This window comes from Phacochoerus africanus, chromosome 4 (genome assembly GCF_016906955.1).
Source record: "Phacochoerus africanus isolate WHEZ1 chromosome 4, ROS_Pafr_v1, whole genome shotgun sequence".
NCBI lineage: Eukaryota > Metazoa > Chordata > Mammalia > Artiodactyla > Suidae > Phacochoerus > Phacochoerus africanus.
Genome location: NC_062547.1, coordinates 20594974 through 20667062, shown reverse-complemented (window position 1 = coordinate 20667062; position 72089 = coordinate 20594974). Strand labels below are relative to the sequence as shown.

The following is a 72089-nucleotide window of genomic DNA, read 5'->3' as shown; positions in this document are numbered from 1 at the left end:
GCTGTGGTGTAGGTCGCAGACACGGCATGGATCCCCATTGCTCTGGCTGTGGTGTAGGCCAGAAGCTGCAGCTCTGATTTCTAGCCTGGGAATTTCTATACGCCACAGGTGTGGCCCTAAAAAGACAAAACAAAAAACAAACAAACAAAAAATGAAAAGACCAGAGAAGGACCTGTGTTCCAAGCCTGGTTTATCATCCACGGGACACTGGACAAGTCTCTTCACCTCTGAGTCCCCATTTCTGCATCTGTGAATGAAAGTTCATACCTACTTCTCAGCTTATAGAGGTGTTGGAAGAAGATAACCCCAAAGGTCTACGACCTCAAGTGCACTCGAAAGTGTTAGAATATTTTCTCCCTCATCCAATACATTACTTTGCTAAATAGGGCTGATTTGTTTAAAGGACTGTCATGTAAAATTGCTTACAAAACTTCCCCAAGTTGAAATTCTGCAGAGATAATATGCAGTTTGTGTAATAAGAGCTAGCACGATGCTTATTTCTTATCATCAATCTTTCCCCTGCTATTTCCCCTGCCAAGAAGAGCCACACCAACATTCTAAAGATCAGCCATGCATGCTGAGAGCAAGGCCAAGGGTTAACACATGCCTTTTTAAATGATCCCAGTTGTTGTTCTAAATAATGGTAGTCATTATCAGTATTATTAATAAGGGCTATTCCAACAAACTGGTGTGTGTGTCCTGCTTAAATGGAAGGCAAAGAGGTCAAGGCATGAAGGATGAGTCTGGATTTCTTTTTTCAGAATGACCTCAGGGCAATTTCTAAGAGATGCAACCAACAAAGGAAATAGGCACACAGCTTCTTTCTGCTTCAGGCTCCTTCCTCCAGATCTGATATCCTTTCTGAAGCATACAATACTCCTCCAGTTAGAGAATTAATATGCAAATTCCCTAATTAAGTAGCCAAGAATTTTATAGGTCTCACCTGGAATGGTAAATGATTTCTTAGGTCTCTGCCTTCCTCAGTAAAGGGTCTAGGAACCTCAACTGTAGAATTGTCATTGAAAAACCTTTAGTGTCAAGAAACCAACCAGCCCTCAGAATTAGCTAAGGAAAGTGTGTATTGATCTGACTAAGCGATGTGAGAACAGAAGCACTTATTTTTATGATGAACCTTTTCAGAGGTCTTCTTAGCCCACTCATGCTTCTCAGCTGATGGAAAGATTACTGAGGAATCATTAAAATGTTCCTAGAACCACAGAGTCTTTGTGCCACTATTTTTCTTAAAATAATCAAATTATTTCTACCTTCAACTGTAAAGCTCTTTTTAGAGTTATTTAAGGCAAAGATATGTAGATATGGAAATGTAAAATAATGGTCCCTATCCCTTAGGAAACTCACCATTTAATAGATAAAATTATCGTTTTCTACATCATGCCAAAGTTAACAGAAAGCTTTTCATATAATTCCATTAAAATGTTCACAACTATAAGAGATGGATAGTACATTTATCTTCAATTTATAGGTAAGAATAATAAGACGAAGACAAGTAACACAATTTGCCAAAACTCTCATAGTATTAAGAACCTAGATGAGGGGCAATTAAGATGGAGTGGAAGTATGCAAGATCAGGAAAACCTACAGAGAGTGATGAGGTTCTGGGTTCTGAAGGACCAGCAAAAGTCCGATGAACCAAAGAAATGATGTATAAAATATCTACCATTATCTGAGCATTATGCTTGAGACTGAGGCACATAGATGCAAGGCAGCTATCATCCTCGCCCTCTAGCGACTTACATTCTAACAGTAGACAAGGCTCACCAAGGTCACCTTAAATTCCACCTGTGATCTGTGGGTAAAGTTCAGCTTAAATCCCAGTGGGCACTGTATGCCTCCATGTTGGCCACCAGTTCTCCCTCCCTCCATTAAACCATTAGTCACAGCAAGGGAATGGCCAATAAGTAGCTTGGAATTTTTTATCAGCAGCCTACATCTGGAATCCAGTTGGTGAAAAGAAATGAAAGCAGGAAGATGGCCCACTCCCTGGGAGTCAGGAACCCTCTGCAGCAATTAATGTGCCTAGGCAGTCCTGGGCCCCAGGGGTCATAGGACTAATCTCTTACTGGTCAGAGAGAAAACAGCAGAAGAGTCTTCTGAGGGATAGGTACTTGTAACCAGGCTTTAAGGATCTGCTCAAGATTGTAGCCTTAAGAGTTCCAGTCATGGCTCAGTGGTTGACGAACCCAAATAGTACCCATGAGGATGAAGGTTTGATCCCTGGCCTCACTCAGTGGGTTAAGGATTCAGCATTGCCCTGAGCTGTGGTGTAGGTTTCGCCCCTGGCCGTAGTGTAGGCTGGCGGCTTTAGCTCTGATTGGACCCCTAGCCTGGGACACTCCATATGCCACAGGTGCAGCCCTAAAAAGACAAAAAAAAAAAAGATTGTAACCTTGACACAAGGGGGACAAGAGGACCCATTAGATGCATTGGTTTTGGGAGGGGGTGACAAATAGAGGTAACACAGAGCATTTGAAGGCCAAACTACACTGATTTGAATGTCAGTTTTACCATTTAACTATATGACCTTGGGCAAGTTATTTAATTTCTCATGATTAAGTTTTCTAATCTGTAAAATGGGGATGCTTAATAATAGTGTATACTTCAAAGAGTGCTGTAAGGATTAAAAGAGTTCATTTAAAAATGCCAAGCACTTAGAATAATGCATGGTACATAATAAGCACCATTTAAGTGTTAGATATTTTTATATGTCAGGGCTGAAGGTTAATAGAGAGACTCAATCATTCTGACCTGCTTCAAAACCATGTCATATAATCAATTAAATTCATTACATTTGACTCTTCAAATAATTGATTCCAATACACAATTCAAATGATCACTCCAAAGCAAGTCATTTACCTCCTTCAAGCCTAAGAAAGCCCAACACCTTCAGAAATATGACAGATTCCTGGGATGATAGCTTTTATCAATATTGTTTGGTATTGACTCATGATTTGTAAGAGACACTTACACATATACTTACACACAAACACAGCAGTATGGTGTAAGTTCTTTTGTGTCTGATAAACCCAGGTTCAAATCCCCTACTATTTACTATGTGATAGTGGGCAAATTATTAAATTTGCTGGTTTCAGTGTCCTCATCTTAAAATGGGAGCATTAAAATATATCCTAAATAAAATGAACTCCCGTCTATCAGCATGCAGTCAGGATCTGTCATGAGGAAGCAAGCATTGCTCACCTGGAAAGGGGCCTCATAGAAATGATGCAATTTTTCTTTACAATGAGGTTATCGATTCCCTTTAAGGAGACTCTCAGCAGGATAAATGACCCTTCATTATTTCTGTGGCAGACTCCTGGCATTTTGGGGTTCCAAACAAATCTGATTTACCACATCTGTGAGTCCCAAAGGTCAAAAGACATTGCTTTGTAATGGCAGAAAATTATCACATCAATAAAAATTGACCATTATTCAGATACTGAATTGACCATTGTTTAGATACTGAATTCCTCCAAAGAGCATTATCTGGGGACTTCTGGAATGGGGGAGGCAGGGCCAATCAGGATCTATCTTTATCCAGAGGATCCTTAAGGGCAAACCAAGCCAGGTGCAGTCACATAAGAAACCAGAAGGTAGAAAAGAACAACCGATTTTCTGCCTCCTGAAAATCATCAATCCCCAACACTGGTTCTGAAGGGATTCTTAAAAGCCATACTTAGTAATGTCACTTCCTCTTTAGAATACTTCAGTGGATCTCCATTTCTAAAATCCACCCGAACTTACCTTCCCTCACTGCACCTCTTCAGCCTCATCTTCACCATTCTCCCCACTGATACAACCTATACTCCAGCCCACAAAATCTCAGTCAACTCATCACACCCCTCCCCAGACTCAAGATATTTTACACATTATCTCTCTGAGTCAACCATTCTATTGTCAGCCACTCTGACTGCAATTCAACAGACTTTGTGATGATTATATACCTTGCTCACCTTTCAGTCATGCCAAATCAACAAACCAGAGAAAGACTTTTATAGTGGCCAATTCTTGCATGCCTTGTTTTAGATCATAACCAACTTCCCATCATTTCTGACACCTATGGCACTTATTATTTAACTTTACTAGAAGATCAAGCTCTGCATTTGAGAATGTCTCCAGTGGCTGAGCTCACTCATTCAAATTGTCCTTATACTTCAGCTCACTTTGAAAACAGCACCGAGAGTCCTCATCGGGGCTCAGCAGAAATGAATCCAACTAGTATCCATGACGATGCGGGTTTGATCCCTGGCCTCGCTCAGTGGGTTAAAGGATCAGGCATTGCCATGAGCTGTGGTGCAGGTCACAGACACAGTTCAGATCTGGCCTTGCTGTGGCAGTGGTGTATGCTGGCAGCTGTAGCTCTGATTCGGCCCCTAGCCTAGGAACTCCCATAGTGCCACATGCGGCAGTAACCGACTTTTAAACACTTAAGTGAAGGAATTTATTGAAGGAGTTGATTGGAAGTTCTAAGGTCCAGACATGAAAACCAGACAGGAACCAGGATTGCTGCAGAGCTTGACAGCAGGATTCCCTGGCAAGAGTCACACAACACGGACAAGCTGGCACACAGGACACACCTGCCACCATAAGAAACCTGACATTCAAACCTCCCTCCATATGTGGGTCCCCCACTCAAGGCTTAATGCCTCTAGATCTAACAACACCTGGAGCACATGCGTGCCCCCGGCAGCGAGAACACACATGAGGAGGGATCTGACCTCCTTTGCTTACAAAGAGGGGATAGGCAATGTCAGGAATAACCCTACTACCAACAGAAGGAGGAATTTCCAAGCAGGGGATGTAGATACTAATAGAAAGAAAGGGTTGATGGTGAGCAAGCAAAAAATGACATTCATACACATTGAGAAAAAAGGGAGATAAATGACCTGCATCACTCTCCCAGTTTTTTTTATTTCTTTTTTTTCTTTCTTTCTTTTTACAGCCACACCTGTGGCATACGGAAGCTCCTGGGCTAGGGATGGATTGGAGCTGCAGCTGCTAGTCATGGCAACATTGGATCTGAGCCACATCTGTGACCTACATCATAGCTTGTGACAACACCGGATCCTTAACCCACTGAGCAAAGCCAGGGATCAAACCCACATCCTCATGGACACTATGTCCGGTTCTTAACCCACTGAGCCACAACAGGAACTCCTTTTCTCCTGGTTTTGAAACTGGCTCCAACATACCTCCATCCAATCAACAAGCATGTACTGACTAACTACAATTTCCATTCACTGAGGAGACAGTGGTCAAAGGCTCATGATGATCCCTACCTACAAAAAAAGAAAATAAATAAAAACAAGTAACTGTCATAGCAATGTAACACCTGCAAGTAAACACATGTCAGGGAACCTGATCCAGTCCTGGAAAAGAGATAGGCAACATGATCTTAAATTTAAAACACAAAGTAAAAAATAAATCTACCTCTTTGCCCAACATCTGTACTTCTGTACCCACCACTTGCTTCCTATCAATAGCTGTATCAGGCCCATCCTTTGAGAGTCTGCTCTGATTTAACCCCAGACGTCCTTATCTCTCGCCTACCCCAGATCAATAATAATTAAACTAGCTGACTTCACCCTTATAATAAGGGGAGGGACTAAGTCCAGCTCAGAGCTAAATTTTGGAGCAAACCATCTGTGACTTTTTCCCACTTCTTTTTCTGTCTTTGCTGCACCCTCTGACATCCTAACCACCTTTCTAGTAGATACTCTAAAATCCCAAACGTTCACGGTACCTACACCCACGCCCGAAACGATCCAAAAGTCCACCATCAGCACTTAGAAATAAAAACTTGCAAGAAAGAAAACAAAACCGGCTTATAAAATTTATATTCTATTTCATGGGGGTGGTTAGCATCCCCCCCCCACAGAAATCTGTAAATAAGTAACAGAATCATTATGTAAATTCAGGCACCTAAGTGGAGCATTCCGCTAGATTCCTTCCTCTCACCCCTCCTGATCTATTCTTTATCTTTCTCTACTCTGTCGTTTCCTTGTGAAGTCAACCTGAATAAACCATATCAATAAGCTCCCTTAATGAATCAGCTAACGAGAGGTCAGAGGCAGCAGGCAAATGGAGTCAAGGCATTAACTACCCTGGCTTTTCCTCTCTTCCAGATTGGCTACCTCTTTACTGGAGGTCACAGTACCTGGCAAGCAGCCCTCTCCTGATTCTGGGAGCCCCTCCCTCCATTTGCCCCTCCAGTTCTAAGAGTAATAAGGGGTCCCAGACTAGTAGCTTCAGTGTACTGAAATATCCCTTGCTGATTTCTTTAAATCAAAGGTTGTCAACTTTAGTTCTGTTAACATTAGGACAGATGACTGTGGGAAACTGTCCTGTGCATTATACATAGGATGTCAGCGGTATCCTCAGCCTCTGCCTACTTGATGCCAGTAGCACCCTACCTCCCAGCTGTGAGAGTCAACAATGTATTCAGACATTTCCAAATGTCCCCAAGAGGACAAAAATCACCCCCTGTGGAAGATAACTGATCTTAAACCTTTCTATAATTTTGCTAATAATCCTTTCACCAAACTTTCCTCAAATAATCCAATTTAAGTGTTCTTTCCTTTTCCTACCTAGACCCTGAAGGACAAAAGTTTGTGGGCAAAGCTTGCAAAATTACCATATTAAAGCATAGTTAAGGAGTTCCTGTTTGGCTCAGTGGTAACAAACCCAACTAGTATCCATGAGGTTGCGTGTTTGATCCCTGGCCCCACTCAGTGGGTTAAGGATCCAGCGTTGCCAAGACCTGTGGTGTGGGTCACAGATGCAGCTCAGATCTGGCAAGTACAACAGATAGGAGACGAAGATTTGGCCAATGGCTTCAAGTACTGGGGCCCCTCTGTTAGGGCAAATCTCACTGTGGAATAGTCCCTCAATCTAGCTTACCAGTGGGACTAATAATACTAGGACCATATCGCTTTCTCATACTTGAATTCCAAGCTTATCAAGACAAACTACCGTATAAATGCCATCAAAGCTGAGATATAGCCTGCTCAGTTCACCATTATATACCCCTGCCTTGCTCAGTGTTCGATAAATATTTGCCAAATGAGTGAATCAACGAATGGGCCATCTGATTATGATGAGACCTCCAAGTGACTTAGCCATAGGGAAAAAGAAAGATCTGGTCTTACGACCATCACGAACATCAAGAATATTGTTTTAATATATACTAGTAAATGGAAATTATAGTATTTCTCTGTCTTGTATGCCTTTTAGTTATTCTGACCAACCTCACAGAGGCTGATCACTCCTGACTCAAAGAAAAGTCAGTGGATTAGAAAAGCAGAGTTCAATTCTGGAATGTGGAAACTTAATTGAAGTTCAGAGTAAAAACTGCATGGCTTCTTTGAAAGCATCCAGTAGCAAAAACAAATAAAAACTGAAAATGAAACAACTTTCCTACATGGCCAGATAAATGCCTAAAGATTTAAATATTAGCATAAATACATTTTAGTATAAAGGTGACTACATTTTACATCTTAAATTTATATCATAAATCAATTACATCTCAATTTTTTTAAGATTTAAATATTAGAAATTAACTTCAACACATGGTTTTGTCCCCCATTTTAAAGATGCATGTATTTGTTATCTGTTGCTGCATAACATACTATTCCCAAAACTTAGAGGATGAGACAACACACATTTTATTATCTCAGAGTTTATGTGGATCAGGGATCTGAACACAGCATAGCTGGTCCTGAACTTCAGAATCCTTCCTAGGCTATAATCAGTGCCCATGGAACTGTGGTAATCTCAAGGTTCAACTAGAGAAGGATGGGCTTCCAAAAACCACTAAATGGCAGTTGATAAGATTTAGTTCCTCAAGCACTGTTAGCCAGAGGCCACGCTCCGTTCTTTGCCACGGGGATTTCTCCAGCATGGCAGCTTGCTTCATCGAAGCGACCAAGATGAAAAGGCAATAGAGAGCCTGCTGACAAGATGGAAGACACATCTTATATAACCTAATCACAAAGATGACATCTCATCACGTTTGCCATACTCTATTGATTAAAACAAGTCACTGTGCCCAGCCCACATTCAAGGAAAGGGGCTAACGGAAGAAAATGAGGACCAGGAGGTGGGGATCACTGGAGACCAATTTAGAAATCTGCCTAACACAACACAGATTACCAAAAGGAAAATGATCCTTTTCATGGATTCAAAGGAATCTGTGGAATTTGTGGAGCGGTGAAGTTTGAAGCCATCTGATGTCTTGGTTGGAAAATGAGGATAAAGTGGAAGCTCAGAAAAGTGCTAGGGGCATGGAAGGTACATTTTGTCAAATCTAGTATTATCTTGAATATTGGAGCAAAGGCATTCAGGACCCCAAAGCACAGAGGAGGGAGAGAACCAGCTTTCCTTTTGTTTGTTTGTTTGTTTGCTTGCGTCTTTTTTTTTTTAGGGCTGCGCTCTCGGCATATGGAGGTTCCCAGAATAAGGGTCTAATCAGAGCTGTTGCTGCAGGCTTACACCACAGCCACAGCAAAGCCAGATCCAAGCTGTGTCTGCGACCTGCACCACAGCTTGCAGCAACGCTGGATCCTTAACCCACTGAGCAAGGCCAGGGAGCGAGGCCAGGGATTGAACCAGCAACCTCATGGTTCCTAGTCGGATTCGTTTCCACTGAGCCATGATGGGAACTCCCCAGCTTTCCTTTATCATCTATTACTTGGAACATACTTTAAGTTTTCACTTCTTCCTCACTTTACTATTAAAAGCTGGATATTCTGCCTAGTTCATACCTAAGGAAATTGATGAACAATAAGGTTAAATTTCTATTCTGAAGTCAGCTAGTAAATAACAATTCTAATCAACATAAACATCAGAATCAGACAGAAATGGACTGAAATCTACACCCCACCACTTATTTGCCATGTGACAATTTGAAAGTAACTTGTTTGTATTGTTTATGGCTATATCCTGACTGCCCAGCAAGCACTTAGCAAATGTTTCCAAGAATTAATTAATCAACTCAGTTCTCTCTGTGTAAGATGGACTTAATAATGGCACCTACCTCAAATGTTGCTGTAAGGATTATATAATTATCCAGAAACTTAGCATAATGCCCAACTCTTGGAATGAGCTAAAAAATGACAGGTTTTACAATGAGATACCACCTCACACAGGTCAGAATGGCCATCATTAATAAGTCTATAAACAACAAACGCTAGAGAGGATGTGGAGAAAAGGGAACCTTCCTACACTCTTGGTTGGAATTTAAATTGGTACAACCACTATAGAAAATAGTATGGGAGTTCCTGTCGTGGCGCAGTAGTTAACGAATCCAACCAGGAACCATGAGGTTGCGGGTTTGGTCCCTGGCCTTGCTCAGTGGGTTAAGGATCTGGTGTTGCCATGAGCTGTGCTGTAGGTTGCAGACGTGGCTCGGATCCCACGTTGCTGTGGCCCTGGCGTAGGCCGGTGGCTACAGTTCCGATTTGACCCCTAGCGTGGGAACCTCCATATGCCGCAGGAGCGGCCCAAAGAAATAGCAAAAAGACAAAAAAAAAAAAAAAGAAAATAGTATGAAGGCTTCTCAGAAAACTAAATACAGAACTACCATATGATCTAGCAATCCTACTCCTGGGCATATATCCAAACAAAACCACAATTCAAAAAGACATATGAGGAGTTCCCATCGTGGCTATGCAGTAATGAACCAGACTAGCATCCTTGAGGACATGGGATCAATCCTTGGCCTTGCTCAGTGGAGTGAGGATCCAGCATTGCTGTGAGCTGTGGTGTAGGTCGGAGACACAGCTCAGATTCCACGTTGCTGTGGCTGTGATTGTGGTGTAGGCTGGCAGCTGTAGCTCCAATTTGACCCCTAGCCTGGGAAATTCCACATGCAATGGGTGTGGCCCTAAAAAAAGGGGGAGGGGATACATGCACCTGTATGTTCATAGTAGCCCTATTCACAATAGCCAAGACACGGAAGCAATCTAAATATCCATTGACAGATGAATGGATTAAGATGTGATACTTAGTATGAGAAAAAGAAAGTGTATATATGTATGTCTGGGTCACTATGCTGTACAGCATAAATTGATATGATACTGTTAATCAATTATATTCTAATTTTTAAAATGTGTTATATATACTAATCTCTCTGTGTACATGTATCTTAAATAAATTTATGTTTATATGTTAGTGAAAAAAACAAAAAGCAAACGAAGATGATGTGGTACATAGACACAATGGAATACTACTCAGCCATAAAAGAGAATGAAATAGGAGTTCCCGTCATGGCACAGTGGTTAACGAATCCGACTAGGAACCATGAGGTTGCAGGTTCGATCCCTGGCCTTGCTCAGTGGGTTAAAGATTCGGCGTTGCCATGAGCTGTGGTGTAGGTCACAGACGCAGCTTGGATCCCACATTGCTGTGCCTCTGGCATAGGCCAGCAGCTACAGCTCTGATTCAACCCCTAGCCTGGAAACCTCCATATGCCGAGGGAGCGGCCCTAGAAAAGGCAAAAAGACAAAAAAAAATGAGAATGAAATAATTCTATTTTGCAGTAACATGGATGCAACTACAGATTCTCATACTAAGTGAAGTAAGTCAGAAAGAGAAAAATCAAATACCATATGCTATCACTTACATGTGGAATCAAAAATATGGCACAAATGAACCTATCTATGAAACAGAAACAGACTCACAGACATAGAGAACAGACTTATGGCTGCCAAGGGGGAGAGGGGAGGGAGTGGGATGGACTGGGAGTTTGGGGTTAGTAGGTACAAACTATTGCATTTAGAATGGATAAGCAGTGAGGTCCTGCTGTATAGCACAGGGAAGTATATCCAGTCTCTTGGGATAGACCATGATGGAAGATAGTATAAGAAAGGGAATGTGTATATACGCATGACTGGGTCACTTTGCTGTACAGAAGAATTGGCACATTATAAATCAACTATACTTTAATAAAAAAATTATAGTTTTTATTATTATGTCACTTGCCCTGATTCCAATCTTAACTTCAAATTCTGTATCTAGTCTAAACACAATTTACCTATAAGATACCATAAGTCTCCAACTTTCCAGTGCCCACCTCACCTAGTTTCTTCTTCACACCAAGTGTTAGATCCCAGTTCATTAAAACAGACATTGTCTGCTCCAGGAAAACTGTTCCCTACCCATTCTGCCTAGGCATGGTCACCTATGGCATGGTCTCCACATCCTCTGCTCCAGAAAAACTGGACCCCACTCATTCCCATATAGATACTTTATGGTTCCACATCTTCCACACCAAAAGAACTGGACTCCACTTCTTCCCACATAAACAACACATGGTTCTCCCCTCCTCTATGCCAGGAAAACTAGTCTCTAACCTTCCTTGCATAGGCATGATATGGTGCCGTATATTCTGTTCCAGGACACTGGACCCCACCTCTTCCCACATGAACACTGTATGGTGACATTTTCTATACCAAGAAAACTGGGTCCCATCCTTCTTGCATGGACACCACATGGTTCCTGTATCCTCTGCTCTAGGAAAACTAAACACCATCTTTTCCTACAGGGATACTACATGGTTTCCACATATCTATGATTGCTGACATTTGTGCCTTGTTTGGTTACATGGAGACACACCAACCTAGATCCAACTCCCAGCTAGTTCCTAAGCTTCTCTGAGCTTTGAATGCAATAGCTGGACAATGCAATCCTTAGCAAATGACCCAATGAAACATGCTGAACAATTACAGTGTCCTTGGCGGAAGCCAGCAAAGATGGTTGCCCTCTTTCGCTGGTACCTTGCTTTGGGCTGTACAGGAGCTTAACCTCCAGAATAACACTGCCTTTTTTTTTTTGCTTTATTTGGCCTTATTGTTTCTCCATTTGGGAGCCAAATTATAGCCTCATAAAACAGCAGGAGTGCCAAAGAAATTGCTTAAATACAGTAACTATTAAAACCTCAAACTGCTGTGCTAATTAAATTGCCTTATTGCAACAAATTTTGTAATACAAGGCAAGTAAAAATGCCAGTCTCTCTCTTTGGCAAGAGGAAACAAACTAGCTATGCTCATATTTGACTCCAAGGCAGACCTCCGCCCAGAAGGAGAATGTATGCTCAGATCAGCTGGCTGCATTCCCTCTTATCCAGGGAGGCTTCTTCCACTCAGTCAGGGAAGGTTACTTGGGGCTAGTGGGTAACAACAGGAAAACAAGGGCCACTGAATAAGGGTTGGTTGCTGACGGATCCGAGAGCTCAACAGAAGAGCTCTCAGAGGATTTCACGCAAACAACTGGTAAGTAATAACTGACACCTGGTGTCTACATGTAATACATTAAGTCCCCTTCACATGAAAAAATGATGTTAGTGTCAAGTTCTTGCATAAAAGAGATAGACTGGCCAAAGGAAAAGAATACATAATGTAAATTTCTAGGTCAAGAAAGTTAATAACATAGACTCTGGAGCGGGGTCACCTGATTTGCACTCTCATCTACCACTTACCAGCTGATGTCCTTGAATTAGTACTTGGCCTCTCTATGCATCATATGTAAGACCAGGCTAATACCAATAAGTGTAAAAGAATACTTAAATACTTAGGTTGGGTTGAGTGAGAAATAAATAAATAAATACATGAGAAGAGTTTAATGTGAAACCTAACACAAGTCTATCTGCACTGAATTTGGGGAGCATTCACTACAATTAGTATCACTCAACAGTGTGAAAAATACTGATCAGGAAATCAGAATGCCAGTCTCAACTTTACCTCTTATCTGAGGCCCTTCCCTTCTGTGTCTCTAAATGTATTCAATTGTAAACTAGATGAATAAGAAAGGAGAGTTGAATTATCTCTAAAATTCCTTCCAGCACTAAGATATTATGACCAGCTAGGGTTGTACCCATTTAAATGTGATATATTCAAGCACAGTATGGCATGGAGCAGGGCGTCAAGAAAAAGATACTAATTCAAGTGTCTACTGAGCACCTAATGGGTGCCAAGCATTGTGCTAGGCACTAATTATTTGCCAGAGTCAATAAAAGGACAGTGGGTTGAGTCCACATACATCAAAATATAAGCTCCTGGCTACATGGACCTGACTCTCTACCCTCTGCCTTTCAGAGTCCAGAAAACATGCATAGTGCATCAGTCAGGGTCACAGTAGGGGAGAAGCTGCATATCAATTAGGATAATTAAAGGAGGGTTTGCTAAAGGGACTATTTATAAAGGGGAGGGTAATATGTGTAGGGAAACTAAAGAAGCCGCCCTGTTAAATGTTCCTAGGATTTTGTTTTTATTTAGATATGATGAGATCAACAGACCCAGGAGATTACTGCCATTGAAAAGATAGCTTGCTACTCATAGTTCCCAAGAGGAAGGGGCATCTCACATCATGGGGGTCACATGGGGAAGCAACAGGACCAGTCCGGAGGCAGAAGAAGCAGGAGGAAAATGTGGGCAAGAGCCTTTATTCTGAATTCCTCAGGAAAGAACAGGCCCACAGCTGTGGTTTCTAGCTGTCTGGTACCCAGTCCTGTGCAGGGGGGTAGTATCTCTGATTACAGGAGTTTTATCTTATAAAAGAAGGTGGTGGGGGTGAGGACTTACTCTTGGTAGGTTTTCCTATCAGACATGCTCCCGGCAAGTCTTTTACTATTTCCAAGAATAAGCTATTAGGGGAGGGACAGTCTCACCCTTTCCTTGGATCCACAAGGCCCAAGATGTCAAAGCATCATAAATACAGTAATTGAAAAACATGACGAATGCACATCTGCAGACCCAAAGGGACAAGAAAGGAAGTGGTTACCAGAACCCCAAAACAGAGAATCACATGAAAAGGGACACCTTGAAAGGACCTGCATCCCAGTCAAAGGATCAGCAGTCAATGGTGACCAAGCATAGATTGTCACAAGCAAGGGAAGGAAACATCCAACCTCTCTCTTCCTTTCCTCTGACTCCTTAGGGTGCCCCAGTGGCCAATCCCAGCTAAAAGCCAGAGGGCAAGGAAGACTACTGATGTGGTCCACACAGGTCTGTCAGCCCCTCAGAGAGCAGGATGGAGAAGGATGGAGAGTAGAACTGGAGGGGCAGAGAGAAGACATAAACACACACAAGGAATACATCCAAATTTGGACTGGAACCACACCATAAAAAAACTGCAACTGCTTCTACTTCAGGGAGAACTTGCAAATGGTCTACCAAAAAATCTGGGTTGAAGGCTGCCTAAGGTGAACAACCCAAGATGAAAGGAGAAATTTATTTCTTTCATCCCAGTCCTTAGCCTCTTCCTTCATCTCAGCACAAATGTGGAACACCATGGGGAGAGGCAGATATGAGTTCATTCATCTCTCTACAGGAATCTTCCATGAGAGCATCCTTCAGGGTATTTAAAAGCCTATTGTGTTCCAAAGACTGCTGACCTCACCTCTGCTGCCAGGAAACCTGCTGCAGACCCTGGTGCCCGAGCACCCACATCACTGCCATCCCTGGTGATTCAGGAGGAAGCAGTGGGCTGCTGCTGCTGCTGCCTATGGTTGGAGTGGAGTGAGCAGCGCCCAGCTGAGCCATGAGAGAAAGCCAGCTCTGTCCCTGCAGCTGAGACTAATGCCTGCAGGACAGAGTCCCAACAGGCTGTTGAGGAAGAGTGAACTACATGGTTCAGAAATCGTTAAGTGAGCCTACCCTGGCCTTGGTTCTAAGACTATGAGACAAGCATAAATGGACCCTGCCCTCCAGGAAATTCACAGTATATGAAGAGGAGAGAGAAATAAACTGATGATAACAATGTGGTGCAGAAAATCAATCACAGAACATCATGTCTGGTCTGCTGCTAGGGATGGTAGCAAAAGTCTGATCAGCCCAGACCATGGGGGTAAATTTTTTTTCTTGAGGGCATGGCAAAACAATCTTACTCTTTTCATGTATAAGGTAAAGCTAGACATGCAGTACATAAGCAGATATACAGTTCTGTGGCATTTCAATTTCATAAGGAGTGGGACAACTGGGAAATAAAATCTTTTTTAATTTTTTAAAAGTTTTATTGACATATACTTGATTTACAATGTTGTGATAATTTCTGCTGTAAAACAACATGATTCAGTTATGCATATATACACATTCATTCTCTTCCAAATTTTTTTCCCCCATAGATTATCACAGAGTATCGGATAGAGTTCTCTGTGCTATACAGCAGGTCCCTGATGGCCAATCAAGTAAATAAAATATCTTAAAAGGCTCCTTTTTTTTTTTCTTTTTTTGGCCACCCCATGGCATGTGGAGTTCGTACTCCAGAGATCAGATATGAGCCACTGTTGTGACCCATGCCACAGCTGTGGCAGCTTTGGATCCCTAACCCATTGTACTAGTCCAGGGATTGAACTTGTGTCCCAGCACTCCAGAGATACCACCGATCCCTTTTCACCTCAGCAGGAACTCCTTAAAAGGCTTCTAAATGAGATGATAATGGAAGAAAGGCTGGGAAACACTGAGCTTCATGACTAAGAGAACAGGACTCCATCTAGACTCTGAATTCCAGTTCACTTCTCATAGATGTGACTTTACACTTGGCTTACTCAGCTGTGCCTCAGCTTTGTCATCTGCAAATTAGAGATAATAATAGCACCATCTCCTATATACATTGATTAAATGAAATAACACATATAAAATGCCTAGAAGAGTATCCGACACATAACAAATGCCCAACAAAACATATGCTATGGTTATTAATCCATTCAACAAAATGTACATCTACCAGTACAAGAAAGTACAAAGCTCAGCTCTGGTCCTTAAGGAAAGTTAAAAGCACAGAAGATCAGAGCTTCAGCTCTGAAGGCAGACAGGAGTTTGAATTCGACTCACCACCTATCATCAGACCATTTACCTTCACCCAACTTCAGGCCTTTCTTCTATAAAATGGTCAGGAATAATACCTACAATATTTACTGGGTTCCTACTCTAGACCAGGAAGGAAATGTTGACAATAGAACAGAGCGTGAAATAGTTTCCCTCCTTTTGGAGCTTACATTCTAAGAGAGTAGATAAATAGTAATATATAAACCAATAATTTGTCACAGACTGTTAGGGAGTGATAAGAATCAAAAAAAAAAAAAAAAAGATACAGCAAAGCGGTTTTAGAATGGAGAGTGATAAGGAGTGCTGTTAGAGTTTCCAGGGAAGGACTCTTGGAGGAGGTGACATTTAAGAACAGACTTGAATGAAGTGAAGCCATAATCCTGCAATATGTAGGAGATAGTGTTCCAGGAAAAGAAAACGAAATGCAAACATCCTAAGATAGGAATACGCGTGGTGTCTGGGGACTAGGGTTGCTGGAGCATAGTGTTCAAGGGAGAATGTGGTGGGAGGTGAAGCCAGAAAGTGAGCCACGGGCCAGGATTTTATTTTAAGTGTGACCGGGGACAAGAAGAGGGAAACAACATGATCTGACTTAGGTTTCAGGAATATCTCTGGCTGCTATGTGGAGACATGCAGAGGGGCAGAAAGGAGAGCAGAGAGAGCTATTGGGAGGCTACTGCTGTGGGTAAAGCACTTAACACTACAGCTGACATAATGCAGATTCAATAAACAGGACCTTAAAAAATATATACTGAGAGGCAAACAGCATGAAGAATTTTCATCATGCCTCCTCTTTATTTCTTGGTGTTCATGTCAGGGCTGTATCCAGGGCCAAATAAAACCACTGGTCTCATCCAATGTGATGTCTCATAAGGAACATTTTATTCAATGCCGAAAAAGCTCTAAAACTATACCCATCATCAGCTTCCCAAACTCCCTTTTTAAGGCAAGACTTTTCTAAGCCTATGGCATAGGTACTTTCATCCTGGTAGCATAGGACATCTACAAAAAAATCTGCATATTAAAATGGTATCAACTTAAAATGACCCTACCAGATCAGGAATATATTTGAGAGTTGTGCTTCTCACTAATTTTATTTTTTTATTTTCTATTTTATTTTTTGTCTTTTTGCCATTTCTAGGGCCGCTTCTGCAGCATATGGAGGTTCCCAGCTAGGGGTCTAATTGGAGCTGTAGCCGCCGGCCTACACCACAGCAACTCGGGATCCAAGCCACATCTGCGACCTTCACCACAGCTCATGGCAACGCTGGATCGTTAACCCACTGAGCAAGGCCAGGGATCGAACCTGCAACCTCATGGTTCCTAGTTGGATTCGTTAACCACTGAGCCATGACGGGAACTCCATGCTTCTCACTAAATTTTAAGCATGAACGAGCTTCATATCTCTGTGCCTGGAATACATGCTAGGAAATCAGCAAATTTCTGTTGAAGAATGAATTAATGAATAAACAACTTTAGAAAAAACTATACTGTGACACAAAGAACCTAAAGAAAGACTATTAATTTGTCCCTTTGGGGCTGTTTATCTTACAATTAGTAGAAGTACAGTGTCTCCTCTTGATAGCGTATTTTTAGAATTCACTGGGTATAAGACCAACACTTGGCTATACACCTTTATTTTTTATTTTATTTTTTTTTGTCTTTTGTCTTTGTTGTTGTTGTTGTTGTTGCTATTTCTTGGGCCGCTCCTGCGGCATATGGAGGTTCCCAGGCTAGGGGTTGAATCGGAGCTGTAGCCACTGGCCTACGCCAGAGCCACAGCAACGCGGGATCCGAGCCGCGTCTGCAACCTACACCACAGCTCACAGCAATGCCGGATCGTTAACCCACTGAGCAAGGGCAGGGACCGAACCCGCAACCTCATGGTTCCTAGTCGGATTCACTGCGCCACGACGGGAACTCCGGCTATACACCTTCAAAATGAATTTTAATCAAACATAGTTTCATAGATGGAGATAATTATAACAGTGACAATAAGTACAGTAATACCTACAAAAGATCAATGCCTAGGTTTTAGTAGATACCAAATAAATATCTGCCAGTTTAGTTGAAATGCATATTACTGGGATTCTGTCTGAAAGGATGTCTGTGTCATTTTCCTCGTTTCAATATATTCAACTCCTATCCAATTCCCTGCATGTAGAAAAATCAGTGACTTCTGCTTCACTTAAAACCATTTTGGGAATGTGATGGGCAAATAAAACAAAGGTCTTTTTTCACCCTGAGAATAATGCCTTGTACATCAGGAGTCAACTCCAAAAGCTTCATCTTGAGCACATTGGCGAGCCAATGGATGTAACGGTGCTCAATGGAAAACCCTACTGGAGTCATGCTTATTACTCTTAATAATGGCTGTCAAGTTGAGCCATCTATTCAGAGAGGAGGAGATCATACATCACAGAGGATAGAACAAGGATTGATGAGACAGCATCTCCTATCCATAAAGCAACAGGCTGAAATGGAAGAGATTTTCCAGATACATCTGTCTTTGAGAGACAGCATTCCCCACCTTTTTCATCTGGAACTGGATTACCTGCCTGGGATTAGATACTTGAGGAGTTCCCCGACACCAAGGCAGTTTGAATTTACACACCCTTCCTTGACCCTATGCCTCTGCCCTCCACCGTCACCCATCTGAAACAGAGAACAGAATGCCTTCTCCAGTCTCCAACCACTGGAAAATGAAAAGAAATCTGACTTTCACCCCATATCATTTTCATCTTTGATCTTAATTATCAGCACCCAAAGTACAGAAATCATTATCTTTACAATGATGAACGTCCAATTAGCATTTCCCATATAAATTTCATATTATAAAGGAGGTGGTAATGGATAATGCAAATTGCTAACAGCCTTTTTTCCTGATCTAAAAAATTGAGGTGCTTACCAAAATGAAATTAGATCTGAGCCATTTCCAAACAAGTCAAGAACTTTAATTACTTGATGAGAAAAGAGAAAGAGAGACAAGCTAAAATTTTAAATGATCATATTTTTAAATATTTTCCCTTTCCACCACACTGCTCAAGCTGTCCCTCTATATAGCTAAGTGCTTGTTTTGTTGAGCTCAATAGGTTTTAAACCACTGTGAAAATTGTTAAATGTGAATTTTTCATTAGCAGTACTACTTAGTAAGTTGGAAACTTATTCCAAATAAGCATTCTGTTTGTTCTATGGCTGTTTAACTGGTTCCCATCCACCATGGTTCCTCACGAAGACAGATCTTGTGGGTGACACCATTCCCCCCCACCACCAATTAGAACATGTTTATTTAAGCAACAACAGAAGATACTATGATTTAATGAAGCAGACTCCTAGAATTATCCAGTCCAGTCAAGCTTCCCTATGTGGTAGGCAACATGACAGTGTTTGAATATCTCTGTTCTGATGTCACAGACCTAGGTTCAAAGTCTGGCTTCACCTCTTATTTCTGTTACTTAATCTCCAAAAAAAAAAAGATGAAAGCAACCTCTGAGAACTATTGTGAGAATTAAATTATATAACACCTAGAACAATGGCTGAAAAATAATCAGTGTTCAATAAACAGTAGAGAGAAAAGTAACCTTAATTCTGACTTAAAAACTTATGAACGAATTATCTATTCATTCAATAAATATGCATGGAAGACTTCCCCTTGTGGCTCAGTTGGTTAAGGACCCAACGTTGTCTCTGTGAGGATGCGAGTTCGATTCCTGGCCTTGCTTAGTGGGTTAAGGAGTCAGAACTGCAGTAAGCTGTAGCATAGGTTGTAGATCGCCTTGGATCCAGTGTAGCCATGGCTGTGGCACAGATTGCAGCTGCAGCTCCAAATCAACCCCTGGCCCGGGAACTTCCATATGCTGCTGCAGGTGTAATCATAAAAAAAGAAAAAAAAACATGCCTTAACACTCAGTATATACCAGACAATGTTCCAGACACTTGAGATATATCAGAGAAGAAAAAAGATCCCCAAAAAGTCTCTGGAAAGATAAACAATAAATAATAAACATAACAAACAGGTAAATCATGTAGTAAGTGCCCCCAAAGAGACATAAAAATAAGGCCAGGTAAGAGAGATTGAGAATGGGTAGATAGTTTGCTTGTTGCAATTTTAAAAAGGGTAACCCAACTGAATTCTAGATTTTGAAGGTAGAACCAAAAAGATTTACTGAAGGATTGAATGTGGGATGTGAGAGAAAGAGAGGCGTTAAGGATGACTCCAAAGTTTTCTGGCTTGAGCAACTGCGAGGATGGAGTTGTCCCCAACTGAGACAGGAAAGACTGAAAGTGTTGCCAGTTGGATGGTGAGTGTCTCTGTGTGTGGATGTGAGATGTGAGAAAAAGAGTTAAGAATGACTCTAAAGTCCTTGGCCTGAATAACTGCAAGGATGGAGCTGCCACCAATTGAGATGGGAAAGACTGGAAGTGGTGCCAATTGGCTGGCGAGGGTCTGTGTGTGCTATACCACCTCCTTAGCATCCAGAGATGGCAACTGCCTTAATAAAATGTTAGGGAAACATCCAGATCTTCCATTCTATGATGTTTTTACTTGGCTCTGATGATGTTTCATTGTATTATCTCAGTAGAGGTTCTGGTTTAACAAACCTCCCTTTCTCTGTTTTATAGTGGCAGGGTGTACATATGCATTAAAAATAGTCATATATCACAGGCATTTATACATGTGCATGTATTACTAACTGGTTATTGGAACTAAAAGTACTCAATATGCTTTTTAAAATAAATATGACCACATGACATGAAGAAATGAGCAGACTATAACAGAGGGCCATGAATAGTGCTGTGCGGTGACGATATGGCATAGCAGAAGTCACACCCACAGGGAGTTAGGGTGCAACCATTCTTGTCAACATGAGACTCTCCTGGGTTTAGCACTGAAAGTCGTATAGCCCACAAGACCCCCCCCAGCTCCAGGAAAACTAGGACAGGTGGTCATCCTATCAGGAGATGTTAAGCTTGGCACATGTTAAATCTGGAATGTCTATTTGACATCCCAAATATAGATGTTAAGTAAACAAATATATGAATCTGGAGTTTAGGAGTAAGAAAAAATAAATTTGACTGTTGCCAACATAAATATGGAATTTAGGATTTTCCATGTTTTGCCTCAGTGGTAACGACACCAACTAGTATCCATGAGGACGTGGGTTTGATCCCTGCCTTGCTCAATGGGTTAAGGATCTGGCATTGCCATGAGCCGTGGTATAGGTCACAGACACGGCTCAGATCTGGTGTTGCTGGGGCTGTGATATGCCAGCAGCTGCAGCTCCAATTTGACCCCTAGCCTGGGAACTTCTGTATGCTGCAGGTTCTGCCCTAAAAAGACAAAAAAAAAAATTAAAAACATGGAATTTAAAACAATGAGAATGTATGATCAGCACACAGTAAAAGCCAAGCCCAAGGAATATAGGTAATAGTTCAAGCCCTTTCAACAGGCATGGTATAGAAGGAAAAACAGACAATAACCAATTCTTTACAATATATTTTGATGTGTGTAAGTTCAGTGGTGGTCCCATTAATGATAAATGAGAGTAAAAGGTCTTTGAAGGATGAATAGGAGCTTTCAAGGTAGATGAAGTGGTAGAGGAAGAAGACAGGAATTCAGAGCAGAAACCATCTGAGAACAACAAGCCAAAAACCCTCTAGCTTATCTTTAGTATCATGTAGGGACAAAGTAAACCCTTATTCCATGTCTTACCAACCTTAAATCATTCTTACATATGACCACACACTCCAATTCTTTAATATACACCTCCAAAATAAATGTACTCTCATGCTGTAAGAATTCCTAGCTGTACTTACTAGAAAGCCTATGATCTCTAATACAGAGTTTCTAAGAATTGCTGAAAGGCCAAACATAAAAATTATCATTCAAGAAAAACAGGCTCCTATTGCTACTCCATTGCCCTCCTCCCTACTTTTCACCCAGTCCCACACTTTGATACAGGTTTATTGCAAAAGAAAAAAAAAAGGCAAAGAAGAAATCCAAAAAAAGGAATCGATTATACTACATTTTCAGGAAATCTACTTCCCAACAGATCTCAGCCATGAGAGTGGGAAATTAGCACAGACACAACAAAACAAGATTGAACTGAATTATGCTTTATTCACTGTCTCATATATCCAGAGCCTATTCATTCATACTCATTAAGTGCAATCAATATTTTATAATGGAACCATCAACTGCTATATGCCTGACATAAACAACCAACACACCCAATCCAAATTAAGAAACAGGCTTGGCTTCCAAAAATAGGCTTGAAAATCACTGCTCAACAGTACAATGAAGAGTTCCTTCCCCCTGGGAGGCAATCACAGCATTATAAGTATCATTTTATATCATATTTAACAGTTTCTCCTGTCCCCTTACCCTCTTCCTGAAATCTAATTCCTATGTCCATTTTTATCTCTCTTTAAACAAATAATAAAAAGCTATATTCTGTGTTTTCTCTTCCATATTTTAACTAGTATAAGTTAAGAGCTTTCTTACCCATAAACATCAATCAAGAGTATGTATTCCTACAGATGGCTAAAAAACACATGGAAAGATGTCCAACATCACTCATTATTAGCGAAATGCAAATCCAAACCACTCTGAGGTACCACCTTACACCAGCCAGAATGGCCAGCATCCAAAAGTCTACAAACAAGAAGTGCTGGAGAGGGTGTGGAGAAAAAGGAACCCTATCACACTCTTGGTGGGACTGTAAATTGGTGCAACCACTGTGGAAAAACAGTACGGAGATGCCTCAGAAAACTAAACATAGAACCACCATTTGATCCAGCAATCCCACTCCCGGGCATCTATCCAGAGAAAACCACGACTCGCAAAGACACATGTACTCCAGTGTTCATTGCAGCACTATTTGCTATAGCCAAGACATGGAAACAACCTCATTGTCCATCGACAGAGAAGTGGATCAAGAAGATGTGGTACATATACACAATGGAATAGTACTCAGTCAATAAAATGAACGAAATACCAGCATTTTTAGCAACATGGATGGACCTAGAAACTATCATGCTAAGTGAAGTCAGCCATACAATGAAACACCAACATCAAAGGCTTTCACTGACATGTGGAATCTGAAAAAAAGGACAGACGAAACTTCTTTGCAGAACAGATGCTGACTCACAGACTTTGAAAAACTTACGATTTCCAAAGGAGACAGTTTGGGGGATGGGGGAATGGGCTGGGGTTGTGGGATGGAAATCCTATAAAATTGGATTGTGATGATCACTGTACAACTATAAATGTAATAAATTCATTGAGTCATAAAAAAAAAGCGTATGTCTTCCTTGTAGCTTTCAAAATAAATCCAAAGAGCCCTAGGACTTCCAACTAAAGGTAGAGGATTGGCCCCCTACCTTTAATTACTATCTCTCCCAGGACTCTCAAAATTATAATAAAGGAATCAAAAAACATAAATTCATAATGACAAAGAGAATAAGAGAGAGGTAGCACTAAACATAATAGTGCAATAAAAATTCTGGAAGACAGAAAGAGGAAGAGACAAGGAATTAAGGAGGAAAAGAAGTCAGCTTGAGTGAATGAAGAAGAGAAAGTAGCAGTTAAAAGAGCTAATTTTTTTTCACTCAACTCTGCAAAGTCTCAATCAGGGCTTAGAATCACCAGATGCAAATGATGTATGCAGGGCTGCAGGTCAGAACCTTGAACTTTGGCTAAATACCAACATTTGGAAGAATCGGTCTCCCTCTTCCCCTACACTCCCCCTTGCAAAGACTTGGGTTACCATAATGAAAGGGCACACTGAGTGACCAACATAGTAATGGCAAAAGACTGACATCACCGCACATCAGTGTGAAATTTCAGAATATCAGTCATAAAGAGCTGGCCCTACAAGTTTCCAGGAAGAAATATCACCTTTAAGGGAATGAGAATCAAGAAAGCATCAAACAGGTTTCTAGATGACAAGACATACTTAAGACTCTCAGGGTAAAACATTGGGTCAAAAATTGATTTTTATGTGCAGTAAAACAATTTGAGTATAAGGGTAGACACAGGGCGTTCCCGTCGTGGAGCAGTGGTTAACGAACCCGACTAGGAACGATGAGGTTGCGGGTTCGGTCCCTGCCCTTGCTCAGTGGGTTGGGGATCTGGCATTGCCGTGAGCTGTGGCGTAGGTTGCGGACGCGGCTTGGATCCCGAATTGCTGTGGCTCTGGTGTAGGCCAGTGGCTACAGCTCCAATTAGACCCCTAGCCTGGGAACCTCCATATGCCGTGGGAGCGGCTCAAGAAATGGCAAAAAGACAAAAAAAAAAAATAGTAGACACAGAATTGTGTGAATATGCAATAATTAAGGGAATATTTTTCCTGTAACCCTTTCTTGAGGAATCTCTTATGGACCAAGATTCAGCTATCAAAATAATGAGAAATAAATGGACCAAAGGCCAAAAGATGAGTATAAATATATATTTACCTGTAAAACTAAGATCAAATGATGTTTATAAAGGAGATGGTATAATGGGTATATGCTCTTACAATGTAGACATAGAACAATTATCAAAAACTAGCCTAGAAAAAAAGAAGGGGTGTTCCCTGATGGCTGGTGGTTAAAGGATCCGATGTTGTCACTGCTGTGACTCAGGTCACTGCTGTGGCATGGGTTTGATCCCTGGCCCAGGAACTTCCCCATGCTGTGGGAATGGCCAAAAATAAAAGCAATTTTTAAAATAAATTTTTTTTTAAAAAAACTAGCCTATGGAGTTCCTGTCGCGGCTCAGTGGTTAATGAATCCAACTAGGAACCATGAGGTTTCAGGTTCGATCCCTGGCCTTGCTCAGTGAGTTAAAGATCCGGCGTTGCCGTGAGCTGTGGTGTAGGTTGCAGACATGGCTTGGATCCCGTGTTCCTGTGGCTCTGGCGTAGGCCAGCGGCTACAGCTCCAATTCGACCCCTAGCCTGGGAATCTCCATATGCCACAGGAGCGGTCCTAGAAAAGACAAAAAGACAAAAAGACAAAAAAGAAAAACATAAAAAAATAAAAAATAAAAAACTAGCCTAGAATGCTGAGAGTATTTGAAAAGTAGATCAAACTCACTGATTGTCTTATAGACATTAAGTGAGAATAAAAGAATGCTACTTCAAATCAATTGCTTGATATAATGGGGGAGTAGAAAGAAAAGTTTACCAGCTGGTTTCAATACTGTTCATAGTTGGGAACAAATACAAAACAGACCAAGAAAAGAGGAGACTAAAGAGAATTATATAAATGTATTTGAGTAAAAGTTACCATTAGAACAAAAATATAAATCAAACCGCCCAAAATAAATGAAGAAACATACCCCCCAGAAAAGATAAGAGAAAGTAGATAAAATACATAAACTACATAATGAATTACTTTGTAGGTGTGTATTCTTGTTTATGTACTTATATGTCTGCTCATGTTAAAAAAAATTTAAGTCAACATATTTTTTAAAAGATTACCCATAGAGTGCAGAAGGAATAGACTGGAAGAGACAGGATTTGAAACTAGGAGTTCTTGGAAAACACCTTGTATTACAGATTAGACTTTATAATAGTGTAAAAATTTTACATAATTATAAGACAAAATTAAACTAAGAGCAATTCTTAAAATTTAATTAAATAAATTAGCATAACTACATATGATTAGTGATATAGTTATAAGTGACTTTAAATTATAATAACTTGGCTGTGCATTCCAAGTGGAAGTATGCCAAAAAAAATTTATTTATTTTGAGTCATCATATCATTGATGATAGTACTGGTGCTGTTATTCTGAGACTGATTACTGTGTAATGCAGGATAAAGCAAACAAGTATTGCTGTTATTAGCACCAGGATTTTAACACTGATGAAAATATACAGATGTAAAATTGACAAGATTAAGAAAAAAACCTTGTAATCCTAAATTCTAATTGAAAGAATCAATATAAGACTATGAAATACTTTTTCTCTAAAAATTAAAAATATACACTCCTTAGGTTTCGGTCAAGGCTCAGAAGCAATAACCCAACCAGCAGTAATGAGTACTCCTAGTATCCATACTGTGGCCTCTAAAAACTATTTCCCATTGAAAGGAAACAGATGTTTGTGGAGAAAAGGCTGAATCTATATCTGGGGCATAAAATTCCCATCCTGTCATTGGAAACATAGATTTTTGTCATGGATCATAGCAAAAAGATTAAGGAATAAAATCTCAATAAGTTTCTATTGGGCAAAGGTGGGCTCATTTGAGTATCAGTGAAGATAATAACTAAACAAAAACAGTCTCATACACAGAGAACAGACTTGAGGTTGCCAAAAGGGAGAAGGAGGGCAGGGATGGACTGGGAATCTGGGGTTAGTGGATGCAAACTATTACATTTAGAATGGATAAGCAATGAGGTCCTACTGCACAGCACAGGGAATTTACATCCAATCTCTTGGGATACAACGTGATGGAAGATAGTATGAGAAAGAATGTATGTACATGCATGATTGGGTCACTATGCTGTACAGCAGAAATTGGCACAACATTGTAAATCAACTACAATTTGAAAAAAATACAATGGAAAAAAATAACTGCAATTACTTTAAACACATGGTATATATTTAAATGCATAAGATCATAATTACCCACAAAAAAAAATTATGAGTGACTTTTGGAGAGTGGTAGAAAACAAACTCAGTCTCTTAAACACCAGTGAAAAAGAGGAAAAATTAGGCAACTGTCCTGCCTTTTCTATATATGTCTATAGGGAAATTATAAAGTTGGAGAAGAAAACCGAGGTATAGAAAAAGCACCATGATTAAGACCAATATCTAAGAAAATGGAGATATGGAGCCTTGATAGAGTGTCCAGCTCAAACCTGTCCCTGGTTTAGCACTAAAAGTCCCATATCTCAGGAAACCTAGGACTGATCCTAGGCAAACCAGGACGGTTGGTCACACTACCTACGGAAACCCCCAAGGTCAAAAGCTCACATGGGGACTGAAGCTAGGTTATAACAAAACTAATCTAGCACTTACTTGAAGGCCTAGCTTCTATCCTTGTAGCTGCAACTTTGTTCATTTTAAACGGGTTTCTGGTATTGAATTGCAGTTTGTACATAATGATTTCTTTGGATCCATAATAATAACAGTAGCTTTTAATTACTGAGAACCTATCTTCTGTCAGGCATTGTATAGTCTTTTACAAGGAATTTCTCATTGAATCTTCATGCTATATAAGTACCATTGTAATTTCCATTTACAGATGAGAAAACTTTCCATGGGTTAAGATATACTCCTAAAGTACCCCAGCTTCCATGGGTTAAGATATACTCCTAAGGTATCCCAGCTCCTAAGGGGTAGAGCCTAGATTAGACCTTTTAGGTCAGTCTTACTCCAAAATCTTTCCTCTACATCATTACACGATATTGTCTCTTGCTTACTCTTAACAAAAAAATATCCCAATCATCAGTAATCAAGAATTAAACACAGGCTCATCCATCCTCTGTAAGTTCAAGTAATGTTTTGGATAGGCTCAAATATAGAATATAATTCAAAGAGTATTATTCTCCAAAGTACCAAATCTAGGTCTAGACTAGCCAATATCAATTTAGCTTTACTTTACAGATGAAGAGAACTACGCGTTTTTATAGCCTAGAAATCTAATTGGTGTTTGTCTTATAAAAGCCCAAAAGATTACATGGAAGAGTACCAAAGTTTTACTACCACACCAGAGAAATAACCACAGAAGTTTAAACTTCCTGACAGGAAACAAAAAAGCAAACTGACAAGTGAGAATCAGTGGAAAAGTATGCAGTGGATCCTCGAAACTCACTCATTAAGATGTCTTAATAGTGACTGGCAAGTCACTGCATTTACGGAGACAGAAAGGTGAGCAAGGAGACCTCTTTCAAGTTCCTGACTGACAGCCAAGGATCCAGTTTCTAAAATGCAGTCTTTCCAAGAATCAATGCAATATACCCATCGCAAAACTACATAGAGACCTTGTGCAGTGAGAGAAATCAAACTCTGAGCCTTGAGCTCAACTGAGGCTCTACTACTACCAGGGTTACAGCTGGAGATAAATACACAGATAATACAGCTATGACAAGTGATTAAAAGAAATTATTAAAAAGAAATTAGTGGGAATCCATTCATTTAATGAATATGTGGGAGTCATAGCATAATACCTGGTATAAAACAAAAGTGTGCAGACCTTAGACCCAAAGATATCCAAGATCTCATCTTAGCTCTTCCAGTTAGCAATAATAATTACAATTATTACTATTGGTAGCATTTATGAATTGTTGAGGTGTTCCCAGGACTGCAATAAGTATGTGATTTATCTTTCCATAAAGGTCACATAGGTGGTGAGAGCTTCTAATCCAGATCTGACTTTAAGATCTACTCTTCACACCAGAAAGATCTTACAGACAACTGAGATAGCCTCGCACTTCCAGAGAAGCTGGATTCCTTCCTCTCTAGCCTTCCCACACAGCCCCTCATTCTCATCCAATGTACTTACCAGATGTGGGAATTTGAGGAATTGCTATGAAGCCTCAACTTATTCATTTTTAAACTGTTAATAAAAGCATCTGCCTCTTTGGGCTGTTGAGAGAATTACATGAAACCACAGCCCAATAGAGGCTTACCTCAATGCAGGATTTTAGTAAGTATTAAGCTCCCATTGTATATAGCTGTACTAGGTAAGAGTGTGAAATTCCAAAAATATAAACTCCAGCCTTTGCCCTGAAAATGTTTATAGTAGATTTTATGTTATCCATTAGGAGGAGCAAATTTCTAAACTTACTACCCATGCCTTGATATCCACATTTTGGCAAAATTCTGGGCTAGATGGTGTGCTCATTTGATCCAATGCAACATTTCATTGTCTTTAAGTTTTTAGCTTGTATAATGCCCTTCCTTGATCAGTATCTTACCTCTCAAGTAAAACAGACTTTCCAAAATCTTGTTCAAAGACTTGGTCTCCAACAATGGAAATGCACCAAACTTCCTGGCACAACCATGACCTCTGCCAGGCATCTTCCTGGAACAAAGTACATACCATGTGGGCTTTAAAATGCTGATAACATAAGTTTTGAAATGCAATATGTCCCTGTTCTTATGAAGATAGAGTCACAATCCATTTGTTATCAATAATAGTTAAAATGCCAAAATCACCAACTGCCTTTTTCATAAATATGACATCATCATAACAATTAAAATATTGTCAATATTATTGCTAGCTTTCTGATATATTTTGCTGAGTGAGAGAAAGGGTGGAATTATGATCTGCCCACAGGAAATTGTTCACATGAGGATCATCCAACATTGATGTCATGCCAGAAAATTAGAGAATTACTGATCTGTTGGACCAGCAGCTTTGGGAAAAAAAGTGAAAGGGATATTTATCCTGAAATAGAGTATCAAAATATATTTTATATTACAACATCATCTTACATCACCATGCACTCTCCTAATACATGAATTCAAATTATCAGAGAATAATTTAATTTACTACCTATCCAGGTTATAGATGCCCTGTTTCAAATAACATTCTCACACTGTCTTTCCTCTCTTACCTATTGTACTTCTGAGTTTTCTTCTCCAACCCCAAGTTAAAGATTATCCAATTATTATATCTCCATCACATACAATTAGAAAAGAGTCTCTTCTACCATTTTCAGAATTCTACAACCAATAAAAAATGATCTTCAGTTCCTGCAAAAAATACCACTGTTGAAATGCACATCTCCATTTCACCATTAATGGTGACTATTAAGCAAATATTTATTAAGCATCTACCAACTGCCTGGCCCTCCATCAAGCATTCACAAGGTTAAATGAAGACCCTGCTTTGGGGGAGTTTATAACGCTGTCTTGAAAATAAGATATATTCATCAATACCAATTTATTCACCACAGAAAAAATAGTAAAGCACAATAGTTAAAACTTCCACCTTTGTATTCAGGGAGCTTAGAGCTGAATTCTGCCTCTGCCACTGCACAACTCTGTTCCTGGGAGGGACAGTGGTGACAACTGTCTTACTGGGGAGTATTACACTGGTAAGGTCGATTGTGGGGGTTGCAGATTAGGGTTGTTGTGGTGAATGTGGGGGTTGATAAAAAAAGGAGTACACACGCAGTGCTGCCAAGTTCCAAGCAGGGAGGGATGCATCCGAATTGAGGTTATCAAGAAAGGCCTCGTGGAGAATGTGGCATTCCAGCTTGGTGTGCAAGGATGAGTAATTACGGACATATGGAGGAAGACCAGTAAAAGGGCATTACAGGCAAAAGAAAAAACATGAATTAAAGTAATGGAGATGTAAGAGGTATGCTTTGGAAACACAGGTAATGCAATCTAACTAAAGGACAGAGACAGAAATAAAGTTGGAAGGTAAGGTGCAGGTCAGACTGTAGAGAATTTTAAACTTCACATAAGCTAAGGGATTTAGAATTTAATTAGCATGAACATTCACAAGAAGCGTAGGAGTGCTTCTTAAGGGAAAGTAATCTTTGTGAGTAAAGCATAGGTCCCAATAGAAGGTGATAGTTTAATAAATTTCTATGACTATTATCACAGAAAAATCAATAACTCTACAGTGTATTCCATGCTGGAATCATGCCTGCTACCTGTCAACAGACCAGAGAGAAATGACTTCTGGCAACTAAAAATGTAAGTTGAAGGGAAATGTGTTTATTGATGCTTAGTTTAATTTATTGCTGCTTCAAGGGCTTGAGAAAAAGAAAAGGCAAACTTGGAGGAAAACGTCAAGGGTGGTAACATGGCTCAGATCATTTTAAGGAAATACAGAAAAGTTTTGTTCTCTCAAACTACCAAGACACAAAATTGAGTTACTATTGAAGGAGGCTCTTCAAGGATTTAGAAATTGAAAGAGATTCATGAAATCAACCCAGAGGTTACCAACTCAGGTTCCCCCATGAGTAGTTACTCACTTTTTCACATTGCAGCTAATTAAATAAAAATTCTTTGAGGGTAAAAAATCAAAGCACTCTAAGACTTCATAAAGCACTGCAATTACATATGGCTCTCACTTTAGCTTCTGGTTATATTAGCCAGGGCTCTTTAAGCTGTAAGTGACAGACACTCAACTCAAACTAGCTTAAAAAGAAAGAAAATAATTAGCTCACATAACTGTAAAGCCTAGGAATTTAGACATGGACACTTCCAGGTGTTCAAATGGTGTCACAGCCCTCTTTTTTACCATCTCTCAACTCTGCTTTTCTTGGGGTTAGCATCATTCCTTTCTTAAGGAAAAAGGAATGGCCACGGCAATGCCAGCTTATTATTATTCCCCCTCCAAATTAAAATACCATCTCTCTGTTTGTGTCACATATCAGGTTTTCCAGAATGCTCTGATTGGCCATGCTTAAAACATGGGACCACTCCTTGAGTCAATCACTATAATCAGAAAAATTCCAGCCTGTTCACCTTTATCATTAAAGGTAACACCCTTAAAACAGGGTATCATAACAATCCTGAAATCTCATAAACATAAGACAAGTTTATTTCTTGATCACTCATGAGTTCAGAATGGATGTTCCTAATTGGCAGAGGGGATCCATGCTCCATGCAGTCAGCCAGGGTCTATGTATATACTCTACATATATTAGAATAGCAAAAGATTTTTGAGCAGGGAAATGAAATGACATGCTCTGATGTCTCTGTTTTACAAAACAGAGAAAGGGATATGAAGGGACAATGTATGTCCATTACTATTCTGTCCAAAATATCAGAGTTCTAGACCCCAAACAGTGACTTGTTTACCATGTGACCTGGAATACCTCTCTTTGTCTTATCTGACAATCCCCTCCCTCGTTTGTAAAATGAAGGCACCAGGCCATGTCACTCCTCTGCTCCAAACCTTTACTTTTTAAATATCTATACAGCGTATACAGATACAGTACTCAATATTCCTCATAAAAATTAATTTATCTCTGCAAAATATAGATAACTGAGACTCACTATGATAGAGTGAGAAGGATAGAATGAGTGAAAATGCTGTGGGAGTTTGACCCTAGCCTATCTGGATATCAAAAACAGAGGTGATGCTGTTCTCAAAAGATAGAAATAATGCTCCCTACACCCACCTATTGACACATGGATGTGGATGCGTATGGCGTCGTGTTGACAGTGTGAGGAGCTATTGTAATTTTAAAGCTTATATAATTTTATGAAAGCCTTATTCTCCAAGTCAAGCTTGGATTAGGAAATTGTACCAATAAGATCTCCTAAAATTCTATCTGCCAAAAAAAAGTCTCTTATTTATCTCATGACTTCAATGGAGTATAGTTTACTAATAATGACAGGAAGGGTTGCTGGTGCTTGAAATGTCTAGATTCTAAGATCATAGATTTGATTGCCTAGCATAGATTAAGCATCAATAATGTTTGAGGAAGGAAGGAAGGAGGGAGGGAAGGAGACAGAGTGGAAAGGAGAGAAGGAGTAAAACGGGAGGAAGAGAGAAGGGAAAGGGGAAGAAAAGATTGGTAAACTGAAGGTTTTATAATGGTTGGATAGGCTTATCTCTCTCTCTCTCTCTCTCTCTCTCACACACACACACACACACACACACACACACACTTGCCCTCTACTATAATCTTAAAACATTCCCTTGTGCCCAAGGAAACTGCTTTTAGCAAATTTCCCCATCAGCTGCTCTCAGAAACCTTCCCTAACAGGGATGAAAGGGGACTGTTGTAGGAAAAAAGAAGGCTCATTAAATATCATGTTGTCTGCCTGCGCCTATTTTGTGCAGATGACATTCCCACGTGTGTCTGTTATGGAGACCAGTCAGGAGGGAAATATTTTGTTTTTGATAACCACCCTTGTAACAAGTAAATACCAGCAGAGGAAGTCAAATGCTATAATAACTCCGAAGTGTGATTAACTTAAAATAGAGACAGGCAAGCTCTCCTATCACAGTGTAGTATGGGTTAGCCATGTGGAAATGGGTCATTCCGTGACTTGAGCTCCTTCTATCTGGGGGCTCCACAGTCCTCTAAGTCTTTGGAATCCTCAGCTTATCAGCTGGTGACAAAGAATGGAGAATCACAGGAGGTGCACCAAGCCTACAACTGCCTAGAATCCACCCACGTCTGTTGGCCAGCACTCAGTCATACGGCCCCACCTAACTGCACGGGAGGCTGGGGGTGTAATCTAGCTGTGCTCTGGGGGAAAAGGAAAATGGTTTCATGAACAACTAGCTGGTCTCTGACACATATTACACATGATTCCACCACTAATTCCAGAATCGTGCTACATTTCTGTGACTTCCAACGCCAACAACTTTTTTTTTTTTTTTTTAATAATCTTGATGCTGGCTATAGTCATCCAGGGAAGATTTGACTAACTGGAAATAAAGAGGCTAAGACAACACTTCCACCATCTAACTCATAATTCAATAGAACTTTAAGAAAAGCAGTAAAGAAAAGAAAACATTGAGGTTGCCAAGGTGAGCATCCCATGTTAACCAACCAAGTAGATTCTGGTCTCTGATCCTCTCTCCAGTCACAGTCTAAGCAGGTGCTCCAGAAATGTGAGTAGCCTCAGCTCTATGGCTGAGAAAGAAAACCTAGCTATGCAGAAAATTGCCTGGAATTCTTGCACGAATCCTGTCATATCCTTTCTTGTCAATAATAATCTTGATGCTGGCTATAGTCTTATAAGATCATCAACCAAAAAGCTGTATAAATTCCATCTTAAGACTCCCTCCCTGTCCATGGGGAGAAAAGTGGCAGAGTTTATCCCCTGGCTTCCTTCTCCCACTGGAAAAGATTTGCGTTATTAGATATTAACAGCTTTTGGCACACTTTCTGGTTACATGGACATGTGACCTGCTTAAAGTCATGTGGCATTATACATCACATTACAGGTCAATATCAACAGAGAAGTCATGAGGCAGAAAGTAAGAAGTATGTGAGATGGGCATGAAGAGAGGTACTGTCACTTATGCCTATGTAAAGTCAGGCAGAGGCCAAACAGCTAACTGCGGCAGCAACTGAGGCCAGGAGGATCTAAAGTGTTGCAAAGAGGAGTTCCCATCATGGCACGGTGGAAACGAATCTGACCAGGAACCACGAGGTTGTGGGTTGAGGATCTGGCATTGCCATGAACTCTGGCGTAGGTTGCAGATGTGGCTCAGATCCTACATTACTATGACTGTGGTATAGGCCAGCAGCTTCAGCTCCAGCTCTGATTCAGCTCCCAGCCTGGGAACCTCCAAATGCCATGGGTGTGGCCCTAAAAAGCAAAAAATAAAAAAATAAATAAAGTGGTGCAAAGATTACTCAAGAGACCTGATACAAGATTCCTCAAGAGATCAAGAGGCCAAAGTGGGTCCTTCCAAGAAATAATATCCTGGAAATCTAATGGATAAAATGAATAGTCAGAATTTAGCTCACAATGGGGTGAAATACTCCTGCACGAAGAAGGCAGTGAATGGAAATGCTGTTTGTTCAAGAGTCAGAGCCTGGACGACACTTTGTCTACTTTTGGATGCAACTATGAGCCCCTCTGAAGATACTAGAGAGCTGTTTATTTCATATTTCACAAAGCTTAGGCGACTCTTTCCTGATATCTCCTTGGGGGTGAATCCAACTCTCTTACTTATGCCATAGTCAAATACATTTTACTTATAAGGGGTCTTCAGAAAAACCTTCAAGTTACAAAGAAAAAACATCCTCTTGGCTATTATCAAGTAAAAGGTTAGCTTGAGGTAAGTGTTCTGTGCTATCTCATGGAAATCCAGGAAAAGCTGAGCAAACATACCTCAGCAATAGCAGAAACTGAAGCAGTTCCACAGGACAGCCACTCCCCATCTCCATCGTCCCCTCAGCTTCCTGCTTCCCTCTTTCTCTCCTGAGGTCCTCTCGATTTTCATTTCTTTCCCAATCACATTTCTCTGAGTACTGTTCTCTCAATATGTGGTATGTATGTGTCCCCATGATGACTACCCCAACTCAAATATTATGTGACCCTTTAAGTACAAATACTACTTCTAAGTCTCCCTGGTCCTCTTTCAAGTTTCCAGATGGGAAATCTTCAGTTTTTTTAAAGCCATTCCACAAATATCATGAATCATTAGCTACACTGTAGATTTTCTCACTCCTAGTTGTATTGACTGTGGCTAAGCAGTAAGGTCCTCAAGACAGCAACCAGGGAAATCCTTGAGAAACATAAATCAGATCAGCCATTCCCTTGTTCCAAACCTTGCAATGGCTTCCTATGCCACTGAGAGCTTTGGTTTCCCCAAGTGCATATAATAGTACAAATAGCTACACACACTGGGTGTAAGCAAGAGCCAAGGGAACAGAAAAGAAAACCATGAGATAATAGGAGTAATTTGGTTTTTTCTTCTTGAGATAAATGGCAAGGTAAAAGAAGGGACAGATAAGGTGGGGGGGGGGGCTATAGAAATGGTGTGAATATGAGGACCAAGTAAGGTAAAGGAGCCAGTGGAAAAAACCCTACAGTGTAAAAAACAAAACCTGTTATAAACAGAGATATCCAATATTCAGTTTGAAGTTGCTGTGATAAGCTTTTCCTGTCTCCTCAATGCATAAATGTTGATTAAACTTGAAGGTAAGGCACCAGCACAAAGTACCCAGCCCTTCCATCTGGGCAGATGGAGAGCACCAGGCAGGAGGTGCAGGAAATACAATCAAAAGACCAGAATCTGAGTTCCTGTGCCGTCACTTCTTAACCATAAATCTCTGGGCATGTCTCCAGGCTTTGGTTTTCCTAATTGTGTATAACAGATACAAAGAGCTACATGCATTTGAGATACAAATACATGGAGTTCCTGTCATGGCTCAGAGGTAACAAACTCAACTAATATCCATGAAGATACAGGTTTGATCCCTGGCATTGTTCAGTGGGTTAAGGATCCAGCATTGCCGTGAGCTGTGCTGTAGGTTGCAGACCCAGCTTGGATCCCATATTGCTGTGGCTGTGGTGTATTCAACCACTAGCCTGGGAACTTCCATATGTTGCAGGTGTGGCCTTTAAAAAAAGCAAACCAACAAACAAATACAGTTACATCATTACTCTTAGCTTTATTAGTTAAAGCCAATATCCCCCCTCTTGAAGCTCCTCATTCCCATGAATTATCCAAGAAACTCAAGGGATTTAGAGACCCATTAAAAATGTTTTCTGGAGTTCCTGCCATAGCACAGTGGAAACGCATCCGACTAGGAACGATGAGGTTGCGGGTTTGATCCCTGGCCTCGCTCAGTGGGTGAAGGATGTGGCCTTGCCATGAGCAGTGGTGTAGGTTGCAGATGTGGCTTGGATCTGGCGTGGCTGTGGCTTTGGGAAGGCCGGTGGCTACAGCTCCAATTCGACCCCTAGCCTGGGAACCTCCATATGCCGCGGGTGCGGCCCTAAAAAGACAACCAAAAAAAAAAAAAAAGTTTTCTCTTATGCATGAGAATGGAAACTAGAGTCTGATCAGATCAGTCAACATACCTTCTCTAGTTTCTTTGATGGAGCTTGTTTTTTTTTTACAAAGTTTCTGCAGGTCCACCACTGTGATATTTCACTGCTCCAGATTCCAGCACAGCCAGCAAGTCATTCTTCAAAAAGAGTAAGTCTTAACCCCTTTACAGTTAGGTTCAACCTACAAAGCCCCAAAGTTGGACTTCTGCCAGTTATAGATCTAATGGCCAATACTTGTAGTTCCCATATAAAGCCACTTTCCAGGAAACCATCCAGCCCCAGGAGTATGGGATAACTCTTGTGTCTTTCTCCTCTGCTTTTCAGATCCAGAACCACCTATCCGCCTTCTTTCTCGACCAGAGATTCCCTCAAAACTAAAAAGGTCTGATTATAGCCTCTGACTTCAGAAAGGCGTTGGTTCCATCCCCAGCCAGCACAGTGGGTTAAGCATCTGGCATTGCTGCAGCTCTGGTATAGGTCAAAGCCAAGGCTTGGATTCATTCCTTGGCCAGGGAACTTCCATATGCCAAGAGTGCAGCCAGATAAAAAAAAAAAGAGAGAGAGAGAGAGAAAAGAAAGTAAAAGAAAAAGAAAAAGTGGCTGTCCAGGGTCTTGAGAAACACAGAGCCCACCATTTTAAGTATAACTAGCCGCTGTGGCTTTAAACACATTTACCCTTTTTTTTTTTTTTTTTTTTTTTTTGCCATTTCTTGGGCCGCTCCAGCGGCATATGGAGGTTCCCAGGCTAGGGGTCGAATCAGAGCTGTGGCCACCAGCCTACACCAGAGCCACAGCAATGCAGGATCCAAGCCGCGTCTGCAACCTACACCACAGCTCACGGCAACGCTGGATCGTTAACCCACTGAGCAAGGGCAGGGATCGAACCCGCAACCTCATGGTTCTTAGTCGGATTCGTTAACCACTGCGCCACGACGGGAACTCCACATTTACCCTTTTTAAAGGATGGCCCCTATGTGATACTAAAGTCACCACACCTATATGTTGATTCCAAGATGATTTCCTGGCAGCCAGATAAAAGGAAAAAAACAAGCTCTTTGGGGCCACAATGCTATATATACATATTGGAAGGATTGCATGTAATAATGTCAAGATGCCTCATAAACCATGGTGCAATATACAAACATTAATTGTAACCATAAACTTGGATGAAAAAGTCTAGCATAGTGCAAAGAACATAAGCCACAGGGTAAAGCAGACTAGGAAAAGAACCCAACTCTGCCATTTACTATGTATGCAACTTTGTGCAAGTTAACTTAAGCTCTCTGAGCATTTGTTTATAAAATGGGAATATTGTATTAATATTATAATATTAATATATTATACCAATAATATAATATTAAGAATTATATCTTGGAGATATAAAAGAATATCAATCAAGGTATCAAACAGGAAAAAATCTGCATTTGATCCAGCCACAGAGTAGTTAGTGCTCAACAAATTGCAGCCATGATTATTATACTTACAGCCCTAAACTATAACTAATGTTTATTAACTACGAGATACAAACACACTTATATGTATTAATTCATTTAATACTGCCTATATGGTAGCTATAACACTGCCCATATTGCAGACAACACAAATGAGGCTTAAAGAGAGTGGTGTGCCGTCAGAATTATACTACTAGAAGGCAGCAGAGAGAGTATTTGTATCCAAGTGTCTCTACCAGCTGCAGAACAAACCACATGCCCATGATCAATGACTTACAACAACATTTCTTTTCAGGCTCGGGAATGTGCACGTCAACGATGATGCAGCTGATAAGCTACTCTCAGTGGCAGATTGGAGGTCAGCTCCATTCATTACCTAACTTGAATCCCAGGCTGAAAGGGTAGTGGCTATCAGAACTGCGTCCTTTCTGTGATGGATAACCAAAGCACAAGGGGGCAGCCAACCACACAAACACAGTTCAAGTCTCTGCTCCCATCACCTCTGCTAACATCCCAAAGCAGGTCACATGGCTCAGCCAAACACCAGCATAGAAGGGAAGAATACTCCACAGTGCTGTACAACAGGGGCCAAAGATTTTCAGAACAATAACTCAAACTATCACATCAGGTCTCACCGACTCCAGAATCTAAGTTCTTATTCATTGTCCTACAATTCTCCACTGTTCTAAGACAGTACCTCTCTAACCAAAAAGTCATTACTAAACCTCTTTCTCACTGTTAATCTGCATGGGATCCTGGGTTGTTGCTTTTACTTATTGCCTACAGTCACCTGGCTTGGCTCTTCCCAACAGCTCAGAGGGCCCAGCTGGAGGGTAAATGTAAAGTGGATAGCCTATCATTCCATGCTCATAGCAGAAGCCAGACTGTGCAGCCCCAATAAGCAACCTGCTGGGTCTACAAATTTGCCATGCTTCGCTCTGTTAAAACTTTATTGGGCACAGTATGGTAACTCAATTAATAGTGAGAATGACACTGGCAAGTGTCACTGGAATTGCAACCAATTATTTTTTCCTTAATATCTTTTTAAATCACAAGCTGACCAAGCTCAACAGGAGCCATGTCCTTCCACAGGGCACATTTAGTCTGTCTCTGCCTTCCCCATTAGCCTCCATCGCCAGGGTCCATCAACTATGTCACCAGCTATAAGCCTCTCTCTTCTCCCAACAGCAGCAGTGCAGCTTCCCCCCAAAGGAGCTAATTGAAAACACAAATCAGACTGTTTGGCAGGATTTTGCGTCACTGGTAGATTTTTGTTTTGTTTCCTATAAATCAAAAATTTGCTGATTTCATTCCCCCTTCTTACACTTGTCCTTACAGGCAGAAAGAAACCTTGAAGTCAACCTGAATAACCACTGAAAGAAATGCATGAGAATGGATTCAAAACCACCAGCTCCTGCCCTGAAAAACCCATAAGTACCTTGCCTTCCAAAGGGTCCTGGATCCCAGTTGTCCCATTGGACTTGACATCTTCAGTCCAGAGTTGGAGCTTGTCTAGCTCACAAGTAGCCAGCTGAGCTGAACATCCTCATGGCTAAAGGTCAAGGGATGACTGATTTTATGGATAAGCAATTGGCTCGCCAATCAATGAACTTAAAAAAAAAAAATTCTACTATGCACAATGTTCAAACCAGAAAAGTATCATGATTGGGAGTTGTCCCAAGCCTTTTAAATTAAGGCCCAGATGGGAAAGGGATGATTCTATATATTAAATACGTATCTGTCAAGGTTGAAGAAGTCCATGTCATTTGAAAAGAGAGGATATATGTACCTAGAGTTTCTCCCAAAAAGAAACTTCCCATCGTGTCTCTTGGGGTTTGAACGTTATCGACTGAAGAATAGTCACCTGAACGGGTACTAGTACACCTGTTGAAAAACTGCAAGATCTGCCATCCCCAGTCCTGGTATTCCTTGTCCCCACTTGAACAGTACAGACAGAAGAGACTCTCCACAGTCTCAAGTCAAAGCAGATTGAAATTGTCTTCAGGCCAGATCCCCATATCCTTATGACCAGCTTTGGGGTTAATGTTGAAGTACAAAATTTCTGGACTCAGTCCACTCCTAAACTGATGATACATCTGGTAATAGGTTTCCATAAAAGCTTCAGCTAGCTCCATGTGGTCAGCAGTCAGAGCATGACGTAAACCCAAAGCCAGGGTTCCCTAGTTAAAAAAACACATTAAATGATCCATCTTGGCTTCGAATTTGCCATCCACAGCTTCTCCCACAAAACTCAGCTTGCTGGGCTCAGACTGCTGAAGCAAGTACTTTTTACTCCTTCTGTGGCTTCAAGATAGTCTTGCAGCAACCGAATTTCTTTCTTTCTTCCTTGGATCCACTGCTTCAGCAGACCTCTGGTGAAGATCCACTGAAAGGAAGAAGCCACCGTCGGTATAAATGAAATTTGGCACTAACCCATTATTCTTCCCGGCAGAGAATGAATACACTTCGTCACTTTCATCACAATCTCCTGAAATGTCTTCTCTCCAGCGAGACGAGAGAGAGAGCTAGGAACTCAAAACTGAACGCTTGTCATTTTTGACACTATGTGACATCTAAAAAGACCTCAGTAGTGACAATGTTTCTATCTATGGAAAGAAGTTCACACCCAGTCAGAAAGTCTCCGAGGAAAATAATGAGAAACTGTAAAGGTAATGTCCCTTTTCCCATACAAAGTATCCCTCACCAGCGGCCGCTCACTAAGAACGCAAGTCACTAAGGTCACTCTCCAAGGCGGTGGCGCTGCCTCGGAGCAGACAGACACCAGAAGACTTTTAGCTACGTTCAGCTTCCGGTTTCCTTCGAGGAGCGCCCCCCCCCCCCACCAGAACCCCGCCCCCAGAATCCCCCCCCCAGCACTGCGCCTGCGCTTGCGCCTGCGGCTCAGTTTGGCCAATTTTTAAACTGAGGGAAAGTTTGGTTCTTTACGCTGTAGGCATTGGGCAGACCTAACCTTGTGGTTTAATAGCGCTGGACGACACTTTCTGTTGTGAGAATCTCTTTCAGTGGGCTAATGAAAAATAGGACCGGTAAACCACCTCGGCACAGAGACGTTTTAACTAAGCCTCCAACGAACTCTTGAGCAATGCTTCTCAAACTTGTGCATGCCTGAGACTTATCGGAGGGCTTATTAAAATACCGGCCGCTTATGCCCTCGTTTCCAGAGATTGTGTTACAGCAGATGTAGAGAGGAGACTGCATTTTTAAAGGTTCCCACGTTCTGCTGATGCTGCCGGTTTGGGAACCCCTGCTTTGATTCCTGGCAGTTCGGGAAGAAACTGGTCAGAGGAAGGGGAAATGTCAAGACTTGGGACCATCTCTCGCCTCCTAACATCAAACAAGGTATTACATATGTGTTTTACGTATCGGGCTTCAGGATGAGATTTCGTTTGGGTTAATGTTTCTATCCTTAAAATGGTTGGAAAACCACTTCTCTAGGTGAAATCAATGGGATTGTGCAAACTAAAGGCAGGGAAAGAGTAACTTACTTTACTTCAAAAAATCAGAGGCAGGAAAGCAAAAGTTTTCCTTTCGTTTATTCAACAAAATCTGAGAGTTACTAAATGTTCAAAGGTTGTGCCTGTTGCTGAGGCAAAAAGACAAACCAGAGCCCTATACAGCAGGACTCATATCCAGAGTAACAAGATAAATTTGTGAAACAAATGAAGTCAACTAATGTTACATAGTTTCTAGGACAGAGGCCCCTTTTAATGTGTGGCTCAGGAAGTATCTTCCCGCCTCCCATTCCAGAAAAGATTTTACTAATTGATCCTTCCCAGCATATCTCAGACTTGACCTCAGAATCCCTCTCAACCTATTACTCTAACACTGAACCACAAGCAATTGACTGAAGTTAGCACTCAAATGGAAATAAGCGGACTATTACTGATTCAGGTTCTAGTGGGAATACTCTCATAATTTTATCTATATAGGTTCCATAGACTGAATGTATGCCCCTCCCTCCAATTCATATGTTAGAACCTAATCACTGGTGTGATGGTATTTGGGTGATGTCTTAGGGAGTCCTTATTAATAGGATTAGTGCCCTTATAAAAGAGATCTCAGAGAGCTTCCTTACCCTTTTGGCTTTATGAAGACAGAAGGAATTGGGAAACTGGTCCTTACAAGACAGTGATTCTCCCAGTGCATTGATCCTGGAATTCCCAGCCTCCAGAACTCTGAGAAAGGATTGTGTGCCCTTTATAAGCCATTTGTGATATTTTGTTAGAACAACCTGAATAGACTAAGAAAATAGGTTTAGGAAACAATTCCTGGAGGAGATGGTGCTTGACAGGATCATGAAAGATGAATATAAGATATTCAGGAATTTAGGTGAGAAAAGAGGGAGGCGGTGATGGGATATTCCAGCAGGTGGAAAGGGATGAAAGAGGATTAAGAAGTGGATGGTAAGTGGAGCCAGCAATTATAGACTATGCCTAATGGATTTTGTATCAGACAGAAAAGGGAGGAAAAAAGTTATTAGAGGTGCCTAGAAGTGCTTGCAGGGTCAAGGGACAAATTTTTAAAACTTAACCAGGTCTTGATTATGGGCTATGGAAAATGACACAGAGAGGTTGGAAAAAAAAAAAAAAAAAGACAAGAAAGGGAATAATATATTGAGAAAATCCTCAGAGGAAACCTGAGGCCAGTACTCCCTCCCAGCATTGCCTTGAAGTTGTCTGATCCCCACTCTTGTTAGGGAGGCTGTGATAGAAGTGGGGCTGCACAGCCGCAGAGGAGGAACACCAGACGTCATATCTGAGCGAAACCAAGGTTGAACCACAGAAGTGTGCCAACAATGGCTTGAGGAGGGAGTGTCAAGGAACTAGTGAAGTCAAAATAACAAGCATCAGAGTTCTCTTGTGGGTTAAGGATCTGTTGCTGGAACTGCAGTGGCTTAGGTTGCTGCTGTGGTGTGGGCTTGATCCCTGGTCCAAAAATTTCCATATGCCATGGATGGGGGGGTGGTGATGGGGGGAGGGTGTTGTGGGGGAGGGGACAGTTGCCTGGAGGCTTTGTAGAACAAAAAGAGATAACATGCCCATTATGCCCATTGGGATTTGCACTGCTCCCGACAAAGGTCTGTATAGAAAACCAAAGAATTTTTTAAAGAGCTAGGTTAAAATAGACAGAAGCTCCATTCTAAGATTGTGACCAATCCTTAAGGAAATCATTTGCCCAACCATTGTTGTTGTTGTTGTTGTTTAAGGTTATTATTTTTTTTTCCTATAATGAGAATAACGAAACTGTGCCAGGCAGTATGCTGAATGTTTTATATGTGTCATCTCCTTTAACTTATTCCTTATAGTACCAAAGAGGCATGAACTATTGTTACTTTAATTTTACATATAAGGAAACAAGTTTGTAGCAGTTAAAGCACTTGGCAAGCAGGTGTGTGTGTGTGTATGTGTGACAGAGCTGGGATTGTTAGCTCCCAGGGCCTAGGCTTCTTCCCTATCAACCCTATTCTATTCACTTTTTTTAAAACCACCTCTGGCCCCACAAAAATGCTTGACTCTTCACTTTTCACTGAACAGAGGTTGTTTGTTTGTTTGTTTTGTTTTCTAATCTTCCTTCAAGGCCCATCAGCCTTCCCCCTGGGAAACCTTAACAAGCATTCTGGAAGTCAGTTAGGGGCTACCCTGCTCTGCCTTCCCCTAGGGTCCCTGAATACTTTATCCTTACCTCTCCCAGAGCTTTCACCCATTTGATGATAGTCAGCCACCTGTTGAATTTCCCTCTGCCATTGGGCTGAAGCAAGGCATAGTGGAAGAGACATGGGCTTTAAATTTAGTGAAAACTGGTTCAAAATCCAATTCTTCCTCTTTTTAGCCATATGGACTTGGGCATATTTTAATCTCTATGATTTTGGCTTACCTCATTTGTAAAATCAGGATAATGCCATGAGGGAATTGCTGTGAAAATTTAAATGAAATAAGATTATGTTAAGAACTGACCCATGGTAGATACTCAATAGATGACAGAAATTATTATAACTGTATAAACTGTTTGGTGAAGGAAAAGCAATTTTATCTTGACCTGCCATTAGTTCTAAATGAAAATTTCTGAAATTCTGAAAATTTCAGATAGCAACATTTATCTGAAAACATTTATTAGAAGCCTTTTTATAAGCACATATTTACAAACAGTGAAGATATTCCTTTAACTGTCTCTCTACTAATTATCAAAATAGATTCCAAAAGACCTTGGCTTCTCAACAGCTTAATTTTAGTTAGTAGAAGACTTTAAAAATAATAAAACTACAATTTTCTTTAAAAGGCTGGCAAGTTCTTGCTAAATTTGATTCCAACCTCCTTCCTCTAATTTCTCTCAATGAATAAATTTTATTGTGTTTATATTTCAAGTTCAAGAGTAAAGTAAGTAGGACAAAGAAATCTCAAATTCAAATGTTGTTGGAGAATCATATCAAAAGTTTCTTTCAGATTGGAATTCCTATTGTGGTGCAGAGGAAATGAATCTGACTAAGAACCATGAGGTTTTGGGTTCAATCCCTGGCCTCACTCATTGGGTTAAGGATCTGGCGTTGCCGTGAGCTATGGTGTAGGTTGCAGACACAGCTCAGATCCCACATTGCTGAGGCTGTGGCATAGGCCAGCAGCTAAGCTCTGATTAGATCCCTAGCCTGGAAACCTCTGTATGCTTCAGGTGCAGCCCTAAAAAGCAAAAAAAAAAAAAAAAAAAAAGTTTCTTTCTGATTAATTGTAGGATAAAGTGTTACTAAAGGAGACTAAAAACAATTCCTGTCTATAGCAAATACATTATCATCTGAGGGTATGTGTAGACTAGCCATGAGAGGGATGGGTACATTGGGCTTCACTGTATTCCGTCTATATTATAGAGATGTTTGAAATTTTCCACAGTAACAAAATGTTTAGGAGTCCCTCTTGTGGCTCAGCAAGTTAGGAACCCAACTAGTATCCATGAGGATGCGGGTTCTATCCCTGGCCTCACTCAGTGGGTTAAGGATTCAGCATTGCCATGAGCTGTGGTGTAAGTCACAGATGTGGCTCTGATCTGGTGTTGCTATGGCTAAGGCACTGGCCAGCAGCTGCAGCTCCCACTTGACCCCCTAGCCTGGAACCTTCCATATGCCACAGGTGCAGCCCTAAAAAGACAAATAAATAAATAAATAACAGAATGTTTAGTAAGAAGCCAAAAATAACCTCCTCCTCCTCTTTAGCATCATCAGCATCATCACTGTCACTTGCTAAATATATTAAGAGTTTTCTAGGCATAGGATCTCTCTTAATTCATGAAAAACCGTTTCTTCCTTTTGAAGAGAAGGAAACTTAAGCTTAAAGAGATTTACATACATTTCTCAAATTCACACTCCTAATAAGTAGTGTATTTCAGGACCCCAAATTTTAACCAGTTCAAGATATTCAGAAGGAGAAGGGGTGGGAAATTGGTATTCTCCAGGGAAAGGAATGTTTCCTTCTTCTCTGCAAAAACTTTTAAGTTGCATTCAAATAAAGACACACCCTCTCCTGCCCAAGCTGGAAGCAATGCAACAGCTAGAGACACTTCTGTGGCCTGTGGATGCCTGGGGAGTGGAACCAGTAGAGCAGACCACAGTACTAACTGGAGATGGAGCTGGCAGAAGGGAGAGAATAGGACATCCATTGGGATCTATCAGAAAGGTAGATGAATAAGAAAGTTTGTTGAATCAGAAAATTCGGAACATGCTGTGTGCAAAACCTGGAGAAGGAAAGAATAACCTCCCTAAATGGAGATTCATCCAGATGTTTCTTCTCCAAGAAGTGTAAAGTGAGTACTTTCCATTGAGTTTCAGGAAATGCAGGCAGCGTAACCAAATGAAGCACACATCCTAAGATTTCATAGGCAGAACAGGGTCTCCCTGTGGGTAGAGGAAGAGAGTGGCCATTCAAAGACCTAAGTCAACCAGAAATTCTCAATGATAATGTGAGATACTCACACTCAATGTTTTTTGTCAACATGTAACAAATATTTATTACATTCTGCTTGGTGCTAGATGATTGGTTTCCCCCACTGATTTGGGAGTGAAAAGTGAAGAAAAAATCTATCCCAGATTAGTGGAGGAAACCAACAAAATAAGTCAAAGAAAAAATATATAAAATTAAAAAATTTTAAGTACCACTGTGTTTGTTTTCCACACTGCCACAGCAAAATATCAGAGTGGGTGGATAATACATCAGAAACTTGTTTTTTCACAATGGGTGGATAATGCATCAGAAACTTGTTTTTTCACAATTCTGGAAGATTAAAGTCCTAGATCAAGGTGTCAGCAGGTTTGGTTTCTTTTGAAGCCTCTGTCCTTGGCTTGCAGTTTCCCTTCTCTGTGGCCTCACCTGTGTTCTAATTTCCTCTTCTTACTAGGACATCAGTCAGACAGGATCAGAGCCTGCCCCTACGACCTCATTTTACTTAATTACCTTTTTAAAGGCGCATCTCCAAATATAGTCACAATCTGAGGAAGCAGTGGTTAAGACTTTTAACACACAAATTGTGATTTGTAACCACCTGAATAGGTTAGACCCTAATTTCTCATAGCATGGGGCACAGCCTCCTCATGGTGCCTTTGCAGTTGCAACTTTGTTTCCTTGTGTGGTCACCTCACTGTAAGCTCCAAAAGGATGAATCTCTTCTGCTTTTGCCTATCATTGTATCCTAACACATAGACCGTTGCCTGAAACACACCAGATAAGATGTCCATAAATGTGTTAATTTATGGAAGTTCCCATTGTGGCTCATCAGATTAAAGACCCAACATTGTCTCTGTGAGGACGTAGGTTTGCTCCCTGGCCTAGGCTCAGTGGATTAAGGATCCAGTGTGGCACAAATTGCAGCATAGTTCACAGATGTGGCTCAGATCCAGTATTGCCATTTTGCTAGTATATTGTTTATATATATATGAAACAAAGAAACAAATGAATGAGCATCAAGATTGAGAGCAATACTGGGGCAAGAGAAGCCATCTAAACTGAGATCTGAAGGTTGAGATGCATAGGTAGCTATTGGAATAGTATATGGGAGAAATACAACTCTTGCCAGGGGAGCATATGTGTAAAAGTGATAGGGATGGAGTAGGCACAGGTAGTTGTAGAAGTCCCAGTAAAGGACCATATTTAAAGAGGGAAACTTAGAGGACATTGGGAGATCACTGTAAGCTGATAAATTGCTAAAGAAAACCATCAGCACAAGGCAGGCTTGCTTCATTAGTGGAGCCTTGAGAATTGCCTCAGGTTGTTGGGTAGAGATGTGATTAGGCCTGCATTCATATTCAGACCAAGAGCAAGAGTTTGAGGACCACCCTTCTGTGGATTTGAATACACACCTTACTGGATACTAAGGAGGAGCTACTGCTCCCAAAAAGAAAGAGGTGGGCTTTTCCAACCCCCACTCCCCTTGGATGATAAAACTAGCCCACCAGATCCCTGGGGCAGAGCTCCCATTCCTGCCTGCTTGCATCTCTCACAAGCGTCCTATCTTAATAAATCTATTTCTTGCTTATCACTTTGTCTCTCACTGAATTCCTTCTGCACAGAGACCTGAAGAACCTGAACCTCAGTAAGTCCGGACACAGGGAGTCCTGGCACATGGGTTCAAGTCCCAATCTGTGTTCTGGCTAGGTTCAGGCCATTAGTGCTGCCATTTTCAAAAGAACCTGACATGTTATGAAATATGTGCATTACACAGTGCCATATGTTAATTAAACTTAATATGACACTGATGTAAGATTGTCTTTTGTTTCAGATATTCTTGGATTTGTTGAGAATGTTTAGAAGAAAGGGCTAACAATAGCCTATGAAGCTAATTCAAATAAAAATTAACTAATAAGAAAGAAAAAAATTTTTTTAAATTAATAAGAAAAGAGCAGGGAGCAGTTGTTCATATTCTCTCCCCAACCTCAAACTAGGAAAGTGTCTTCCTTAATCAAAAGTGAAACTTGCCAGATTGCTAAGAGTAACAATCACTAATCTATAGAAATTTAGCTACCATGACTATCCTGTGACTCTAAGACTTTGTTGTGATTTTGCAGCTACATTTTGTGGGACTTTGGACTCAATGTATTGTTATTGTACATGGGCTTTTTAGAGCACTGAATCTGTTATAGGAATTCAGAGTTTCCCCCAGTGGTTCTGAAACTCCTGCAAAGGAATAATTCTTTCTGGGTGTGCACAAAACTTTGAAAGACTGATAACACAAAGCTTTATAAGTCTTCACAGAGAGCTGCAGTTGTTAAGATAAGCAATAAACATGTTCAAGTTTTTGCTTCTAAGTTACACATTACTGGAAATACATAAATGTGTACATCTTTTTTTTTTTTTGTCTTTTGTCTGTTGTTGTTGTTGTTGTTGTTGCTATTTCTTGGGCCGCTCCCGTGGCATATGGAGGTTCCCAGGCTAGGGGTTGAATTGGAGCTGTAGCCACCGGCCTACGCCAGAGCCACAGCAATGCGGGATCCGAGCCGCGTCTGCAACCTACACCACAGCTCACGGCAACGCCGGATCGTTAACCCACTGAGCAAGGGCAGGGACCGAACCCGCAACCTCATGGTTCCTAGTTGGATTCATTAACCACTGCGCCACGACGGGAACTCCAAATGTGTACATCTTTCATTAAATACTCACCCACACAATGCACTGCTCACAGGGAAAGAACAGAGTCCAACGGTCAAAATACCCCATATTTGAATCCTACTTTGCAAGAAGGCAGCTGTATTAGCTTGAATACAATATCATCAGGATATATTCATTTGTGTGTCTTTATCTCCATCACTAGATTATAATTCCATAAGGGCAGAGGTCATGTTTCAATTTTTAAAAATCTTTACCATCTCCTTTTGTGTCAGGCACTAATCAAATGAATGTTGGGTGACTAGATGGAATAAATAAACAGTCCTTGCAATAGTTGAGAGAGGTATTATCCTGTCTACAAACGAGTTAACCAAAATAAAACAATTGCAACTTGAAAGTTATATCTAATTAAGGTAAAATGATATGGTATTTATGATAAGTTCAGTAAAGGGGAGAAAATAAGAAAACCCAACTTGTCTTTAAACTTAGCCAAAGTCATATTTGACTCACTTAAGAATAACTCTGGTTGAGTGTATATCAATTGTCTGGCAAGGAGGCAACAAAGGATTAGTGGTTGGTTGGTGCCTGGGTTCCTACCCTGGTTCTCCTCTTCTCCCTACTTCTTAAGCCCTATAGAATATATCCATACTTAAGTCCTTCTGTAAAAGGAAGTGATAGATTCACTTTTTTTTTCAATTGTTATATTTTTTCAAATTTAACATTTTTACTTGGTTCCATTTTGGAAGATTATTAATATCTTCCTTTATTTCCTTAATCGTACTTGTGCTAAATTCTCTTTCCATCTGTTCCAGTACTTTTGCTTCAGATGGTAAATGTTAACTAGTTTTGTGTTATCTCTCTTTTGGGGAAATGGTTCTACTCTGGTGTCTGATTGTTTGGGCTTGTGCTCTTATGTTCTCCTAGGGTGACAACCAGCTCCTTTGGCCATGCATACTGAGTAAGAAAGATCCAAAGGCCAGGCGCCATCTTTGTCATTACAAAGAGGGTAGAGAACCCCAGCACTAGTGATAGGGATGGAGTAGGATAGTTACACAGGTAGTTGTGGAAGTCCCCCTAAAGGGACCAAAGATAGAGAGGCAAAACTAAGGAACTTTGGGAGATCACTGTAAGTTAATAATTGCTCAAGAAGGCCATCAGAATGAGGCAGGCTTGACTGACTAATGCAGGCAAGAGATATGCTTCAGGTCATTGGTGGGTGCTGCTAGCATTCAGGTTAGACAAGGGGCAGGAGTTTAAGGACCACCCTTCTGCTAATTAAATAAGCACCACAACAATCCTAGTTTGACCTCATAGGGTCAAATACTCTCTTACTAGATACCAGGGAGGAGCTACTACTCAAAGAAAGAGGAAGGGGCAGTCTTTTCCTTCCCCTACTCCCCTTGGATGATAAAACTGTAGCCAGTGTAAGCCTTGGGGCAGAGCCTCCTTGCCAGCCCACTTGCACCTCTCACAAGCATCTTATCTTAATAAATCTATTTCTTGCCTATCACTTTGTATCTTGTTAAATTCCTTCTGTGCTGAGGCACAAAGAACCTGAACCTCAGTGAGTAGTGACTCTAATTCAAAAACCATGGGCTCAAGTCCCAATCTGGGTTCAGGCTTGGTTTGAGTCCCAGTGTGGGCTCTGCCTAAGTTCAAGTCATTAGTGCTGTCACTTTCTCTAGAACCACCACTTTTGATGGCTGCCACCTCACCAGAGACCTCTGGCCAGTTTCATCATTAAATCCTTGTATAGGAATGAAGGGGTTTAAAACAAGCTCCACATCCAAGGCTCCAAAAGTGTGCTACTTTGGCATGTGAATTACTTTGAGCTAAAGTCAATGAAAGCCCAAAAGACTGAGGAAGAGTTTTCACCTTTCCCTTAATTGCCTAAAGGAATTGAGATAGAGGGCCTTATCCAAGAAGAGAACCATCACCAGAAATAACCACAATGGGTTAGGTATAGTAAACTGGAAGGATGAAGGGGAGGGAGCTCGGCAGGGCCTGGAGACCAAAATCTTCTCTGTATCCTATTGCCTCTGCATGGCATGGCATGCCAAGCATTTGTTCACCAAACCTTTGCTCGTCCCATTTTCCTATGAATTGTCTTCCTCTCAGACCCAGACACCTATCCCTTCTCCTTAGCTCAGAATAGCATATAAATCTCATTGTTTGACTGCCTATGGGTCTCATATTCTTGTAAGACTCCACATGTATGTAATTAAATTTCCCCCCTGTTAATCTATCCTATGTTAATTTGATGATTAGACCCCCCAAAGAACCAAGAAAGCAAAGTTTTTCCTTCCCTAAAGGGAGAAGCAACATGGGGAGGAAGCATCTCTACTTTGCCATATAGAGGCTCCTAGGGTCAAGGGAATGGAGGAGTAAATTCCCAAGGTTCTTCAGTCCACATCTATTTCCATCAATTTCTCACCCCAACAGGAGTGTCACTAGCACCAGAAGCCTAGCACTGGAAGAGTCAGGCATAGATTTGTCTTAAGGCAGAGGTAAGGGGCAGGGCGTGGGGAGATGAACCCAAAAGATTTCTGCTAGCCTCTGGCTTCCCTGAGCCTCTAGCCCCAGCCACCTACCTCTCCTGCTCACCACCCAGGACGATCCTCAGTGGCCCAGGGCTTCTCACACTTTGTTTGTTCCTAGATTCCATTATCGTGGATCCTTCTATAGATTCTCTAAGGTTGACTTTGGGTTAGGTTGCCAGAAGCCCAAGCTGGTTTGATTGTTTTTAGGACCTGGAAGCATGTCTCCTCAATGGGTTTCTTATAACAGAGTTTTGGGCCAGGTTTCAGGTATCATTAGTCAATATGCAAATTGTGTTTGAGAAGCAGTTTAGGCATATGAATCAAAGTCTTCTAATGTGCTTAGCCATTCCATTTTTTAGAAATATATCCAAAGGAGATAAGTCAGTACATATGCAGAAGTCATCTACTGCAGTGTTATTGCTAATAGCAACAATATGGAAACAAGTGAGTACTCATCAACAAGGGATTAGTTAAATAAAATCTGGTATACAAATGCAACATGATGCTATTTAGTCATAAAAATGATGATATAGATCTATATTTATGGGCATAAACAATATACGGAGTGATTGTTAAATTATATTTATAACATGATTCCATTTACATGAAATGAAAGAGGAAGAGGGGGTAAGAGGTCTGGACCTCTTACGCACAGCAAAATGCTACCAATGATTATCTCTGGGTTTGGAATTGAGGATTATTATTACTTTCTTCATTATGATTTTCTATATTGTTTGATATGCAAAGATTTATTTTTGTATCTCTATGATCAGAAATAAAATATATCTATTTTTATATTTGAAAATTAAAAAACACTGAACATTCCCCAAATATGAGGCCACAGACTAAACTTTCCTGATGACTTTAACCCCATACATATAGTGGCAGGGGCTTCAGAATAATATGCTGCAGGCCCTCAGCAGTAATATGCCCGTTTTATAACTTTTAAACTCCTGTAACCCAAGGGTACAAGAAAGTAGGAATGCTAATTCAGTGGAGCTGAAGGAAGACTAATTATCTGGGGAGAGGGCTTCCCTTGAGCTTAGTCACTTATAACCCATGGTGGGATCACCAGGGCAAAGATAGCAACTGCAAGCTGTTGAATTATTCATGATCTTGACTGCTTGGAGGGCGCCACTGAAGCATTGTTTATGCTGGTGTTTCCTGCAAGTTTGAAGTGACCAATCAGCAGATGATAGGCTGGGGGAAGGGGGCAGCGATGAAAGCAGGAATCTGCTGAATGAGTCAGATATCTTGTTGATGCTTCCTGGCCTTATGACCATGAGATTCTTGGCTTAGAATCTGGAAACTTAATTCAAATGAGCTAATGGGCTCCCCGGAGCAAAATAGCTTTTGGTCTTGGTGATAAATGAAGAAACAGCTACAGTTTCCTGAGGCATCAGGAAAGGATCAACACTTGGGCCAAATACAATGGTTGAAGCTTCTCACAGTGAGAGGAAAATTACTCCAGGTCAGCAAGATCTGGGAGCTGCTTAGTGTTTATTATTAATATTAAAATGCATTTATATTTATGAGAAGCTTCAAGAAATTAGGTTTTCTCCACTATTCAAAGAGATACTGAGAAAAAGAGACCAAGTTATTTCACAATGTACCTCCACTAATATAAGGGGGTGCAAATAAGCAACCCCAGCTTGGCAGGTAGACTAAATGACCCACGAATAAGTCATTATGCTGATGATTTCAGAGTCAATTTTGTGACTAAAAACTGGAAGGAAACTTATCTACACTGTGCCACCATACACTCTGCTGGGCACTTTACATGCATAATCTCTATTTTTCACAAAAGTGAATAAGATAGGAAAATTATCCCCAAGGAAAAGTGAGGATCAAAAAGTAATTATCAGGAGTTCCCACTGTGGCTCAGCCTAAATGATTCTAACTAGCATCCATGAGGACATAGGTTCGATCCCTGGCCTTGCTCAGTTGGTTAAGAATCTGGCATTGCCATGAGCTATGGTGTAGGCTGCAGACGTGGCTTGGATCTGGCATTGCTATGACTGTGGTTGTGGCTAGCAGCTGTGGCTCCAGCTCGACCCCTAGCCTTGGAATTTCCACATGCCACAGATGCGGCCATAAAAAATAAAAAAATATAAAAAAAAAGAAGAAGACAAAGTAATTATCTTGGCCAAGATTCAAAGCCAGTTAAAAGGTTCATACCCAGGTTCAAGATTCAGCTCTGTCTGGTTTACACCCACTTAGCACATTGCCTCTCAGACTCCTCTCATAGCCTAAATAACTGCAAATCAAATATACTGGAGTGTGACCTCCACAATGAGTGTTAAGTTTGAGCCTCTAATTACATGGCTATGTTGGTTCAGTAGGTATATCAACCCTTCTACTGTGGACTGAAAATTTGGTTGTTGATCCAGTATTCAATCCTCTTTATATGGAACAACAAAAGACCCAGAATCACCAAAGCAATCCTGAGAAACAAAAACCAAGCAGGAGGCATAACTCTCCCAGACTTCAAGAAATACTACAAAGCCATAGTCATCAAAACAGTGTGGTACTGGTATCAAAACAGACAGACAGACCAATGGAACAGAATAGAGAACCCGGAAATAAACCCGGACACCTATGGTCCATTAATCTTTGACAAGGGAGGCAGGAACATCAAATGGGAAAAAGAAAGTCTATTCAGCAAGCGTTGCTGGGAAACCTGGACAGCTGCATGCAAAGCAATGAAACTAGAACACCCCCTCACACCATGCACAAACATAAACTCCAAATGGCTGAAAGACTTCAATATACGACAGGACACCATCAAACTCCTAGAAGAAAACATAGGCAAAACACTCTCTGACATCAACATCATGAATATTTTCTCAGGTCAGTCTCCCTAAGCAATAGAAATTAGAGCAAAAATAAACCCATGGGACCTCATCAAACTGAAAAGCTTTTGCACAGCAAAGAAAACCCAAAAGAAAACAAAGAGACAACTTACAGAATGGGAGAAAACAGTTTCAAATGATGCAACCGACAAGGGCTTAATCTCTAGAATATATAAACAACTTATACAACCCAACAGCAAAAAAGCCAATCAAGCAATGGAAAAATGGGCAAAAGACCTGAATAGACATTTCCCCAAAGAAGATATACTGATGGCCAGCAAACACATGAAAAAATGCTCAACATCGCTGGTTATAAGAGAAATGCAAATCAAAACTACCATGAGATACCACCTCACACCAGTCAGAATGGCCATCATTAATAAATCCACAGATAACAAGTGCTGGAGGGGGTGTGGAGAAAAGGGAACCCTCCTGCACTGCTGGTGGGAATGTAAACTGGTACAGCCACTATGGAGAACAGTTTGGAGATACCTTAGAAATCTATACATAGAACTTCCATATGACCCCGCAATCCCACTCTTGGGCATCTATCCGGACAAAACTCTCCTTAAAAGAGACACGTGCACCCGCATGTTCATTGCAGCACTATTCACAATAGCCAGGACGTGGAAACAACCCAAATGTCCATCGACAGAGGATTGGATTCGGAAGAGGTGGTATATATACACAATGGAATACTACTCAGCCATAAAAAAGAATGACATCATGCCATTTGCAGCAACATGGATGGAGCTAGAGAATCTCATCCTGAGTGAAATGAGCCAGAAAGACAAAGACAAGTACCATATGATATCACTTATAACTGGAATCTAATATCCAGCACAAATGAACATCTCCTTAGAAAAGAAAATCATGGACTTGGAGAAGAGACTTGTGGCTGCCTGATGGGAGGGGGAGGGAGTGGGAGGGATCGGGAGCTTGGGCTTATCAGACACAACTTAGAATAGATGTACAAGGAGATCCTGCTGAAGAGCATTGAGAACTTTGTCTAGATACTCATGTTGCAACAGAAGAAAGGGTGGGGAAAAAAATGTAATTGTAATGTATACATGTAAGGATAACCTGACCCCCTGGCTGTACAGTGGGAAAAAAAAAAAAAAAATCCTCTTTAGCTCTTCCTGGTTATACCTCCAAGTAGCCCTTATACTTGAGAAAAGCCTGACTCTATCCCATAGCTCCAGGGCTTAACCCTAATTTACCCAAGCCAATCAGCACATTCATCTTCCTGGCCACAATGATTGGATTCAGGTGGTCATGTGATCCAAACCAGGCTATGAAGGTGAATTTCAGGATTCTTGCTTGGAATGCTGGTGGGGCCTGGTGTGCAGATGCAAAGCCTGAAACTGCTGCAGCCTTGTTACCATCAAGTGGCAGGCCCAGGTTGGGATGCAGTCGACACAGTAAAGAGCAGAATGAAGGGGGGAGAAAAAAAGAATGAATGAATGAAACTGGGTCCTCAATAACAGCACTAAATTGCTAGATCAGCCAAACTTGTGTCTGTATTTTCCTACTATGTGAGTCAGAAAATCATTATCTAAGGCAGTGTGAGTTTTGATATTGTTTCCTGATACAAAATATGATATCAGAAGTGGAGTAATGGAAGTAATAAACCTATACATGTACAATTGGCTGGATAGAGAAGGTAAAGGGAAGGGCAGTGAGAACCCATCCATCTTAAACTGACGTCTTTGTTCCTTGATTATGAAACAACTGGTTATATTACAGCCTATTAATGTAATGATCATAGAGTTTATTGTCCGAGCTAGAGCATATCTGCAAATGAAATAGAGGTGCCATTAATAATTAAGTTAGATAATCCTTCACTGTTCACTGTTTTTTTTTTCTTAACCCTTGGAGCCCAGCAGTGCATTTAGGGTACATATTTGTTGTAATTTATCCAGGCCCCGGTATTTTTTCAGAGTATGGAGCATATCTTTATAGTGAAAGCTGAAGTTCATAATGGTTTCACTATGGCTGGACTGAATTTTCATGTGAGGAAGAAGAAAGCCAGGAGAATAGAAAATAGGCAACAGAAAAGTCACTGAAAGCTTTTTGCTGAGCTAAGGATGCTGACTTTATCATGAAGGTGATGGGAAACCATTACAAGAGTAAGAAAAGTAGTGTCCTATCAATCTTGCATTTTTTTTTTTAAAGTCATTCTTGTGCAGTGAGAAAAATAGATAAAAGGTGAGGAAGCCATGTGCAGATTATTGCTCTAGGAATAATGAGTCTTTAACACTGATAGTGGCAATGTAGAGAGGAGGGGACAAACCTGAGATTGAGAAGCAAGAAGGAATCAGACTGATTTACCTGACGCCAGTTCTCATAATGATACATTGGCCTAAAATTCTAAGTAACAAATTAGCATTTCAAAACCAACATGACAGCTTCAGCCTGTTTTGAGGAATTTCATTCTTTTAGGCTTCTTTTTTTTTTTTTTTTCCTTCCACATTGTTCAAGGAAGTTTCCTCAATTTATCTGAGGGCATTTTCATATTTAGATCTTAGAGCCTTTAAGTGTTTAACAGATACAATGCATTTTATATACAAAAATATTGGGTATAGTCCCTTTTGTATATTCTTTTCATTCTTTCAGCCCTCTTTTCCACTTATGCCTACCACTGAGCTTTTCAAGGATTTTCATTCAATTAATCTAAGGGCACATCTGCCTAAGTTTCATTTTTCTAACATGCTTATCACATTTGTAGAATTCCACAGGACTCTCAATTTATCCCCTTTGAGGATACTTCCCTCTTTCTCACTGCATTGTGTGTGTGTTTATGTGTGTTTCACATCTTCTGAGTACCAAATGGATTTATTAAGCAAATTAGATCATTCTAATATTTTCCCAAGTTTCACTAAGTACGACTTGTAGAGTAGATATCAAAAGATTTAATGGGCGAAAGCCTCTTTAGTACTACAGAATTTCATTTTATAGAATACTGGTTCACTAAACCCTAAAAAATAAAACCACCATAATATTGCACATTATTAGGAACTGCATGCTGATTATCAGAAGAATTTTTATGGTATAAGTTCAATGTCATTTGGCTAATTTAATGAGTCCAGGACTTGAAGTCAGACTTGAACTTAAATTCTGGCCATGACTCTTCTAGGCCATGTGTCCATGACCAAGTTATTTGACTTTTCTGGGCCCTAATTTCCATCATCTCTATAGCACTAAGACTTATTTCGTAAGACCGTTACAAAGATTAAATAAAATAACAATTAAATAAATTTAATTAAAAATGATAAGAAAATAAAATAAAGGACTCAATGCATACGTGCTTGGGAAATACTTTTAAAATAGTAGCTATTGTCAAAGATTTTCTTCCAGGTTGCTCTGCCCTCTGTGAATTGGATAAAAACCCAATGGTATGACAGCTAAAAAGCTTGTGGCAGTTTTCTTATCTGGAAAATGGGACATTAGTGTTCTCTCTTTTGTGGAGCTATAGTGAGAATTAAATAACATAGTGAGTGGGTTGGGGATCCAGTGTTTCCATGAGCTGTGGTGTAGGTCCCAGGTACAGCTTGGATTCCCCATTGCTGCAGATGCAGCAAAGTAAGTGGGAAATGTTGTCTTTATTTGGGGTGGCAATGTGCCCAGTTAAATCTTAGGGTTCTGTTATTATAGAAATTAAATGAGAAAAGATAAGAAGAAACAACTAGCAAACTAATTAAAAGCAGTTTAGATTGGTAGTTAAGGATACACTCTGTGGAAGCTGAGAGCCCGGATTTGAGTCATGGAATAACAATTAAGGAGGTGGATTAGCTATCAATTGGCCGGGTGACCTTGGCAAAGATATTCATCTCACTAAGCTGCCATTTCCTCATAATATAGTACCTATTTCATTGGATTATTGAAAGGATTAAAACCACTAATCCAAGTAAATTTCTCAGAGTAATTCTTGGCACTTAGTTAAGTACTCAATAATGTAAACTATTATTATCAGTAATTAGGAACATCAGTTCCTCATGAGGGCATTCTTCTAGAAGGGGCGGAGGGCAAGGACTGTATCTTGGATTTTTCTCTTGGAGAAGGTGTGAATATATTTTTGCATTTTTTTCCACATAGTCTCTTTAAGTAATCTCAGTATCACTGTGTTAAGTGTTGAAGGAAGTGTGCCCAGTTTTATAGGGTAAGTAATGATTCCCACATACTGTCTGGCCACTGGCTGCTTTAAAATCAACTGATTCTTGGTAAAATATATGGATTCCTAGGTGTCCCATAAACAGAATCTTTAGGAGTATGTTCCAGGATCTGTATTTTTAATAAGCTCTCAGAAATAATGCTGATGAGCTGCTAAGGTTTTAGAACCATTGTTGAGTAACAATACTAATACTAATAAGTGTTTGCTGTCACTAACAATAAGTACATTTACTTAGCCTTACTATGTGCCTGGCATGGGTCTAAGCACTTTATGCCATTAACTTAATCCCACAATAACCCTATGAATTATTACTTTATCTTCATTTTCCCAACTAAGAAATGGAAATAAAGAGTTCCTGTTGTGCCCAGTGGGTTAAGAACCCGACATAGTGTCTGTGAAGATACAACATAGTGTCTGTAAAGATCTGGTGTTGCCACAAGCTGCGGCCTAAGTCACAGACCCAGCTTGGATCCTGCATTGCTATGGCTGTGGTGTATGCCTGTAGCTATGATTCAACCCCTAGCTTGGAAACTTCCATATGCTGCAGAAAGAAAGAAACCGAAACACAAACACTTAAGTCATTTTCCCCAATCACAAAGTAAGTAGCTGAGCCAGTATTTGGACCCAGCTGTGTTCAGAGTCCATATACTTAACCACACTATTCTGCCTCCATTGTCAGTGGAAGGGAAGGGAGAAGTGGAACTGGAGCCAACTGGGGGACAGTCAGGGCTCCATTACAATCTGAGGTCTCAAGGAGCCCCCAGTATGTGTCCACCACCCCTCTTGTTCACTTACAGAAACACCGACGAATGCTACAACAAGCTGGAACAAACCGCCCCTTGAAGGGCATAACTCTGTAAGAAACATTTTTCCAGACATGACAAAAGACAGCCAAACTAGATCTGGGGCTGTTAAATATCCAAAGTAGATAGAAACTACACTGAGCCATGCTGGGCACTTTCTGGCCATAAAGCTAATTTCAACTTTCCTGAAACAGATGCCCAGCTGAGCTTCCAGCTGTGCCAGGTTCCTCAGGGGGAGGGTGTGGGGCAATGATGCAGGAGTAATGCAAAGTTCTACTTGGAAAATAAAGAAGGGTTTCCAGGGCTAAGTCACCACAGCCATGACAGCTTCTCCCCACTGAATCTCCCCAGTACTCAGGCATTCCAGGACCCACTGGCCCTTTCCTCAAGGAAATCTCTTGTCCTTAAGGGAACTCCCAAGCTCTGTGCTGCACAGAGCATTTTAGAAGCCAGTGAGATAAGCAGTCCTCATTTATAAGCCGTTCTCAAAATACCTCTCACTTACCTGTTTGCACGTCACTTTTCTTCACCAGACCAAGTGACCTGGCAGAAAATAAGTGTGGTGGACTGCAAAACTGGTTATAAGTATCCCCACCACTACCACCCAAGTGGTGGAGTCTGATTCTCCAGTCCTGAAATGGGTTGACCATGTGACTCACTTTGGCCAAGAGGACATTGGCTAACAGGGAGGGAGGAAGGGAGTCAACAGAGACTTGAATGTGATGGTGCACCGGGGCTTGCTCTCTTGCTGTGCTTAGAACCCTGAGACCAGCATGTGGACAAGACCAGAGCAGCCGTTGAAGGATGAGAAACTAGGGAAAGGAGAACCAGGAAGCCTCAGCCACTGGCCAGTCAATCCTCAGACATGTATGACTGAGACCAGCTGGTTTCCAGCCACCTGCCAGCTGACCACAGACACGTGGGAGGCCACAGTAGAGATTGGCTAATACAGCTAAGCCCCCAAAACCTCCCAGCTGAGACACAAAGTCATGAGCTTAATAAAATGACAACTGTTTAAGCCTCTACTTTTTGGAATAGTTTGTTACCCAGCAAATGCTAACTGACACAAGGAGGTAAATTATTAAGGGAGAGGCTTTGGATTCAAAAATCCCTGGGTTCAAATCCCAACTTTTCCTCTAATGAGGTGTGTGGCTCTGGACAACTAATTTAATTTCTCTGACTCTCGGTTTCTTCATCTGTAAAAGTGGAAAAATAAACCTAGCTATATCCTGGGTTCTTCTAAAGAATCAGTGAGAAATGTGGGAAACACTGTATTTGTTATATGGTTTGATGATGATGATGATGTTGCTTTGAACTGAGCTCTATGTTAGAACAGATCTATTGCCAGTTGCCAGAGATAAAGAAATGAATGTAACAAGATATTGGCCTGAGCAAGGAGTCAAGGACCATCTACAGACAAGAATTGCCTGTGAAACCACTATCTGAGGTTGCACAGGGTTTGTCATTCCCAGAAAACATCACTAAATCTCCAGTTCTCAGGTTTTTAGGGAGAGGAGGGCAGGAAGCAATCAAATGGGAACAGGAGAATCCTATTTCTACGGAATAGCATCTGAGAGAGTGGGGTGGAGCACTGGCTTTAGATAGAAGTGTCCAGGAGGAAGCCCCACTGGCCTTCAGGATCCTTATGAAATAGAAATAAGAACCAAGCATCCAGGAGCAGCTTGATGTAATGGGAACAACACAAATTCTGGAATCAGAAAGACTAGTTCAAATTCCAAATGGGTCTTGGTTTGCTTATCTCTAAATTGGGATTAGAGCTCCAGTATGACTCATATGTTGTTTCCTATGGTGATTGTGAGAGTTTAACAAAATGCTAATATAAAATGCCTCACATAGGGGGAGAGGACAAGATGGCGGAGGAGTAGGGGGACACGCTCGCCCTCTCCCACAAACACAACAAAAAAAGCACATCTACAGAATAAATGACTCGCACAGAACAGCAACCAATCGCTGGGAGAGGAACCTAAACTCCAATAACGGCAAGAAGTTCGTGACATTACGGGGCAGAACGGGAGAAAAGAGGAGAGTGAGAGAAGGTGAATCTGAGCGGGACGGGCGCTCCCGAAAGGGAACTGCGGAGGAGAAAGGGATCCCGCAGCCTGGAAAGTCACCTACACGGGGGAAAGATCAAACGAACTGGAGGAATCTCCAGATGCAGAAAAGAATGTAGCAGTTAGTTGGAATACGGAAAAGCCGATCAAGAACCGAACGGACCATCTGAACTACGGGCACAGTCACCAAAAATTGAGACGCCTGGGTGGGGGCTGGGCACCGAGTCCTCGGCTCCAGAGGTTAGTCCCTGGGAAAGGGCCGGGGGACGCCTGGGTGGGGGCTGGGCACCGAGACCTAGGCTCCAGAGGATAGTCCCCGGGCTGGGGGGCGGGGCAGAGCGGAAACTGCTTGGGAGGTCTAGAAACCATTTGACGGGGCAGAGACTGCCTGGGAGACTAGAAAACAAAGCTGTCGCAGAGGAAGGGAGCAATACTCTAGGGGCGGGGAAGTGGAAAGCCGCATCAGAGGGAACCTGGGAGAAGAGCCTGGTCTGCGCCCGTGCTGGGGAGGGGAGAGAAGAAAGGGTGGGTCCCCATAGAATACTCCCCACGCCACAGCAAGCTTACAGGCCCGCTAGCTAGCTGAAAGCTGTGCTTCCCAGTGCATCCCCTCCCCCAACCCCCACCACACTCTACGCTCTCACCGAACCTGGGGCTGCCTGCCATCCAGGAGGGCTGGCCTCAACAATTGCCTGAAGCCTACCACCACAGGGGCTGTCCCTGCACAGGCCTGCTTGCCCTTTGGAGGGGCTACACTTCTGCAGAGCAGCACCAAACACCACCAGCCCCCGAGAAAAGGCCTACAGCCCAGAAAAGCTAGAACAAGCCTAGCCAGGCCATGAATAGATCTGCCTAATTCTCGGACAGTTTTTCTGAGTCAGGCTGCCCCGGGGAGGAGCCTCTTGGATTTCCAACGGCCCTGCTACCCGCCCAAGCCCCCAGGGGGTGCCCTAGAGGATCAGCTGCATAGGACTGCCAGCTCCAGGCAGGACCCCCTACAGCCCAGAAAAGCTGCAACAAGCCTGGCCGAGTCGGGAAAAGATCTCAGACGGTCTTCCTGAGTCAGGCTGCCCTGGGGAGGTGCCTCTTGGGTTTCCAGTGGCCCTGCTACCTGCCCAAGACCCCAGGGGGTGCCAAGACCTGGTGGACCAGCTGCATAGGTCTGCCAGCTCCAGGCAGGACCCCCTGCAACCCAGAAAAGCTGCAACAAGCCTGGTTGAGTCGGGAAAAGATCTCAGACGGTCTTTCTGAGTCGGGCTGCCCTGGAGAGGAGTCTCTTGGGTTTCCAGTGGCCCTGCTACCTGCCCAAGCCCCCAGGGGGTGCCACACTCCCATGGAATAGCTGCTCAGCACCACCAGCCCCCTGGAAGAGCCCTTACAGCCCATAAAAGCTGCAACAAGCTTGGCCAAACTGTGAAAAGATCCGCCTACATTCTCAGGCTGTCCTTCTGAGTTGGGCTGCCCTAGGGAAGAGCCTCTTAGGTTCTCAGTGACCCAGATAGCTGCTCCAGCCCCCAGGGGGTGCTGCACTCCTGAGGAACAGCTGCCCAACACCGCCAACCCCCTGCAAGAACCCCACAGCCTAAAAACACCAGAGCAAGCTCTGCATGACCAAGTGAAATCTGCTACCATCGTGGTGTGGACCTCCCAGTCCTGTCTGCCCTCAGGAAGTCCTCCTTTGCTTCAAAGAAACACTGTTAGCCCCATCAACACTCCAGAAAAGCCACACTGCCTCAAAAAAGATTGACCAACAGGGAGTTCCCATCGTGGCGCAGTGATTAACGAATCCAACTAGGAACCATGAGGTTGCGGGTTCAGTCCCTGCCCTTGCTCGGTGGGTTAACGATCCGGCGTTGCCGTGAGCTGTGGTGTAAGTTGCAGATGTGGCTCGGATCCCGCGTTGCTGTGGCTCTGGCATAGGCCAGTGGCTACAGCTCTGATTCGACCCCTAGCCTGGGAACCTCCATATGCCGCGGGAGCGGCCCAAAGAAATAGAAAAAAAAAAAAAAGATTGACCAACAACGCCAGCCCTCAGGAAATATTCCTCGGCAGTGACAAGGCAAACACTGCCCGATAACAGAGAGTACAACTCCCTCAGGAGAAAGAAAACACCAAGCAAGATGAAGAAGCTGAGAAACCACCCCCAGTCAAACCAACAGGAGAACTCACCTAAAACAGTCAACAATGAAACAGATCTCTGCAGTCAGACAGACCTGGAGTTCAAAAGAGAAATAGTGAAAATACTGAAGGAATTAAGAGAAGATATGAACAGTAATGCAGATACCCTCAGAAAGGAACTAGAAAATATAAGGAGCCAAGAAGAACTAGAACATTCATTTGCAGAGATGCAAACGGAACTAAGGGCAGTAAAAACCAGAATGAATAATGCAGAAGAACGAATCAGTGATATGGAAGATAGAATAATGGAAATCACTCAATCCAGTCAACAGACAGAAAACCAAATCAAAAAACTGGAAAGCAATATAAGAGACCTATGGCATAATATAAAGCGGGCCAATCTACGCATAATAGGAATTCCAGAAGGAGTAGAAAAAGATAAGGGGATGGAAAATATATTTGGAGAAATTATCGCTGGAAACTTCCCAAATCTAAAGGATACTGGGTTCAAGATACAAGAAGCACAGAGGGCCCCAAACAAACTGAACCCAAATAGACCCACACCAAGACACATCATAATAAAAATGGCAAAAGTTAGTGATAAAGAGAGGATCCTAAAGGCAGCAAGAGAAAAACAGAATGTTACCTACAAGGGAACCCCATAAGAATATCAGCCGATTTCTCTACAGAAACACTATAGGCCAGGACAGAATGGCAAGAGATATTTAAAGTGCTAAAAGGAAAAAATATGCAACCTAGAATACTCTATCCAGCAAGAATATCATTTAAAATAGAAGGGGAAATAAAAATTTTTTCCAACAAACAAAAACTTAAAGAATACTGCAACACAAAACCCAGGTTAAAGGAAATATTGAAAGGGTTTCTCTAAACCAAAAAGAAAGGAAGGAAAGGGAAGAAAAAAGAGAAGAAGAAAAAAAAAAGAAGAGGAAGAACTAGGACTGAGGAAACCACAATCAGAGAGCAGTCACTCAAATAAGCCAGCATACAGATTTAATCATGAACATGCTTCAAACAAAATAAAATTAAAAAGAAAAAAATAAAAAAGAGTCATCAAAACCATAAAATGTGGGCAAGGGATGTTAGGAAGTAAATAACCCTTTTTGTGTGTTTCTTTGTATGTTTCTCATCTTAATTTTAATATAGTAATGAAGTGTTTGAACTTACAGGACCATCAGGCTAAAACACACAATTATGGGAAGGAGTTAGCATACTTAAAAAACAGGGCAACCACAAGCCAAAACCAACTGTTGCATTTGCAAAAAATGAAAAAAAAAATACACTCAATCAGATAATAACAGGAGACCATCCAACCAAAAAAAAAAAAAAAACAAAGGAAGAATGGAGAACCATAGAATCAACTGGAACACAAGGTTCAAATGGCAATAAATAATCATCTATCAATTATCACCTTAAATGTCAATGGACTGAATGCCCCAATCAAAAGGCACAGAGTGGCTGAGTGGATAAAAAGGCAAAAACCTTCAATATGCTGCCTACAAGAAACTCACCTTAGGACAAAAGATGCATGTAGATTGAAAGTGAAAGGGTGGAGAAAAATATTTCAAGCCAATAGACATGACAGAAAAGCAGGAGTTGCAACGCTCATATCAGACAAAATAGACTTTAAAACAAAAGACATAAAGAAAGACACAGAAGGACACTACTTAATGATTAAGGGATCCATCCAAGGAGAGGATGTTACTATCGTCAACATATATGCCCCAAATATAGGAGCACCCAGATACATACAACAAATATTAACAGACTTAAAGGGAGATATTGATGAGAATACAATCATAGTAGGAGACTTTAATACCCCCTCACATCAATGGACAGATCCTCTAGACAGAAAACCAATAAAGCAACAGAGATCCTAAAGGAAACAATAGAAAAGTTAGACTTCATTGATATCTTCAGGACACTACATCCAAAAAAAGCAGAATACACATTCTTCTCAAATGCTCATGGAACATTCTCAAGAATCGACCACATATTGGGACACAAAGCTAATCTCAATAAATTTAGGAGCATAGAAATTATCTCAAGCATAGAAATTATCTCTGACCACAATGCCATGAAATTAGAAACCAACCATGGGAAAAGGAAAGAGAAAAAACCTACTGCATGGAGATGAAACAACATGCTACTAAAAAACCAATGGGTCAATGAGGAAATCAAGAAGGAAATTAAAAACTACCTTGAAACAAATGATAATGAAGACACAACTTCTCAAAATCTATGGGATGCTGCAAAAGCAGTGCTCAGAGGGAAATTTATAGCAATACAGGCCTTTCTCAAAAAAGAAGAAAGATCCCAAATGGACAACTTAACCCTCCACCTAAATGAATTAGAAAAAGAAGAACAAAAAAGGCCTAAAGTCAGCAGAAGGAAGGAAATGATAAAGATCAAAGAAGAAATCAATAAAATAGAGACTCAAAAAACAATAGAGAAAATTAATAAAACCAAGAGCTGGTTCTTTGAAAAGGTAAACAAAATTGACAAACCCCTGGCCAGACTCACTAAAAAGAGGAGAGAAAGAACCCAAATAACCAAAATTATAAATGAAAAAGGAGAAATCACAACGGATACAGCAGAAATACAAAAAACCATAAGAGAATACTATGAACAACTATATGGCAACAAGTTTGACAATCTGGAAGAAATGGACAATTTTCTAGAATCTTACAGCCTGCCAAAACTGAATCAAGTAGAAACAGACCAACTGAACAGACCGATCACTAGAAATGAAATTGAAGAGGTCATAAAATCACTCCCTACAAATAAAAGTCCAGGACCAGATGGCTTCACAGGCGAATTCTATCAAACATATAAAGAGGAATTGGTGCCCATCCTCCTTAAACTCTTTCAAAAGGTTGAAGAAGAAGGAATACTCCCAAAGACATTCTATGATGCCACCATCACCCTCATTCCAAAACCAGACAGAGATACCACCAAAAAAGAAAACTATCGGCCAATATCATTGATGACTATAGATGCAAAAATTCTCAACAAAATCTTAGCCAACCAAATCCAACAACATATCAAAAAAATTATACACCATGACCAGGTGGGGTTCATCCCAGGTTCACAAGGATGGTTCAACATATGCAAATCAATCAGCATCATACACCACATTAACAAAAAAAAAAGTCAAAAATCATATGATCATCTCAATAGACGCAGAAAAAGCATTTGACAAAGTCCAACATCCATTCATGATCAAGACCCTCGCCAAAGTGGGTATAGAGGGAACATTCCTGAAGATAATCAAAGCCATTTATGAGAAACCCACAGCAAATATAATCCTCAATGGGGAAAAACTGAAAGCCTTCTCACTCAAATCTGGAACAAGACAGGGATGCCCTCTCTCACCACTGCTCTTCAACAGAGTTTTGGAAGTCCTAGCCACAGTGATTAGACAAACAAAAGAAATAAAAGGCATCCATATAGGAAGAGAAGAGACCAAACTGTCACTGTATGCAGATGACATGATACTATACATAGAAAACCCGAAGGACTCAACCCCAAAATTCCTTGAACTGATTAATAAATTCAGCAAAGTAGCAGGCTATAAGATTAACATTCAGAAGTCAGTTGCATTTCTCTATACCAGCAATGAAATATTAGAAAAGGAATACAAAAATATGATACCTTTTAAAATTGCACCTCACAAAATCAAATACCTCGGAATACACCTGACCAAGGAGGTAAAGGACCTATATGCCGAGAACTATAAAACTTTAATCAAAGAAATCAAAGAAGATGTAAAGAAATGGAAAGATATTCCATGTTCCTGGATTGGAAAAATCAATATTGTAAAAATGGCCATACTACCCAAAGCAATCTACAGATTCAATGCAATCCCTATCAAATTACCCAGGACATTTTTCACAGAACTAGAACAGACAATCCAAACATTTATAGGGAACCACAAAAGACCCAGAATCGCCAAAGCAATCCTGAGAAACAAAAACCAAGCAGGGGGCATAACTCTCCCAGACTTCAAGAAATACTACAAAGCCACAGTCATCAAAACAGTGTGGTACTGGTATCAAAACAGACAGACAGACCAATGGAACAGAATAAAGAACCCGGAAATAAACCCGGACACCTATGGTCCATTAATCTTTGACAAGGGAGGCAGGAACATCAAATGGGAAAAAGAAAGTCTATTCAGCAAGCGTTGCTGGGAAACCTGGACAGCTGCATGCAAAGCAATGAAACTAGAACACCCCCTCACACCATGCACAAACATAAACTCCAAATGGCTGAAAGACTTAAATATATGACAGGACACCATCAAACTCCTAGAAGAAAACATAGGCAAAACACTCTCTGACATCAACATCATGAATATTTTCTCAGGTCAGTCTCCCTAAGCAATAGAAATTAGAGCAAAAATAAACCCATGGGACCTCATCAAACTGAAAAGCTTTTGCACAGCAAAGAAAACCCAAAAGAAAACAAAAAGACAACTTACAGAATGGGAGAAAACAATTTCAAGTGATGCAACTGACCAGGGCTTAATCTCTAGAATATATAAACAACTTATACAACCCAGCAGCAAAAAAGCCAACCAATCAATGGAAAAATGGGCAAAAGACCTGAATAGACATTTCCCCAAAGAAGATATACAGATGGCCAGCAAACACATGAAAAAATGCTCAACATCGCTGGTTATAAGAGAAATGCAAATCAAAACTACCATGAGATACCACCTCACACCAGTCAGAATGGCCATCATTAATAAATCCACAGATAACAAGTGCTGGAGGGGGTGTGGAGAAAAGGGAACCCTCCTGCACTGCTGGTGGGAATGTAAACTGGTACAGCCACTATGGAGAACAGTTTGGAGATACCTTAGAAATCTATACATAGAACTTCCATATGACCCCGCAATCCCACTCTTGGGCATCTATCCAGACAAAACTCTCCTTAAAAGAGACACGTGCACCCGCATGTTCATTGCAGCACTATTCACAATAGCCAGGACGTGGAAACAACCCAAATGTCCATCGACAGAGGATTGGATTCGGAAGAGGTGGTATATATACACAATGGAATACTACTCAGCCATAAAAAAGAATGACATCATGCCATTTGCAGCAACATGGATGGAGCTAGAGAATCTCATCCTGAGTGAAATGAGCCAGAAAGACAAAGACAAGTACCATATGATATCACTTATAACTGGAATCTAATATCCAGCACAAATGAACATCTCCTTAGAAAAGAAAATCATGGACTTGGAGAAGAGACTTGTGGCTGCCTGATGGGAGGGGGAGGGAGTGGGAGGGATCGGGAGCTTGGGCTTATCAGACACAACTTAGAATAGATGTACAAGGAGATCCTGCTGAAGAGCATTGAGAACTTTGTCTAGATACTCATGTTGCAACAGAAGAAAGGGTGGGGAAAAAAATGTAATTGTAATGTATACATGTAAGGATAACCTGACCCCCTTGCGGTACAGTGGGAAAATAAAAAAATAAAATAAAATAAAATAAAAAATAAATAAATAAATAAAATGTGATCAACGTAATTTCTTTCCCCACTTCTTCCACATTCATAAAGCCACTTTGTCGTTCATCTCCTGACATAACTAGTGTTCTATAATCTGGTCATGCCGTGATATCTGAAGGCCAGCACACCGACCACAAATACTAATTTTGGTTTTGTGACCTTGACCAAGTCATTTGACTTCTCTGTTTATCAGCTTCTCACTGATGAAATGAGGATAATACTTCCTATCCCTGATGCAGTGCTCAAGGATAATGGGATGATTCATTCAATTTTAAAACCTAACCCAGGGCTTGATGACGCTGTATAGAAAATAAATAAAACACAAAAGGAAAGTCAAATGACTAATATTTAAAGTCCTGAGGCACTAATGCATAGTCAGTGACATTTCCATCACTGCCAATTCCTTTTTGTCTCTCTCTTTGTAATCCTAGACCCTCTCATGAAGAGATGCCTCCTTAGCCTGGCTTTGCTGTCTCTCTCTTTTCCTCTTTTTCCCCAACCCAAGCCTCCTCAACAGGGACAGAAAGCCAAAAGTGAGGGATGAATATGCAAGCAAGCAAACAGAGGTAGAAACAGGCCCAGGGAAATAACATATTAATAATTTATTGAGCACTGGCTCTGTGCTGGGCACTCTGCTATATACTTTAAATGTGTTGTTATCTAATCCCAACAATTCAATGGAGATACTACTTTAAACTTAGGAAGATTTGACACCTTGCCAAGGTCACAGGGTTCATAGTAATGGCAGAGTTGGGACTGAAATACAAACTGGCTGACCTCAAGCTCGCTAGAGTTTTACTCTTTAGAGTATAAGGTATATTCAAGATCAGTATGGCACTGTGGTTGAGACCATAAGTTCTGGAATCAGATGCCTGGTTGAAACCCAGATATCCCATTTCAGAATGACTCTGATCAATCACTTGGTAATACCTAAGATATATGATATATGGAGTTCCCTGGTGGCCTAGCAGGTGAAGGATCCAGTGTTGTCACTGCTGTGGGTCATGATGCTGCTGTGACATTGGTTTGATTCCTGGCCCAGGAACTTCCATGTAGTGAAGGCATGGCCAAAAAAAAAAATATATATATATATATACACACACACACACACACATATACACACACACATATACACACACACACATATACACACACACACATACACACACACACAAAGTATATGATATATGTATAGTGGATTATGTTATAGGTATACCTACCTATATTCTACTGCCACCAGTAGTATATATGATATGCTACATATAAAGTATACATACATACTAATAATATATTAGTATAGTAATATATAATTATATGTGTAATATACATTATATAGTAGATATTGTTTATGTATATTGTAGGTAGATATATAGGTAGATACGTGTGCATATGTGTCTATATGTATATATACATACATACATACATACATACATACACTTGCCAGAGTCCATGTGGAAAGTGATAGTATTGTCCCCACTATTCCCACTTTACTAATGGGACAATGAGATACAAGAGGTCAGGAAATTTGTCCAAGATTACATAGCTAGTAAATGGCAGAGGCAGGATTCAGAGTGTAGTTCCAGAGTCTATATACCCTTGACCACCACATCATTCAGCTTCCACTATATGTAGATGCTCCAGCTCCACTTTTGCCCTGGCTCCTCACCATGCCCTTGAGAGCCTTCTCCAGCCTTGCTGCCCACCAAAGTCTGGGGGGCACAAATCAAGTTGTCCCCAGAACTCTCACCACACTCTTTCCAGCCAGGGAAGCATTGGGAGCCCTGGAGCTCCTTCAGCCCAGCAAGCATTCTCCCAGACTGGAGCACAGATGCAAGAGATGCCATGTCTCTCCTCATGCAGATGGCATGCTCCCCATGACACGTTCTCCAAGGGCCCCTCTTTTGGCTTGAATGCTGTGGTGGAGAGAGAACACTCTTTCTAACCCACAATTTCCCTTCCTTCTGTAAGAGAAACTGCCGCCGCCGCTGCCGCCGTCGCCACCACCGCACTAAGTCCCTGGGGGTCTCTTTTATCAGCTCTTCTCCCAACTTCTGCAAAACTTTGCTTCTAATAGGACACTCTTGACCTTCAGAGGCTCGCCCTTGGGCACCAAGAGCTAAGCGGAAGTACAGAAACCTAGCTCCTTTGCCACCAGACAGGACAACATAACTGAGTGCCATGGGGATGAACCGGACCCTGGGACCCGAAATAGCGCCCTCCCTGCGTTCTCCTCCTCCCTGTTGCTCCTCTTTCTTCCATGCTGGTTCCTTCTTAATAAATTATTTGCACATGAATCTTTAGCTCAGGATCTGCTTCTGAAAGAACCCAACCTAAGAGATAATTCTTGTTTTATTTTGTCATAATGACTTTCTAGTCTCTTCTTAAATGCACTTACTAAAAATGACCAGAGTTGGTGGACATCTCCTAGCAAGTCTTGTGTAGATATGATTGACATTTTCCTAGCACAGGGTGTGAGCATTTATCAACCAACGTCCTCAGCTTCAGGGCCACAGCTGAAGCTCTAGAAAGAGCAGGACATCTTCTATTTAACACCCTGTTCTGTGATTTTCCCTCTCTGTGCTGTCCAGACTCTGTGATAAGAGCAAACCTCTTTCTTTTCTTCCTTTTATGCCTGTTTTAAAGTGAAACTTTCTCCTCAGTTCTGACATATTCACTGGGGCTCTTACGCTTCAGCTGCCATGGAGATGAGTTTGGCACCATTTGGAGAACTGACAGGCAGGAAAAATATTTATAAAACAAAAATCAAAACTAAGACACCTGGCTGCCACCTGGGAGCCTGATGGTGTCACATGAAGGCTTTCTCCTCCACAAACCCTAGCCAGCACCTCTTATGCTAACAGGCTGCACATACATTCTCTCCCTTCCTCTCTTATGTTCATTTCACAGAGGCCAACAAATTCCTTCACTATAAAGTAAGTCGTGTCGTGGGAAACCACTCCTTCAAGTCATGAAGTCATGACACATGCTGGGGTAAACAGATTAGGTTGCTAAGAGCTGTAAGTGATCTTTCTAGGGCTTCCTGCTGCCCCAGATCTGCACTACCATAGCGGCTCCCTGACTTGGATGTAGGAAATAGGCACAGTGCCTGAAATTAAAAGTATGATGGAGGAGTTCCCATTGTGGCTCAGCAGAAACAAAAATCTGACTAGTATCCATGAGGACACAGGTTTGATCCCTGGCCTCGATCAGTGGGTTTCGGGTCCAGCATTTCCATGAGCTGTGGTGTGGGACACAGATGCGGCTAGGATCTGGCATTGCTGTGGCTGTGGTGTAGGCCAGCGGCTACAGCTCCAATTTGACCACTATCCTGGAAACTTCCATATGCTGTGGGTAACAAAAGACAAAAAAATAAAAGTATGAAGGAGAAAACCTTTATTTCCCATTCTAATTCATGGGTTTAGCATCTGGAAATCCCTCACCAATAAGTAAAAGTTTCATCCTTTGAAGGATCTTTGTCAATAAAGAAGTGATATTTTCATCCTCCATCTGTCTTATGTTATTTAGCAGTTGGTTTAGAACTTAGCCATGAAAAAAGGATACTGCTTATTAGACCCCTTCAGACACACCCCCTGCCCCCCCACCACTCAGCTATTAAGACTCAATAAATGATGATAATAATAACCTTTTGCTTTTGTAAGGGTTCAGTAGTGACTCTTTC

General features: G+C 41.2%; 1 pseudogene; it reads right to left on the bottom strand.

Annotated features, from left to right (window-relative positions):
* Positions 1-39401: 39401 nt before the first annotated feature.
* On the bottom strand, positions 39402-70590 carry LOC125124496 (endoplasmic reticulum mannosyl-oligosaccharide 1,2-alpha-mannosidase-like; annotated as a pseudogene).
* Positions 70591-72089: the final 1499 nt, after the last annotated feature.